The sequence below is a fragment of the Oncorhynchus clarkii genome, chromosome 4 (assembly GCF_045791955.1).
Source record: "Oncorhynchus clarkii lewisi isolate Uvic-CL-2024 chromosome 4, UVic_Ocla_1.0, whole genome shotgun sequence".
Taxonomy (NCBI): domain Eukaryota; kingdom Metazoa; phylum Chordata; class Actinopteri; order Salmoniformes; family Salmonidae; genus Oncorhynchus; species Oncorhynchus clarkii.
Window position 1 is genome coordinate 81,609,562 of NC_092150.1, and position 64,644 is coordinate 81,674,205.

Here is a 64,644-nt window from a genome sequence, read left to right on the forward strand (position 1 = left end):
AACTGTAACTCAGTAAAATCTTTGAAATAGTTTCATGTTGTGTTTATATTTTTGTTCAGTGAGCCAGAAAGAACTAGGTTTACATAGAGAAAAAAATGGTCTCTGTTTGAGGGCAGAGTGACGACATTGTAATGATCTGTGTTCGGCTCAAATAAGAGTGTTCATCTTCTCAGAACACTCTTCAGTTGAGGAGAGATGCTCATGGTGATGATACATGGGGAATGAACACAGAGGACGTGTACATCAGGAAGGAGACCACAGAGCTCTGGAGATAAGGTGAGTTAACATTGGCATCTTCATGGAATGAAAAAGATGAAAGGGGAAAGATAATTCATAATGATTAACGGCAATGTTTTATGTTCGGAAAGTGTATTAGATGAGGCGCCTACAAAATGTTGGCCAAATGAAAACAAGTTATTCTAAGAATGTGAGAAGGAGAGATGATTCAAAGTGGCTGAATTGTAACAGATCCAAGTTAGAAATAGCAACAATGTGTATACACACCTCAACATGTAATGTATGGGCCATTTTTATGGTCAGGAAAATGAGTACTGTATGAACATGGAGCACACAGAAGCTAAACAGAGGTCTGAGCTTATATGAACAGTTTTGAAATGTGCTATTGTTTCAGTTATGTAATGGACTAACTTACAAGTCATGGCAGTACTGTGTTTGTCTTGTCAGAATGAATCCAGGTTTACTTAATGTTAGCAGACTTGCAGGGTTCCTGAGCATTAGTGAAAAATTATGCCGGTGTCTGTTTCTCATTATTCATGCCCAGTATTTCACTTTTCCGCTGTTAAAAGTAATAGGTATGACCAGAGAGAGCAGGAAACACTCCTTATGTGGGTTCCAGAGGCTGGTGGGAGGAGCTATAGGAGGACAGGCTCATTGTAATCGCCGGAATGTAATTAATGGAACGGTATCAAACACATCAAACATATGGAAACCACACGTTTGACTCTGATCCATTAACTCCATTCCAGTCATTACAATGAGCCCCTCTTCCTATAGCTCCTCCCACCAATCTCAACAGGTGAATTCTCATGTGTTGTCTCTTTTTTCTAAGGATGTTGCAGTTCAATGATTGTTCCAACGTGAAAAAATATTGAGAAAATACGTAGATAAAACATTTTCGTCCAGTTTCCCAATGTTCCTGAACACAACCGAGGGTCTCTTCCCCACTGAGGGCCCAGACTCAAAGCTGGACTGGACCGAGTTGGACCCCTATAACTGCACCAACTACACAGCAGCCTGGGACTGGCTTTCCTCCTACCAGCCGGTCTTCATGGTTCTGCTTAGCGTGGTGGGCGTAGTGGCCAACGGTCTGGTCCTCTGTGTCTTCTGTTTGCAGAGGAAGCCATGCACCGTGGCTGATGTCTACCTGGGCAACTTAGCGGCTGCAGACCTGGTCATGGTGTCCTGTTTACCCTTCTGGGCCGCCACCATCGCTAACAACTACCACTGGGAGTTCGGTGAGCCCATATGCAAGCTGGTCAATGTGGCCATCTCCATGAACTATTACTGTAGTGTTTTCTTCCTGGTGCTGGTTAGCGTCGACCGCTACCTGGCTCTGGTCCGGCCCATGTTCCAAAGCCGACTGCGGAGGGCGTCCTGGGCCAAACGCATCTGCCTGGGGATATGGATCATGGGGTTCCTGCTGAGTCTGCCCATCCTGGTCTTCCGCAGGGTGAAATACGTGGCCAAGGCTGGGGTGATGGCCTGCGTCCTGGCCTACCCCCATCCGGACTGGGAGATCCAGCGCAACGTAACCAATAACGTGGTTGGGTTCCTACTTCCGGTGATAGTGGTGTCGTACTGCAGCCGTCACATCGTGACCAGTCTGAAAGACGGTCAGATCAGAAAAACTCCCGGGGTGAGGTCAGAGAGGATGGCCACACAACTGCTCCTGACTGTCCTCACGGTCTTCCTCATCTGCTGGACGCCCTACCAGGTAGTGCGCTTCCTGGACACGCTGGATTACTTCCAAGTCACGCCAGGATGCCTCTGGGGTCACATTCTGGACATTACCATACAGCTGTCCACCTACCTGGCGTACGCCCACAGCACCATCAACCCCTTCCTGTACGTCATTGTGGGGCGGCAATTCAGGAAGAGGGCAAAAGAAGTGTTCGGGACAATGTTAAAATGAAGGTTGTCGGATAAATATTTCCTGACGGTAAATTTCACCTCCAGTGGAAGACTGGCCACTCAAAGGATACAATGTACACAACTTGTGAAGCAAACTGTGACGTGACAAGAGTCTGTCTGGATATCCGTCTGTCCTCTGAAAGAACTGATCCAGACTGAAACATTTCATCTTCAGCTGGTTTTGCTTATTGTAAATATGTTCTGTCTTGAAACTGAATGGATCTCTGCCAGTTATTGCTGAGAAATCAAATGAGGTGAAAAAATGATCAGGGATATACAGCTGACTTCTGTCTTCGTTTAACTTGTAATTACAGGCAGACATCTGTTCCCAATCATCAGGAGGTTTATTTCTGCAAATAGTCAGTTTGGCTGTTTACAATATTCCTTAGCTTTATCTAACTCCTGTTGTAATTAATTTGTTGATTTATGTAGAGTTATTATGAATAGCTACAAACTCCATTCGGGTTCACGATCCTAAAGATTATTTATGTGGTAATGAAGGTGCTAAATAACGACAGTCTGGTGTAGAAGATTAATCTAAATGTGATCTAGGAAGTATTTGATTGTCATAAAGCCCCTTTTAACTTTTATAGAGCGTGCTATTATGTTAAATGATTATCCTAGAGAAGGACTATGAATGGGACATGCTGACTAATTGAAATGTAAAAGGTAATATTGTCTTTTGAAAAACTCATGTTCATTTTTCTTCTTGGACACTAAATTAAAAGAGGTTATGGTTTAAGGTTCCATACTTCTTAACAATTCTGCTGAAAATATGTATGTATTGCATAAAAATGACTTTTGTATGTATCAAAATTCTGTACACTATAATGTGTTGATATAAATTAACCCATGGCGTGTTTGAGTAAAGAGAACTCTTTTTCTCAGTCGTCTATGTGCACTGTTGACACAGACTAGTATTTAGTCCTTTGTCGTCCTGCAGACAGGCTTGCTACTGCATACCCTCGTTAGCTCCCAGATAGATGGAGAGCTTCTGCACCGGATTTGTCAGGCCCCTGTAAAATGGGCACACTGGCTCTGCCAATGGCAGACATTAAACATGGCCTTAAAGAAGTCTAACAGAAACTGGCACAGATTGCCATGCATGTTTGGGCATGCATAACATTTTGAGGGATAACCAAGCCATTTAAACCACCTCTAATCAGGGCGGAACAATGTTGAACTCAAACAAATGTATTTACATTAAAGAAGCACAACATCCCATAGACATATAATGGCATCCACTGCTCTGGTGTTCATTGTATGAGAATGTACTGAGCTACTCAGATAAGGAAACTTCCACAGTGTTCAATGTTACAATAATGGTGAGGAGGCAGATCTGTCCATCAATATGCCTATGATTAGGTTCTTATGTTCTTCACATGCTAAACAGGAAGATACTATCCTCCTATGCTCCCTTGGGCCGACACACTGATTATTAACAAACTGTATTATAATGTACAAATAATGATGTTGGAAGAATCTGCCGTGATGCTGTCATTAGAGATGCAGGCCTGGAAATAATAATAACCACATTATTGGGGCTCGCTGTGCTTCACAGCTATGGGTTTATCAATTAGACTGATATGGATTGAACTCATGAATAAAATGAGCTCCCTCAGGGCATCTAGTATTGTATTGGGTTATAAACTGGGTTGTGTTCAGTAGTGTCAGGACCCGGTTACAAACCCGGGTCTCCGGTGTGAGAAACAGTCACTTAGCAAACTGAGCCACTAATAGTCGGCAGAACCCAGAAGATGAGGCAGACACAGCAGTACTTGAGACGGTGTTTTAATAAAGTAAAAAGGAAAGTTCTTCAGGCAAAAATATAAATCCACAACGTCAAAAGTAATTCCAAGAGAACAAAGGTAAAAATTCAAGACAAAAAGGTAAATCCACAAGGTGGTAGGTACAGCAGAAAAAAGCCTCAAAAGATAATCAATAAATAAATAAACAAGAACAAAAACAGAGTACCACAAGAGCGTCCAACTGGCGCAACAAATGTTCACAGCATCACTGGGGCTGGGTGCAAACATTCAAACACAGAGCAAAGAACTGAGGAAAACTAAGGGTTTAAATACAATCAAGGGAAACGAGGCACAGGTGCAAATAATAACTGGGAACCAGGGAAAACAAAAGGGTCAAAAAGCACAATGGGGGCATCTAGTGACCAAAACCGGAACAACCCTGGCCAAATCCTGACAAGTAGTTTCAAAAAAACTTGTTGAAGTAGAGCGAAACGGAGCGGTACTACCTGAAAGTGTCCAATAAGAATGCAGATATTTGTCATGTGTTTCTACGGTATGCGCCATTAAGCATGACCTTGATGTCAACCCAGAGTACATATATACTTAATTCCATTCCTTTACTTTAGATTTGTGTGTATTGTTTTGAAATTGTTAGATATTACTTGTTAGATATTACTACACTGTTGGAGCTAGAAACACAAGCATTTCGCTGCAACTGCAATAAGTTTGCTAAACACGTGTACAGTGCCTTGTGAAAGTATTCGGCCCTCTTGAACTTTGCGACCTTTTGCCACATTTCAGGCTTCAAACATAAAGATATAAAACTGTATTTTTTTGTGAAGAATCAACAACAAGTGGGACACAATCATGAAGTGGGACGACATTTATTGGATATTTCAAACTTTTTTAACAAATCAAAAACTGAAAAATTGGGCGTGCAAAATTATTCAGCCCCTTTACTTTCAGTGCAGCAAACTCTCTCCAGAAGTTCAGTGAGGATCTCTGAATGATCCAATGTTGACCTAAATGACTAATGATGATAAATACAATCCACCTGTGTGTAATCAAGACTCCGTATAAATGCACCTGCACTGTGATAGTCTCAGAGGTCCTTTAAAAGCGCAGAGAGCATCATGAAGAACAAGGAACACACCAGGCAGGTCAGAGATACTGTTGTGAAGAAGTTTAAAGCCGGATTTGGATACAAAAAGATTTCCCAAGCTTTAAACATCCCAAGGAGCACTGTGCAAGCGATAATATTGAAATGGAAGGAGTATCAGACCACTGCAAATCTACCAAGACCTGGCCGTCCCTCTAAACTTTCAGCTCATACAAGGAGAAGACTGATCAGAGATGCAGCCAAGAGGCCAATGATCACTCTGGATGAACTGCAGAGATCTACAGCTGAGGTGGGAGACTCTGTCTATAGGACAACAATCAGTCCTATATTGCACAAATCTGGCCTTTATGGAAGAGTGGCAAGAAGAAAGCCATTTCTTAAAGATATCCATAAAAAGTGTTGTTTAAAGTTTGCCACAAGCCACCTGGGAGACACACCAAACATGTGGAAGAAGGTGCTCTGGTCAGATGAAACCAAAATTGAACTTTTTGGCAACAATGCAAAACGTTATGTTTGGCGTAAAAGCAACACAGCTCATCACACTGAACACACCATCCCCACTGTCAAACATGGTGGTGGCAGCATCATGGTTTGGGCCTGCTTTTCTTCAGCAGGGACAGGGAAGATGGTTAAAATTGATGGGAAGATGGATGGAGCCAAATACAGGACCATTCTGGAAGAAAACCTGATGGAGTCTGCAAAAGACCTGAGACTGGGACGGAGATTTGTCTTCCAACAAGACAATGATCCAAAACATAAAGCAAAATCTACAATGGAATGGTTCAAAAATAAACATATCCAGGTGTTAGAATGGCCAAGTCAAAGTCCAGACCTGAATCCAATCGAGAATCTGTGGAAAGAACTGAAAACTGCTGTTCACAAATGCTCTCCATCCAACCTCACTGAGCTCGAGCTGTTTTGCAAGGGGGAATGGGAAAAAATGTCAGTCTCTCGATGTGCAAAACTGATAGAGACATAGCCCAAGCGACTTACAGCTGTAATCGCAGCAAAAGGTGGCGCTACAAAGTATTAACTTAAGGCGGCTGAATAATTTTGCACGCCCAATTTTTCAGTTTTTGATTTGTTAAAAAAGTTTGAAATATCCAATAAATGTCGTTCCACTTCATGATTGTGTCCCACTTGTTGTTGATTCTTCACAAAAAAATACAGTTTTATATCTTTATGTTTGAAGCCTGAAATGTGGCAAAAGGTCGCAAAGTTCAAGGAGGCCGAATACTTTCGCAAGGCACTGTATGTGACCAATACAATTTGATTTGATGAGTGGAGATGGACTTGGATCTGACAGCAGTTCTGAAGGTCGCCACCAGAGATGAGTATGTTACCACAGACTGCACTAATAACTACATTGAAATGCATTCATGAAATGAACTAAATAAAATCTGTAAAAATATGAACTATGCTATAAAGGATCACATTCAGACGAAGCGTTTACATGTTAATTGCACAAAGGAAAATAAGGTGGTGTTCCTTATTGGAATTTTAAAGGTCAAAACACACATAGGGACTCACTACATAAATTTACAAAATATGTCTGTTTATATAGCATATCAACTCATATCGCAAATTTTCATAACTACTTTCATAGCTTTTGCATGTATCAAAATGCTGTCCAATATACTGTGAGGATATAAATAAATCCATGCCGTGTTAGAATAAACAGAGCTATTTTTCTCAGTAGTCTATGTGTACTGTTGACACAGACTAGTATTTATTATGGCAGCTCCTAACGGTGATATATGGAGCACTTTGCTTGCACCAACAATGAGCTTGTTTCAGACCACACTGTGCTCGCAATATTTCTGGCTACAGTATTCCCCTCTATGAACCCAACCAAAACATTGTCCTTATTTGATCAAATGCACACACAACTCAAAGTCATAACCACACATTAATCAGCCTAAATCCTCTCAAATGTTTCCCCTTCAAAGTGAATGTTATTCTAAAAATGAGAACTTGTATGAGCATAAACAGCAAACCTGTGGGACTCACTCTCTGATGCAATCCATGAAACATGCTCCGAATTCAATGAACCTTCAGAAACATCTCAGTGTCCTCTGAGTTGTCTGGAAGCTGTTTAAAGGATGTCACGGAGTAATTACCAGAAAGTTCTTTCTCCTTTATCGTCCTGCAGGCAGGTTTGCTACTGCATGCCCTCGTTGGCTCCCAGACAGATGGACAAGTTCTGCAAAGGGTCAGTCGGGCCCCTGTAAAATGGGCACTCTGGCCCTGCCAAAGGCAGCCATTAAACATGGCCTTCGAGAAGTCTAATAGAAATTGGCACAGATTACCATGCATGCTTGGGCCTACGTATAATATTGAGGGATAACCAAGCCATTGAAACCACTTCTAATTAGGGCGGAATACTGTTTATCTCAAACAAATGTATTTACATTAAAGAAGCACGACATCCCTTAGACATGTATTGGAATCCACTGCTCTGGTGCTCATTGTATGAGAATGTACTGAGCTACTCAGATAAGCAAACTTCCACAGTCCATCAATATGCCTATGATTAGGTTCTTATGTTCTTCACATGCTAACCAGGAAGATACTATCCTCCTATGCTCCCTTGGGGCGACACACTGACCATTAACATACTGTATTATAATGTACAAATAATGATGTTGGAAGAGTCTGCCATGATGCTGTCATTAGAGATGCAGGCCTGGAAATAATAATAACCAAATTATTGGGGGGGAAGCAGGGAAGCTGGTGAAACCCTATTGTATTTGCTGGTGTTCATTATTATTATACAGGAAAATAAAATAACATCAAATCAAATCAAATTCAAATCAAATTTTATTTGTCACATACACATGGTTAGCAGATGTTAATGCGAGTGTAGCGAAATGCTTGTTATACATGCAAATTATTGTGAGATGGTAAGCACTAGACCACCCCAACTTGGCATGATGGTAAAGGCCAATGGGCCACACCCTCTCATGCAATACCATGCCAATTGGCTACATGGTGGAGCTATAACAAGTGACTGAAAATGCAAACTTTGAAAGTTCATGCCACTCATCCCTTTTGAGCACGAGTCCTGTTTTAGTATGTAGGTCCCTCTCCTCACAAGGACAACGTTTGCCTCCAGGACAAATTAAGTCCACTATGTTGCATTTTCTGCCATTTAGAATTTTGTGAAAAACACTTAAAACGCTACTCCTCTGGCAATGAATTACCGATCTGCACAAAACTTGATATCTGGCATCTATGGACCAAGGTCTATCAACACACTGTTGTTCAGGCTAGTATGTCAAACAACATGGCCGCTGGTCACCAATAAACATTAATATGGGCGTGATCTCGCACAGAAATGCCTATACATCAGTCACATATATTTGTATTGTAATAAAACTTAGTACACATGTTGCAAACAATGGCAATACTCAATATATGCAGGAACCTTCAAATCGACCACACGGTGGCGCTATATCAGGCACATTTTTATATCTCTTGATCTGTGAAATTTGGGACAAATGTTCAAGGATTTAAGTCTAGTTCAACTCTAAAGTATGGTTAAGTTTGGCCACATTGTGGCGCTGTTGGACAGGAAAAAACATTAATGCGAGCTCAATGGCTCATAGTGGCCATATTGTTTCAGCTAGTCTTGGAGTCTTGGAAAATGCGAATGAAGATGTGCATACATGTATACTATATACCAAAATGTGGTGCCAAGCCGGTCTAGCGGTTCAGGAGAAGACGACGAGCCGGTCCAGCGGTTCAGGAGAAGATGATGAGCCGGTCCAGCAGTTCAGGAGAAGACGACGAGCCGGTCCAGCAGTTCAGGAAAAGACGACGAGCCGGTCCAGCGGTTCAGGAGAAGACGACGAGCCGGTCCAGCGGTTCAGGAGAAGACGACGAGCCGGTCCAGCGGTTCAGGAGAAGATGACGAGCCGATCCAGCGGTTCAGGAGAAGATGACGAGCCAGTCCAGCGGTTCAGGAGAAGATGACGAGCCGGTCTAGCGGTTCAGGAGAAGACTACGAGCCAGTCCAGCGGTTCAGGAGAAGACGACGAGTTCAGGAGAAGACGACGAGCCGGGTCAGCGGTTCAGGAGAAGATGATGAGCCGGTCCAGCAGTTCAGGAGAAGACGACGAGCCGGTCCAGCGGTTCAGGAAAAGACGACGAGTCGGTCCAGCAGTTCAGGAGAAGACGACGAGCCGGTCCAGCGGTTCAGGAGAAGACGACGAGTCGGTCCAGCAGTTCAGGAAAAGACGACGAGCCGGTCCAGCGGTTCAGGAGAAGACGACGAGCCGGTCCAGCGGTTCAGGAGAAGACGACGAGCCGGTCCAGCGGTTCAGGAGAAGATGACGAGCCGATCCAGCGGTTCAGGAAAAGACGACGAGCCGGTCCAGCGGTTCAGGAGAAGACGACGAGCCGGTCCAGCGGTTCAGGAGAAGACGACGAGCCGGTCCAGCGGTTCAGGAGAAGATGACGAGCCGATCCAGCGGTTCAGGAGAAGATGACGAGCCAGTCCAGCGGTTCAGGAGAAGATGACGAGCCGGTCTAGCGGTTCAGGAGAAGACTACGAGCCAGTCCAGCGGTTCAGGAGAAGACGACGAGTTCAGGAGAAGACGACGAGCCGGGTCAGCGGTTCAGGAGAAGATGATGAGCCGGTCCAGCAGTTCAGGAGAAGACGACGAGCCGGTCCAGCGGTTCAGGAAAAGACGACGAGTCGGTCCAGCAGTTCAGGAGAAGACGACGAGCCGGTCCAGCGGTTCAGGAGAAGACGACGAGTCGGTCCAGCAGTTCAGGAAAAGACGACGAGCCGGTCCAGCGGTTCAGGAGAAGACGACGAGCCGGTCCAGCGGTTCAGGAGAAGACGACGAGCCGGTCCAGCGGTTCAGGAGAAGATGACGAGCCGATCCAGCGGTTCAGGAGAAGATGACGAGCCAGTCCAGCGGTTCAGGAGAAGATGACGAGCCGGTCTAGCGGTTCAGGAGAAGACTACGAGCCAGTCCAGCGGTTCAGGAGAAGACGACGAGTTCAGGAGAAGACGACGAGCCGGGTCAGCGGTTCAGGAGAAGATGACGAGCCAGTCCAGCGGTTCAGGAGAAGATGACGAGCCGGTCTAGCGGTTCAGGAGAAGACTACGAGCCAGTCCAGCGGTTCAGGAGAAGACGACGAGTTCAGGAGAAGACGACGAGCCGGGTCAGCGGTTCAGGAGATGACGACGAGCCGGGCCAGCGGTTCAGGAGAAGACGACGAGTCGGTCCAGCGGTTCAGGAAATGACGACGAGCCGGGCCAGCGGTTCAGGAGAAGACGACGAGTCGGTCCAGCGGTTCAGGAAATGACGACGAGCCGGGCCAGCGGTTCAGGAGAAGACGACGAGCCGGACCAGCGGTTCAGGAGAAGACGACGAGCCGGTCCAGCGGTTCAGGAGAAGACGGCGAGCCGGTCCAACGGTTCAGGAGAAGACGACGAGCCGGTCCAGCGGTTCAGGAGAAGACCACATTTAAAGTAGTCAACATCATTGAAAATGGTCTAAAATACATCAAAGCATATTATATTGACTTTTATTATATTGTTAACTTTTCAACTGTGCTCCAAAAAAAATGATGTGCATACATGTATACTATATACCAAAATGTGGTGCCAAGCCGGTCTAGCGGTTCAGGAGAAGACGACGAGCCGGTCCAGCGGTTCAGGAGAAGATGATGAGCCGGTCCAGCAGTTCAGGAGAAGACGACGAGCCGGTCCAGCAGTTCAGGAAAAGACGACGAGCCGGTCCAGCGGTTCAGGAGAAGACGACGAGCCGGTCCAGCGGTTCAGGAGAAGACGACGAGCCGGTCCAGCGGTTCAGGAGAAGATGACGAGCCGATCCAGCGGTTCAGGAGAAGATGACGAGCCAGTCCAGCGGTTCAGGAGAAGATGACGAGCCGGTCTAGCGGTTCAGGAGAAGACTACGAGCCAGTCCAGCGGTTCAGGAGAAGACGACGAGTTCAGGAGAAGACGACGAGCCGGGTCAGCGGTTCAGGAGAAGATGATGAGCCGGTCCAGCAGTTCAGGAGAAGACGACGAGCCGGTCCAGCGGTTCAGGAAAAGACGACGAGTCGGTCCAGCAGTTCAGGAGAAGACGACGAGCCGGTCCAGCGGTTCAGGAGAAGACGACGAGTCGGTCCAGCAGTTCAGGAAAAGACGACGAGCCGGTCCAGCGGTTCAGGAGAAGACGACGAGCCGGTCCAGCGGTTCAGGAGAAGACGACGAGCCGGTCCAGCGGTTCAGGAGAAGATGACGAGCCGATCCAGCGGTTCAGGAAAAGACGACGAGCCGGTCCAGCGGTTCAGGAGAAGACGACGAGCCGGTCCAGCGGTTCAGGAGAAGACGACGAGCCGGTCCAGCGGTTCAGGAGAAGATGACGAGCCGATCCAGCGGTTCAGGAGAAGATGACGAGCCAGTCCAGCGGTTCAGGAGAAGATGACGAGCCGGTCTAGCGGTTCAGGAGAAGACTACGAGCCAGTCCAGCGGTTCAGGAGAAGACGACGAGTTCAGGAGAAGACGACGAGCCGGGTCAGCGGTTCAGGAGAAGATGATGAGCCGGTCCAGCAGTTCAGGAGAAGACGACGAGCCGGTCCAGCGGTTCAGGAAAAGACGACGAGTCGGTCCAGCAGTTCAGGAGAAGACGACGAGCCGGTCCAGCGGTTCAGGAGAAGACGACGAGTCGGTCCAGCAGTTCAGGAAAAGACGACGAGCCGGTCCAGCGGTTCAGGAGAAGACGACGAGCCGGTCCAGCGGTTCAGGAGAAGACGACGAGCCGGTCCAGCGGTTCAGGAGAAGATGACGAGCCGATCCAGCGGTTCAGGAGAAGATGACGAGCCAGTCCAGCGGTTCAGGAGAAGATGACGAGCCGGTCTAGCGGTTCAGGAGAAGACTACGAGCCAGTCCAGCGGTTCAGGAGAAGACGACGAGTTCAGGAGAAGACGACGAGCCGGGTCAGCGGTTCAGGAGAAGATGACGAGCCAGTCCAGCGGTTCAGGAGAAGATGACGAGCCGGTCTAGCGGTTCAGGAGAAGACTACGAGCCAGTCCAGCGGTTCAGGAGAAGACGACGAGTTCAGGAGAAGACGACGAGCCGGGTCAGCGGTTCAGGAGATGACGACGAGCCGGGCCAGCGGTTCAGGAGAAGACGACGAGTCGGTCCAGCGGTTCAGGAAATGACGACGAGCCGGGCCAGCGGTTCAGGAGAAGACGACGAGTCGGTCCAGCGGTTCAGGAAATGACGACGAGCCGGGCCAGCGGTTCAGGAGAAGACGACGAGCCGGACCAGCGGTTCAGGAGAAGACGACGAGCCGGTCCAGCGGTTCAGGAGAAGACGGCGAGCCGGTCCAACGGTTCAGGAGAAGACGACGAGCCGGTCCAGCGGTTCAGGAGAAGACCACATTTAAAGTAGTCAACATCATTGAAAATGGTCTAAAATACATCAAAGCATATTATATTGACTTTTATTATATTGTTAACTTTTCAACTGTGCTCCAAAAAAAATGAAATCGGACCATCTGCACCTGAAGCGGAACCTCTATCATTGTCCTGTCTTGCCACAGCACCGAGAACCGTGGCACTCTGAAGCATTTGATTGGTCTAGTTATGTAAGGGATCAAGGAGATTGGATACATGTTTTAAAGAAACACCCCTCAAGATTAGAGAGGAACTTAATGGCAAGAGAGAACGCTCTCTGTTGAGTTTAGAAAAACTTGAAAAAGAGCAGCACCGTAGCGTTGTTTTATGTACAATGTTGTCAACAAAATGAGATTGCTGTCCCTATTGCAGAATGCAGCCTTTTGACAGCATGTACTATAGTTGATTTATTCTACACTTATTAGTCCCCTCGTTTGGTGATTTGTGTTTATGCTGTGACAATGACAAGGCAGCAAACAGACCTAGAGTATGTTTTAGCAGGGAAGTTTGGTGACCTGACTTAATTTTGTCAAACAGATTGTGAACCCAAACGTGTAAGTTTGATTCTGGAGGGGGGACAATAAATAGAAACATAATTTTGTTATGGTGTAGGGGAAGATTTATGTCATCTTGTCTTCAGGAGATTTTATTACTTAGTTACTTTATTTAGTCTGATCAGTGGAACAGTTCTCATTCTTAACAATGGGCTAATATATAGGGTAATTACTGTGCTTGTCAGCAGGAACACTACTGTTATTCTCCACACTTATTTTAGCTTTAAAACTAAAATTCTGTATAGGGGTTGTGCCAGGGGGCAATGAAATTCACATAAAAAATCTCAGTCCAAGCTTTCTTCAAAAGTTGGCAGCCCTGGTAATGTGTCCTGATGGTGGCACCATGGGCACACAGCTGAACCCCGGCAACGCTGCTTGCAGCTTTAATTCAGACTGTTATGGATATAAGACATTACTAATATGAGCCACCTCAGGGTATGTAGTTATATTGGGTTATAAACTGGGTTATGTTCAGGTAAAAAGTGTTTTGAAATGGAGTGAAATGAGGCGGTACTGCCTGAACTCTACGGTGTGCCCCACTGAGCATGACCCTGATGTGGAGATTGACTTTTTATTTTATTTTACCAGGTTAGTTTTATTGAGATTAAAAAACTATTTTGCGAGAGTGACCTGGCCACAAAAATATAAAAACATAAAAACACAAAGCAGGACAGTTCAAAAACATCCATTGACACATTGAACAGGCACATTGGATGTGGGAGTAGTTCAGTAGGCAGCAGTTCAGAAGGCAGCCACCAGAGGTCCGTTGTTACCAGAGATTGAATCTCATGAAAGAAGCAAAATAGAAATCGGTCAATAAAATAACAACCATGTAAAAAGTATTGTATTCAGACTACATACCATTTACACATTACTGAAATTGCACAGAGGAAAACAAGTATATTTTCCATATTGGCATTTGAAAGGCCAATACACATAGGAACTGTTTAAATTCTGAATCATAACACGGAAAAAATCATAACTAATGTAATTCATTTTCAAAACTGCTTTTCACTAAGGACAGCAAAATGGAATATATGTTTTGGGGTCAATGGTTTGATCATGAACAGGTATTTAAATAACTTGAAATAGACTTCTACAGGACCTCTGTATTCGCTTGCATTCATAGCTCTGATGTCACATCAGGGCAGTCTGGCCAATCAGGCTTTGGCACATCTGGAGTTATATATACTGTTCTTCTCCATAGTAAACTTCTCCATTATTTAGATAGTATATGCTGCCCCCTAGTGCTTACAGAGTACCATAGCACAGGCTATAATGAAATAGATCTAGATACCACTCATAAATGTATTGATTTGTATTTATTAAACCCTTACTTTACCAGGTAAATTGAGTATACAAAACATTAGGAACTCTTTCCATGACAGACTGACCAGGTGAATCCAGGTGAAAGCTATGATCCCTTATTGATGTCACCTGTTAAATCCACTTCAATCAGTGTCGATGAAAGGGAGGAGACAGGTTAAAAAAAGTATTTTTAAGCTGAGAGGAGGAATGGGCAAGACAAAATATTTAAGTGCCTTTGAAATGGGTATGGGAGTAGGTGCCAGGCGCACTGGCTTGTGTGAAGACCTTTAACTCTGCTGGGTTTTTCATATTCAACCGTTTCCGATGTATAACAAGAATGGTCCACTACCTAAAGGACATCCAGCCAACTTGACACAACTGTGGGAAGCATTGGAGTCAACATGGGCCAGCATCCCTGTGGAACACGTTTGACACCTTGTAAAGTCCATGACCGGACAAATTGAAACTGTTCTGATGGCAAAAGGGGGTGCAACTCAATATTAGGAAAGTGTTCTTAAAGTTTTGTACACTCAGTGTATGTGATAATTATGCATTTACATACTTACATATAGACTTTTCTTTTAGACATATACACATAATCTATGGCAAATTCTGCATCTAGTGGACTAGCACTCTTGAGCTTCAGTTGCACAGGATTTCAACAGGTTTGCTGAGGAGCTTGTGTCTATCTGACCACCACCATTCTGTGGAGGCAGTGAGCTGCTGGACACAGATATCGCCACAAAAACACTATGATTGGCAGACGACCAGGCTCCAGTTGCCTTGGTAACAATATGCAGATGTCTGGCACATCATCACAAACAGATTTTTTGAGCTGTGAAAGTTGTTGCAGCTTGTTGTCTCTGGCTCTGCCACCTTGGGTGTCCATCTTCCCCCAGTGTAGCGGAAGAGTAATATACAGTCTAATCCATTTCATATACCATCCCTCTCTTTTCAGATCTTTACTGGGCCTATGAAGTCATTTATAATCCAATGGTGGTTTTTTAATGTACAGGCAAGGTTCAGTTGAGCATGTCTTATTCTGTGGAATAGCTTTTGTGGTTACTTTGCTTTTTGATTATCATCCAAGGACAGGAGTCTGCTTAGTTAATGGCATCAAACACAAAGTATATATATATACATATATACAGTATCTGAAGACAAACACTGAGTCAGGCTATAAATCCACTCCTAATACATCCAGCCTAACCCCATGGTAATACATCCAGCCTAACCCCATGGTGATACAGCCAGTCTAACCCTAGAGAAATACATCCAGCCTAACCCCAGGGTAATACATCCAGCCTAACCCCAGGGTAATACATCCAGCCTAACCCCATGGTAATACATCTAGCCTAACCCCATGGTAATACATCCAGCCTAACCCCAGGGTAATACATCCAGCCTAACCCCATGGTAATACATCCAGCCTAACCCCAGGGTAATACATCCAGCCTAAACCCAGGGTAATACATCCAGCCTAACCCCAGGGTAATACATCCAGCCTAACCCCAGGGTAACACATCAGCCTAACCCCAGGGCAATACAGCCAGCCTAACCCTAGGGTAATACATCCAGCCTAACCCCAAGGTAATACATCCAGCCTAACCCCAGGGAAATACATCCAGCCTTACCCCATGGTGATACAGCCAGTATAACTCCAGAGTAATACATCCAGCCTAACCCCAGGGTAATACATCCAGCCTAACCCCATGGTGATACAGCCAGTCTAACCCTAGAGAAATACATCCAGCCTAACCCCAAGGTAATACATCCAGCCTAACCCCAGGGTAATACATCCAGCCTAACCCCAGGATAATACATCCAGCCTAACCCCAAGGTAATACATCCAGCCTAACCCCAGGGTAATACATCCAGCCTAACCCCAGGGTAATAGATCCAGCCCAACCCCAGGGTAATACATCCAGCTAAACTCCAGAGTAATACATCCAGCCTAACCCCAGGGTAATACATCCAGCCTAACCCGAGGGTAATACATCCAGCCTAACCCTAGGGTAATACATCCAGCCTAACCCCAAGGTAATACATCCAGCCTAACCCCAGGGTAATACATCCAGCCTAACCCTAGGGTAATACATCCAGCCTAACCCCATGGTGATACAGCCAGTCTAACTCCAGAGTAATACATCCAGCCTAACCCCAGGGTAATACATCCAGCCTAACCCCATGGTGATACAGCCAGTCTAACCCTAGAGAAATACATCCAGCCTAACCCCAGGGTAATACATCCAGCCTAACCCCAGGTTAATACATCCAGCCTAACCCCAGGGTAATACATCCAGCCCAACCCCAGGGTAATACATCCAGCCTAACCCTAGAGAAATACGTCCAGCCTAACCCCAGGGTAATACATCCAGCCTAACCCCAGGGTCATACATCCAGCCTAACTCCATGGTGATACAGCCAGTCTAACCCTAGAGAAATACATCCAGCCTAACCATAGGGTAATACATCCAGCCTAACCCCAGGGTAATACATCCAGCCTAACCCCAGGGTAAAACATCCAGCCTAACCCCAGGGTAATACATCCAGACTAACCCCATGGTGATACAGCCAGTCTAACCCTAGGGAAATACATCCAGCCTAACCCCAAGGTAATACATCCAGCCTAACCCCAGGGTAATACATCCAGCCTAACCCCAGGATAATACATCCAGGCTAACCCCAAGGTAATACATCCAGCCTAACCCCAGGGTAATACATCCAGCCTAACCCCAGGGTAATAGATCCAGCCCATCCCCAGGGTAATACATCCAGCCTAACTCCAGAGTAATACATCCAGCCTAACCCCAGGGTAATACATCCAGCCTAACCCCAGGGTAATACATCCAGCCTAACCCTAGGGTAATACATCCAGCCTAACCCCAAGGTAATACAGCCAGCCTAACCCCAGGGTAATACATCCAGCCTAACCCTAGGGTAATACATCCAGCCTAACCCCATGGTGATACAGCCAGTCTAACTCCAGAGTAATACATCCAGCCTAACCCCAGGGTAATGCATCCAGCCTAACCCCATGGTGATACAGCCAGTCTAACCCTAGAGAAATACATCCAGCCTAACCCCAGGGTAATACATCCAGCCTAACCCCAGGTTAATACATCCAGCCTAACCCCAGGGTAATACATCCAGCCCAACCCCAGGGTCATACATCCAGCCTAACCCCATGGTGATACAGCCAGTCTAACCCTAGAGAAATACATCCAGCCTAACCATAGGGTAATACATCCAGCCTAACCCCAGGGTAATACATCCAGCCTAACCCCAGGGTAAAACATCCAGCCTAACCCCAGGGTAATACATCCAGACTAACCCCATGGTGATACAGCCAGTCTAACCCTAGAGAAATATATCCAGCCTAACCCCAGGGTAATACCTCCAGCCTAACCCCAGGGTAATACATCTAGCCTAACCCCAGGCAAAGGAGCCTCAGTTGGGAGCAGACAGACTTAACAGAAGCCTGTGGATGGGCTTTCCCAGAAGGAATCTGGCCTGTGCTTTAAATAGCATTCATTCGCTCTCAGCGTTAAGTAAAGCCTGCTTGGAGTACCAAATAAGCAGGGTTTGCACTATTGGAACAATTCAATTGGGCTCCATTGTGCCAGGCGAGCTCAATCGAGCACAGATAAAGTAATTGAAAGAAAACTAATCCTATTTGGACCCAAGTCTGCCACACATAGTAACCCACACGAGGAGGAGGCTGTCACAAAGCCCACTGCAAACAAAGCCTCCTAATCCTACTGTAATGAAAGACAAGAGCAATGGCTCAGGTAGACAATAACCAACCTAATGAAATAGACAGCCCAGCTTCCCAATCTACACCAGAATACAAGCGTAAAATGAATTAGGCATAACCCCAGCGATGTGATGCTTTGACCTGCTCAGTGCAGCCTGCTGCGTATCTTAGCCAGATGGTTGCAGAGAACCTGCAGGAGCAAGAGAGGTATTCAGGAAATAGAAACCGCATATTCCTCCACTGGCAGCAATGAACAATATGTACATAGGCCTACAGAGTTTGACCAAATAATGTAACCAACCTAGCCTTGCTCATATTTATCAGTCATCTAGAACAGTATTTCCCACCTCCAGTCCTTAAGTACCCTTAACAGTACACATTGTTGTAGCCCGGGACTAACACCTGATTCAACTCATTGAGGGCTTGATTATTAGTTGAAAAGTTTAATCAAGTGTGTTTGTCAGTGGCTTCAATTAAAATGTGTACCTTTGGGGGTACTGGAGGACTGGAGTTGGGAAACACTGTTGTGGTACTGGGGGACTGGAGTTGGGAAACACTGATCTAGAGCAATGTTTCTGAATCCTGGTCCTTGGGCGCCAAAGGGGTGCACATTTGAGTTTTTGCCCTAGCACTACAAAGCTGATTAAAATGGTCACCAATAATTAAAAATCCCACACCCATTTGAGTTCCCAGGACCAGGGTTAGGAAACACAGATCTAGACTAATGCAACATAATGCTTCAAGGATTATTATTATCCCAACCTAATAGATCCAAGTGATTTGTCCTCCTCACTAATTAGATTCTCTATATCAAAGATCAAGCCCGGGCCATGCTGGGCAAGTTTCCAAAAAGCAAAGACCAGGGAGGTCTGATGTGGGAATATTCCGCTATAGTCCTCCAATAAACATCATTTATATTGACATGGAGTCTTGTCTGTTCGGTTAAGATTATGAGCATATCTGGAGACTGTTCATTTAATACATAACGTTTGACTTGTTATTCCATTCCAGGTTTGTCACTACCCACTGGGCACAGACGTCAATTCAATTCGCAATAACAGGTTTGGGAACAGGGAGGGTAGTGAATGCACAAACAGGTTGGGGACCGGAAGGGTGACAGCACAAACAGGTCTGGGACCAGAGAAGTGAAAGCACAAACAGGTCTGGGACCAGAGAAGTGAAAGCACAAACAGGTCTGGGACCAGAGAAGTGAAAGCACAAACAGGTCTGGGACCAGAGAAGTGAAAGCACAAACAGGTCTGGTACCAGAGAAGTGAAAGCACAAACAGGTCTGGGACCAGAGAAGTGAAAGCACAAACAGGTCTGGGACCAGAGAAGTGAAGCATACCCAAACACATTTCAGCCCCGTTTGGGGAAAAAGAAAAAAGCTAATCAGATGCTTGATTGAAGTGTGTATGTATTTAAGAATATTGAAATTAACCTGAATATGTTTGCATGTGGTTGCATGCCTCTATTGAATGTCTTGATTATTGATTAGATTTTTGATTAGATTAATGATTAGTCACCTGTTGAAGCATCCCAGAGGAAGGAATGCTGTTTTGGATCTGGGACCAGGCTAAGAGAATAATGCATCTTTTTTTTCTCTCTCTTCCTCATTCAGAAAATGGATTTAATTTAATGGTTATCATTTTCCACAGGAACTCTTGTGGTCACAGCCCAGCAGTAGCCACCAAGTGAGTTGGATGGATGGATGTTTCTATTCTTCATTGTATGTCCTTCTTTGTTCCGCTGTGGATCTCTCTCCATCTCTCCCTCCCTCACATTCTCTCCATCATTGTTCGTATGATGTTCTGTGGCCCCCTCCCTAAACGTCTCTCTCCCTCACTCTTTCATCCCGCTGACAGTGGCTTTTTGTCTTTGATATTTTTATCCCCCTAGAATGTATTTCCAAACCACTTTCTCTAGTTTTCTTCTGGCTAAACAGCTTCACAGAGGACAGCTCCCTTTGTTCAACTATAGATGAGGATGAGCCTCTTATAGTTTCTATCGATTTACTGTGCAAAGAGAAAGACCTCATCATCACCTCCAACTTACACTAACCTCCATATACTGACAGGTAGGAGAAGTGATATATATATATTTGCCCACGGGGGGTACAGGGGCACGTGTCCCCTCAGACTTGTCCTTTTTAAAATATATATATTTTTAAGTGTTTCTCTGTAATACTACTAGCTACCTAGGAATTGTATGAAGTTGGTTTTAGCTTGCCCAGATTGGTTCCCAAACTCCCAACCTCATAACTAGCTACCAAGAAGCAATTTCAGGCTATCAATCAAGTTAGAGTAGCTAGCTTGTCTAACTGTCTTAGCTGGCATGTCTGCTGGCAAGGTTGGTAGACGTTAAGCAATAACTAAATGTACTGAATAAGACTCACATTCCTTTCAATCTTTTATCCAGATTTTAGCAGAGATGCAAAGAAGCGTATTTAGTTTGCTTTAGGAGGATACAGACAGCTCAAGAGCTTAGATATGCAGAAAAATGTACATATATGTATATACAGTATATCACAAAAGTGAGTACACCCCTCACATTTTTGTAAATATTTGAGTATATCTTTTCATGTGACAACACTGAAGAAATGACACTTTGCTACAATGTAAAGTAGTGAGTGTACAGTTTGTATAACAGTGTAAATTTGCTGTCCACTCAAAATAACTCAACACACAGCCATTAATGTCTAAACTGCTGGCAACAAAAGTGAGTACACCCCTAAGTGAAAATGTCCAAATTGGGCCTAAAGTGTCAATATTTTGTGTGGCCACCATCATTTTCCAGCACTGCCTTAACCCTCTTGGGAATGGAGTTCACCAGAGCTTCACAGGTTGCCACTGGAGTCCTCTTCCACTCCTCCATGACAACATCACGGAGCTGGTGGATGTTAGAGACCTTGCACTCCTCCACCTTCCGTTTGAGGATGCCCCACAGATGCTCAATAGCGTTTAGGTCTGGAGACATGCTTGGCCAGTCCATCACCTTTACCCTCAGCTTCTTTAGCAAGGCAGTGGTTGTCTTGGAGGTGTGTTTGGGGTCGTTATCATGTTGGAATACTGCCCTGCGGCCCAGTCTCCGAAGGGAGGGGATCATGCTCTGCTTCAGTATGTCACAGTACATGTTGGCATTCATGGTTCCCTCAATGAACTGTAGCTCCCCAGTGCCGGCAGCACTCATGCAGCCCCAGACCATGACACTCCCACCACCATGCTTGACTGTAGGCAAGACACACTTGTCTTTGTACTCCTCACCTGGTTGCCGCCACACACGCTTGACACCATCTGAACCAAATAAGATTATCTTGGTCTCATCAGACCACAGGACATGGTTCCAGTAATCCATGTCCTTAGTCTGCTTGTCTTCAGCAAACTGTTTGCGGGCTTTCTTGTGCATCATCTTTAGAAGAGGCTTCCTTCTGGGACGACAGCCATGCAGACCAATTTGATGCAGTGTACGGCGTATGGTCTGAGCACTGACAGGCTGACACCCCACCCCTTCAACCTCTGCAGCAATGCTGGCAGCACTTATACGTCTATTTCCCAAAGACAACCTCTGGATATGATGCTGAGCACGTGCACTCACCCTTTAACCTTCAGAGAGAGTTCTCAGGGATTATCACCACGGCTGTGTACAAGCCGACACTAAAAATACTCTCAAAGATCTTCATTGGAGACTGAACAAACTGGAGACTGCTTACGCAGAGGCTGTATTAATTGTTGCTTAAAAAAAAGTAAATTGAGAACTGTGCTCCTGAATTACTATCAAATAAATGTACTGTCCAACTCTCGTAGATTCTATGCTGGACCACTGCTAAAAGCCTTTTCGACACGGGTATAAGGCCATCTCCCATACCTCTTTCTTTTCTGACTGTGACTCAATTTTGCTCCTCCCCGCCTACAAACAAAGACTCAAAGAGGGAAGTTTCAATGGACAGGTCTGTACAACGCTGGTCTGACCAATTAGAATCCTTGCTCCAAGGATTCTGATTGTTTTGATCGTGTAGATTGGAATATGTTCCGGGTCACTCTGGGGATAACATCAATGAATACGCTGACTCAGTAACCGGATTCATCCAAAAATGCATAGATGATGTGATACCGATAGTGTCTTTCAAAACTTATCCGAATCAAAAACTGTGGATTCATGGCAGCCTTGTCGGGAAACTGAAGGAGAGATGTGTATGGTTAAACAGTACAAATACGACCTATGCAGATTGATCAATATGGCGAGACACACGTATAGAGACAAAATGGAGGTACAATTCAGCGGGACGGATACGAAGCGTACTGTCATGCCGTGGACCCCAACACCGCCCTACCGGACGAGCTAAACAGCTTTTTCTCGCGCTTCGAGCAAAACGACTCTGAGCAGCCGAGGAGAGCCCCTGAGGACAATGAGGGTTATGTGCTTACAGTCTCCATGGAGGACGTTTGGAGGTCATTCAAATTTTAACCCTCGCAAGGCTGCCTGGCCAGACGGCATCCCTAGCCGCGCCGTCAGAGCATGTGCAAACCAGTCAGTTTTTTAGTTTTCTGACATTTTCAATCTCTCTCTAGCTCAGGCTGTTATCCCTTCAAGATGTCCACTATCATCCCCATAGCCAAGAAAAAGAAAGCAACTGAACTGAATGACCACTCAATTCCATCATAATAAAGTGCTTTGGGAGGCTAGTCAAAGACCACATCACCTCCTCCTTCCCCGACACAGTCAACCCTCTCCAATTCGCCTACCGCCCAACAGATCCACGGACGACGCAATCACCATTTCATGGCGCACTGCCCTCACCCACCTGGACAAGAGGAATGCATATGTAAGGATGCTGTTCATCGACTACAGCTCTGCCTTCAATACTATAGTGCCCTCTAAGCTCACCAAAAAGTTCACAACACTAGGACTGAACTCCTCCCTATGCAACTGGGTCCTGGACTTCCTGACGGGCCACCCCCAGGTGGTGAAGGTACAGTAGACAACATTACCTCCTCCACACTAATCCTCAACATGGGGGTCCCACAAGGGTGCATACTCAGTCCCCTCCTGTACTCTCTGTATACCCACAACTGCGTGGCCTCACACAGTTCTAAGTTCGCTGATGACACGACAGTTGTGGGCCTGATTACCAACAACGACGAGATGGCCTACAGGGTGGAGATCATGACTCTGACATCATGGTGCCAGGTAAATAACCTCTCTCTCAACTTCAGAAAAACAAAGGAGCTGATTGTGGACTTCAGGAGGAATCAGGCTGGGCACACCCCCATCCTCATCAACTGGGCCTCAGTGGAAATGGTCAAAAACGTCAGGTTCCTCGGTGTACACATCTCAGAGAAGCTGAAATAATCAAATCACATGGACACCGTGGTGAAGGAAGAAATTTGGCCCGTCCCAGAGGGCCCTCACAGTGTTCTACAGGAGCACCATCGAGAGCGTACTATCAGACTGCATCACAGCCTAGTACAGCAACTCCACTGCCGCTGACTGCAAGGCGCTACAGAGTGTGGTACACTCAGCCGAACCCACCATTAGGTGCACGTTGGCTGCCCTCCAGGACACCTACAACACCAGGTGTCGCAGGAAGGCCAAGAAGATCATCAGGGACCTCAGCCACAAAATATTTTATCCCCTCTCAACGGACAATTACCCTGCCCACACCCCAGTGGACATTGATATATCTACAGTATACGTTGTTATTATTACTAGATTTGTATTTATTTGTTATTGTTTCATTCACACCTGCACTGTTAGAGCTCAGAGATGAAGAATTTCACTGTACACTGCAACTACATGTCACTGTACCCTGCAACTACATTTCACTGTACCCTGCAACTACATTTCACTGTACCCTGCAACTACATTTCACTGTACCCTGCAACTACATGTCACTGTACACTGAACTACATTTCACTGTACCCTGCAACTACATTTCACTGTACCCTGCAACTACATGTCACTGTACCCTGCAACTACATGTCACTGTACCCTGCAACTACATGTCACTGTACACTGAACTACATTTCACTGTACCCTGCAACTACATGTCACTGTACACTGAACTACATTTCACTGTACCCTGCAACTACATGTCACTGTACCCTGCAACTACATTTCACTGTACCCTGCAACTACATGACACTGTACCCTGCAACTACATGTCACTGTACACTGAACTACATTTCACTGTACACTGAACTACATGTCACTGTACCCTGCAACTACATGTCACTGTACCCTGCAACTACATGTCACTGTACACTGAACTACATTTCACTGTACCCTGCAACTACATGTCACTGTACACTGAACTACATTTCACTGTACCCTGCAACTACATGACACTGTACCCTGCAACTACATGTCACTGTACCCTGCAACTACATGTCACTGTACCCTGCAACTACATTTCACTGTACCCTGCAACTACATGTCACTGTACCCTGTGCATGTGATGAAATACATTTAAAAAATCAAAGAAATGTGACATTTGACAAATTGAATATCTGAATTCCCACCAAAATCCATGAATTCCATTCATTGTTTGTCTGTGCCAGTAAAATGTTTTATGTGCTATAATTCAGTCAATATCTGATGGATTATAATAATTCTAAGAGTATCTTCATCCATTGTCCCGCTGTTGAATTTATTAGAACTGTATTTAAAAATATTTTTAACAATTTCGATGACCGTTGCTAGGAAGTTGCAACTATCACTCTTTTTAACTATGTCCTTAAACATCTTGAGGGAAGACCCATGCCAGACTACTATTTGTTGACTTCTCTTTTAATTATATACAATCACGTCTCAGCAGAAAGGCTTTTGTCCAATTTTGATCTAACAAAATCAGCTGGTTGATTGACTTTGAACCAATAGAACTTTAAGGCTGAGAGTCAATGGTTCCCTATCCAGCTCACTATTCTCCTCAACTGGTTCACCACAAGGGTGCGTCCTTTCCCCACTGTTGCTTGTACCGCAGAGTAATCACAACAAGACATATCATGAAGTTTGCAGACAACTCGGTTATCGTGAGTTTTTTACAGGATGAGGAGGCGAGCCATGACCCAGTGGTGGAGGAGTTTTTTACAGGATGAGGAGGTGAGCCATGACCCAGTGGTGGAGGAGTTTTTTACAGGATGAGGAGGCGAGCCATGACCCAGTGGTGGAGGAGTTTTTTACAGGATGAGGAGGCGAGCCATGACCCAGTGGTGGAGGAGTTTTTTACAGGATGAGGAGGCGAGCCATGACCCAGTGGTGGAGGAGTTTTTTACAGGATGAGGAGGCGAGCCATGACCCAGTGGTGGAGGAGTTTTTTACAGGATGAGGAGGCGAGCCATGACCCAGTGGTGGAGGAGTTTTTTACAGGATGAGGAGGCGAGCCATGGCCCAGTGGTGGAGGAGTTTTTTACAGGATGAGGAGGCGAGCCATGACCCAGTGGTGGAGGAGTTTTTTACAGGATGAGGAGGCGAGCCATGACCCAGTGGTGGAGGAGTTTTTTACAGGATGAGGAGGCGAGCCATGACCCAGTGGTGGAGGAGTTTTTTACAGGATAAGGAGGCGAGCCATGACCCAGTGGTGGATGAGTTTTTTGGATGGCTTGACCGTTCCAACTTAGATCTTAATGTCAAGAAAACCAAGGATATGGCTATTGACTGCCACAGATACAGACTGTGATAGATGGTGAGCCAGTGGAGACTGTTGATCGATTCAAATATGTTGGCACTTTCCTTGACAGCAAACTGAGTTTTGAGGCCAATGTGGATGCTATCTGTGCAAAGTGAAATCAGTGCTTCTTCCTGATAGAAGATCCTTCCTGGTAGATAAGACGCTGATGACAATATTTTACAGGTCGTTAATTTAATCCATTTTAACATTTAATATGATCTGCTGTTTTGGTCGTCTCAATGTAAAGAGTAAGAGCAGGCTGGGTAACATTGTAAAACTAGGTAGCAGGAAGGAACACAACTGGCCTTTCTCACCTGTGTCAGACACTAGTCACACTGTGCAGGAAGGCACAATCCATTCCGAGGGACTCTCAGCATCCCTTGAATGATTAATTTATGTTGCTTCCCTCAGAGCTTAAACTATCGTTCTGCTATCATCTTCCTCAATGACCTGTAGTAGTACTGCTAGTTGTGTACATATTGCTGTATGCCTTGTTTTGATATGTGTTCAATCTATTTTTACTATGTGCTGCAAAATGAATTGCCCCCCGTGGATAATAAAGAATACTCTACTTAAGGCTGAGGACATCTCCATGTGCTACACATGGATGCATTAGGGATTGCGTTTAGCATCAGTATCTGCATCTGTATGTCTGCGTCTGTACACTCTAATCAAAGTTCTTGTAATTTATTTTATAAAGGACAGCAATAAGTGTTCTGAATAATCTGATATAGGGGTTGCTGTATGGTGGTATGATAAACATGGAACATTTATCTGTCATTACAGAAGTATTGATCCTCTATAGGAGTGAAGAAGGGAGGAGCCATGCAAAGAAGGGGGAGACCCAGAAGAAGAGGGAGACCCAGAAGAAGGGGGGAGACCCAGAAAAAGGGGAAGCGACCCTCTTTTCTTAACCTATTATTTTCCTCCTCTTGTTATGTCTGTTGCAGCAGGCTACCCAGCTGTGTTCCTCACTGTGGCTGCAGACAAGACAATGACAGGCATGTAATGAAACAGGGTAATATTTGTACAGCTATATGGTTTATATTTCATGTCAGAGATTGCCTGGGATCTGTAACCTTTAAATTGACCTATGCAGAAATCGCTGCACCATTTCCTGGTTGCTAAAACTCAAATAGTTTGTCTAATTTCAGTGTATGTGACAAAATAGTTGTGAAGAAGGGGGGTGCGACCCTGCCATGGTGGAGAGGCCTGGCTAGACACTTTACAAGAAAAGAAAACATCTTGTCCTCTGAGACAGAGGTGTGGCAAGGCAAGAGTCAGCCTCAGTACAGATATTATACTTAATGCACTGTATTGATTTCCTCATGTGGTGCATTCATCTAACATGTTAACTATTGAAAATCCGGGTAAAAAAAATAACTGTGGTGTAGAAAGTGTTTGCGTGGGCGAATGGTGAGTTTGTCGGCTTATCATGGAAAGGCAGAAACTCACTCAGCCCAATTGGCTGAGATTTACACAGATGACGGTTTCCATGGCAACCACACACCTTGCCGCATCACACATTGTGTGATTTCTTTGGCGCACCTTATCAAGGACTCTAAATCCTGTACATGTGTGTCTTCATGTGAGCGAGGTGTGTGAGGTGTGTGAGGTGTGTGTGTGTCCCTGTTAGAGGGTGGCGTTGTAGAATAGAACACAGAGTGCTGAGATAAAGCACAGATCAAGCTCAGGGCCAAATCAGTCAAGTCAAGTCAAAAGTCAATGTGACTCTAGAGTCTCTGATCCTTGTACATTCTTCCCAGTTCTGTCCCTCACAGGACCACTCCTTTTTTTTCTGCTGCAGTGCTAACATAACACTGACAGAGTTGGCTACACTCGTAAGTCGTGACTGGCGAAAAGCAATTATGATTCTATGGCCGTTCCCCTACTGACAGATATCCTGGGAGTTGATAGAAGGAAATCACCACAGTCCAAGCTGCTAAACATCAGGATTCATTCATCACTTTGATACATCGCTGAAGGAGGAGGCCTGAGGTGACCATATGGCACTGAGGCATAACAGCTGGTCTTCAGTCTACATGACTGGTACTGGCTGGCACTGGCTGAGTGACTGAGGGTTGAGGATGTGAAGGGTGAGGGAGCAGAAGTCAGAATGGACAGTGTTTCACTTCAAAGTTCCTTAGGGTTAGGGTTTAGGGAAAATTGAAATTTGAATGGAATTTGAGGTCCCAACAAGGATAGTAAAACATATGCTGTTTGTGTGTGTGTGTGTTCACTGTTCAGTGATATTCCCTCTGTCCTCATAGCCACACTGCCAAGGCAATACCTCTGTGTGGAACTCCGGTGAACACCCAGGAAGTCGCTGACCTGTGGGACATTAATATTAGTCACAGATAGACTGACAGTGTGGCCAGTGAGCCTGTGGAATGATAGTTTTAGGTAGCAGGAGCGGTAAAGTTCACCAACACTTTCAATGATCCTAAATATTATATCTGATGTGCTTGCATGTAGAGATTTGTGTTTAGTTGGCTGTGGATATAGTTGGTGGTTTATTCAACAACACATCTCCCGGGTGGGTTAGAACTGAATTGGTGCTGTGACCTATAACCTGAACCCAGCTATGTTCCTCACTGTGGCTGCAGACTTGGCAATGACAGACACGCAAAGAAGTGAGGTAATATTTGTACAGCCATGTGATTTATATTCCATGTCGGAGATTGGCTAGGATCTATGACCTTTAAAATTGCACTATGCAGAAATATATATTGTTTCAGCTGTCTGAAGCTGGAGTACAAAACTGAAAGTAAAGACGCAAAAACAAAAACTTATGAATGGGAAGCATAGAAAGAGTGCACATAGAACAGACCTACAGCGTCTTAGACTTGCTTTCAAGTAGAATGATAGATCTATAACCCATATTTCTATGTGAATTTAATATAATAGAACATCTGATTGGTTTGATGGTTTGATGTTTAACAGCACAAGCGTTAAAAAAAGTGGATAAAATATCACACCTGCTTTTATTGTTTCTTTCCATTACATGATTATAACCTAGCCAGGTTTACATCAAAATACACAGGAGCAATCACTGTTAATTGAATGTCTCACCCAAGTCCCCTGCTATAATCTGTAAGCCTATTTCTAGCAACCTCACAGGAAGATCAATAGATGTGATGTTCTTGAATCAGTGGTGTTGTTACCACTGCTCTGTAGCTGTTGATGAGGATAGACATAATGTAGGAGGATGTGTGTCTATAAGAACTGCCAGTGTGCGATCTGTCTGAAATGGGTACTAAAACTCCCATCACATCTTGGAAATATGCTAATTTCAACATTATGCCCCGAAGACCTGCTGAGATAGTTACAGCCCTTTATTGTAATTCAAATTCATGATATATACCTATTGATTTTTGAAGAATATCACTTATAAATGCCTCATATTTTGCTCAGTCAAGCTGTATGAGTTGATTTACCTGACCATTATCAGGCAAGACAATAACCCATCTCCATCTACAGTGCAGTTCGTTCAAACTCAGGCAACAATGGAGGTCATTAATGTCAATAACACTGACAGGTTCCGGCTTCTTTGAGCTTTTCATGGCTCAATAACGCACATAGCTGCCAACACTGGCACTAGATCTCTGTTTGTTATGGAGGTGTCCCTGTATACCAGCCTGATAGATAGAGACAGCCACGCAGCACAATCTTGCACTACATTGGCACCCATCCTCTTCAATTAACCTGCAATTGATCTGCATGCACTCTGTAGTTTCCATGTTCCATTCGAAATAAAACACCAAAGCTCCTGCTGCAATCTGCCATCTTTCTCCACAGCTTCGCAACAACTTTCATGCGAGACCAAGAGTACACTCTTTGTAGTTGCTACATAATTTAGCTTTCCTCTGCTGTTGTCTGATGTTTAACTCTTTGCTAGTGCTGTTATTACCCTCAAATTCACTATTCTACAAAGACTGTACATCCTCTAAGATGAACAGCAACACCTAACTGGGATGGGAGATATTGATCAGTATCAAAGAGGGTATTATATCAAAATGATCTATACATGGTTTCATAGCAGGAAGATTAAACAGGGGGTGTTATGAGGGGCGGGCACAGATGGCCTCAAGAGGGGATTGTTTGTGTTCCAACAAGGTCATTGCCAATGAGAGTGAAAGCGATACACGGCTGGATACTTCCTTTTTCCAGCTCGATGAAAACCTCTGATAAGGTAGACTGAGAAATAGTGATGTTGACAACACAATAACTCTACGCTAGAAGGAAAAAACAACTCCCAATAGCACTTCATTCAGTGATATTTATTTCCAAAAGGCACTCACTACATTTAATGTAATGGTGGCACAAGTAATACTGTTAACAACGTCCAAATAGTGAGCAGGTGTAGCCCATGCTAGATCAACATGGGCAGTTAAAAATGCTATGCTAACCGTCCTCTTCTGAAGCAAGTGGTGGTATACAATCACTTCCATATAGCATTAATATTTTTGCAAAATAGCATGCTTTTGTGTTCCATGTCTTTTTTAATACGCATTTATTTGTAGCGTTATAGCATTGAGAGTCCTTTGCTGCATTCACACCATGCTAATTCTGCACCCATATCAATGCAAACACAAGGAATACAAATTTAGGTGTGTATATGTGTGTGTGAAGTGTGCACGTGCGCGCGGGTGAGAAATTGAGCGAGATATACATAGAGGTAATGTTATTTAACCCATGCATCTTAAAGGGTTTGTAATTAGATTATTATAATACTATTAGTAAACCACAATTGAAATGCAAAGTTGATTCGTGCATGTTTTCAGTGTCATTATCCCTCATCTGTCAGAACACAATGTTCTTTATAGAACACACCAATGTAACATGGTACACTGTGTATAACAAAGATGTCATCTCAGAGTAACACACTGTATTCAAGCAAATCCTTGGATTTTTTTAATCATACATGTTACCGCCAAAAAACCTCTGTGTCCCAAATTCTCAAATTTGACAGTATCCTGTCTATGCAATTAGGGGCATTCTCTCCTTCCTTGCATTGTGGCTAATCTTCCGCTCCATTGTCATAAACTGTCATCTTCTGAAAGCCATTCTAAGTGCAGCCAAAGCTCCTCTTTTACAAAGTGTGAATGCAGCATCCTTTAGTCACATTTCAACGACAACATTAGGACCACAAGCCCTGAGATTCAAGTTGTAAAGAAAGTTCATGAAGTTGGTAGCGTAGTCATACACTTAGACATTAAACAGCTTAGCTCATGTAACATGCACACACAATGTGGCTGTGTTTATTCCTTTTTTTTAAAATCCATTTTTCATAGAGTTTATGTATTGTGATGGAATGAGACCAAATCTGAGTTACTCTCCAGTCTTTCACAATGTTTGTTCTTCTCTCAGCAGCTCAGTTCTTTGGTCCTAAAATGACCTCAGATAGTATTTAGGACTATCAAAGTCCACTATGTGCATATAGGTCACAGACTCGCCAAAGAGACATCATAGCAGTCTGCTACTGCATTTTATTTACTTTATCATTGACTCTTCTGATTAGCAGCCATCTTCTCTTCCCTCAAAATAAACATGACCATCATTTTGGTTGTTCTGTACCACAAGAACCCCAAATCTCAATATTTTACCAGGTGATTGTAGAAACTGATGATGCCCATGTCTTAACTTCAGGTTATTACAGCACAGTGAATATTGAATAACATTACATAGCACACAGGGACAACTGTTCCCCCAATATCAAGCACACAGAGGAGTGAGAGAGATGTAAGGCACATACGGTAGTGATGTTTAAAACTTATTTTTCTCAGGAGGAACAGCCAACAGTCTTAAGGATCCATCTGGATATGCAGCTCCTTTTCTTCAAGTTGAAATGTCTCCTCCTCAGTTTCTTTATCTTTGGTCTGTAGTGGTATGAATGGTACTGTAAAACCGTTCTGGGGCTTGCACACTTCCACGAACAGCGGCAGATCGGACAGGCTGGTGTTGAACTCTTTGTCTAATCCCTCATCTTCCTCCTCTTCCTCCTTACTCTCCCCTATCTCCATGGGCGGAGTACTATAGGGCCTGCATCGTAGTTCATCTGGGATGTTTTTCTTCAGCTCGCGGTTCTTGCTCCTCTTGGCCAGCTTGGTGACAGAGCCCAAGCGATTAAAGATGTTGTCCTCCGAGGCGGCCACATTGTCAGACCGGTGTGGATCACACTCGGCCCCTCTCAGACGCAGGTTGTTGATCTTGGTATCAATGCTCTCCTGGGACGAGGTCTTGTAGGGGTTGGTGTCCAGGCTGTTGAAGACGGCACGGCGTTCCGGGGAGAGCATGTCCATGGAGACGGCCCGCTGGTCCAGGCCCAGCTGACGGCGCTCCATGCTACGGATGGTGGCGGCCCGCTGGAGCTTGTCGCTGACCTCCACGCTCAGGCGGCGCCGCGTCTCCCGGAACTCGGCGCGCACGTTGGCCTTCCACTCAGCCGCGTGGGCCTTGATCTCACCGACCTTGTGCACGTCAAGATAAAACCAAGGTCATATCACACCATGAAATACTATAACGCATGACAATCCAAATTAACCGACTATTACCTTTAAAGGAATAGTTTACAGAATTGGTGAAAGTAACTACCCACTGGGCACATACGTTAGTTCAAAGTCTTGTTGTCAACCAACGTGAATTCAACGTGAAATCCACAAAACATTTCACATCGTCATTGAATTTAGGTTAAAAGTTGGGTGAAATTGTTTTAATACATAAGCCCATGTAGTATTCAACTACAACATTCCAGTTCTATACCATAGTAGTATAATATTACCTCCTCTTTTGTCTTCTTGGACAGAACCCTCAGCCAGTCACCGATCATACTCAGCACAGCAGCGAAATAAGCCAAACCCACCAGGATCCAGAACCACACCAGTGGTCTATACCAATTACGATACTCCACCCTCCGGTCCCCTCCTGTAGGATGTAAACAAACAATGAAACGGTCAGCATGATGAGAGACCTGGGTCATGTTCAGGAGTGCTAACCATCAAAATATTTTTTAACTGAAACCAAAAATGTGTGTTTCTTATTGGATATGCAGTCCCTCCCTGTTTCAGTTCATTTTCTTCCGTTTGGTGCCTAATGAAAACAACCCTGATAGTCAGATTATTTTAGAACATATTTATTTTATTATTTATTTTTTACACCTTTTTTGTGGTATCCAGTTGGTAGTTACAGTCAAAAATCCAGAGAACAGAAACGACCAAAGCTAATTTTCTGAAGATAAGCGTTTATGTGTCAAAGAGCGATTGGAAAATAAATGATAAGTACGGTGCGGCAGTAGCTCTGTCAGAGAGATCGAGCTATGACAGCCTGGTAATGGACATCAATTTCACTAAGGCAATAGACAATTGCTTTTCACATTTTGAACCCTCTCCACGTTCACTAAGACCCCTCTCCATGAATGATAAATATATAGCCACAGTAGAAATGGCACAGCAGGAAGAAATGACAGACACCTCCTCCAACCATAATAGAGTTTATTAAAGCTAAATGAATGGGTACAAACAGTTGTTAGAATGATAAATGTGGTAATATATTCAAAAAAGGCACGAGCACATCTGATCTGATCTTTTTCACAAGTGCATGGTAATAGTTGAATAAGATGAGAAAAAAGAAGAAACCCGCACACTGCTCTTGATAGCATCACTGCTCTTTAATAAGCTTTACGTATCGACCACAAGGCCTTCGTCAGAGCTTTACGTATCGACCACAAGGCCTTCGTCAGAGCTTTACGTATCGACCACAAGGCCTTCGTCAGAGCTTTACGTATCGACCTCAAGGCCTTCGTCAGAGCTTTACGTATCGACCTCAAGGCCTTCGTCAGAGCTTTACGTATCGACCACAAGGCCTTCGTCAGAGCTTTACGTATCGACCACAAGGCCTTCGTCAGAGCTTTACGTATCGACCACAAGGCCTTCGTCAGAGCTTTACGTATCGACCACAAGGCCTTCGTCAGAGCTTTACGTATCGACCACAAGGCCTTCGTCAGAGCTTTACGTATCGACCTCAAGGCCTTCGTCAGAGCTTTACGTATCGACCTCAAGGCCTTCGTCAGAGCTTTACGTATCGACCTCAAGGCCTTCGTCAGAGCTTTACGTATCGACCACAAGGCCTTCGTCAGAGCTTTACGTATCGACCACAAGGCCTTCGTCAAAGCTTTACGTATCGACCTCAAGGCCTTCGTCAGAGCTTTACGTATCGACCACAAGGCCTTCGTCAGAGCTTTACGTATCGACCACAAGGCCTTCGTCAGAGCTTTACGTATCGACCACAAGGCCTTCGTCAGAGCTTTACGTATCGACCACAAGGCCTTCGTCAGAGCTTTACGTATCGACCTCAAGGCCTTCGTCAGAGCTTTACGTATCGACCTCAAGGCCTTCGTCAGAGCTTTACGTATCGACCACAAGGCCTTCGTCAGAGCTTTACGTATCGACCACAAGGCCTTCGTCAGAGCTTTACGTATCGACCACAAGGCTTTCGTCAGAGCTTTACGTATTGACCTCAAGGCCTTCGTCAGAGCTTTACGTATCGACCACAAGGCCTTCGTCAGAGCTTTACGTATGGACCACAAGGCCTTCGTCAGAGCTTTACGTATCGACCTCAAGGCCTTCGTCAGAGCTTTACGTATCGACCTCAAGGCCTTCGTCAGAGCTTTACGTATCGACCTCAAGGCCTTCGTCAGAGCTTTACGTATCGACCACAAGGCCTTCGTCAGAGCTTTACGTATCGACCACAAGGCCTTCGTCAGAGCTTTACGTATCGACCACAAGGCTTTCGTCAGAGCTTTACGTATTGACCTCAAGGCCTTCGTCAGAGCTTTACGTATCGACCACAAGGCCTTCGTCAGAGCTTTACGTATCGACCACAAGGCCTTCGTCAGAGCTTTACGTATCGACCACAAGGCTTTCGTCAGAGCTTTACGTATTGACCTCAAGGCCTTCGTCAGAGCTTTACGTATCGACCACAAGGCCTTCGTCAGAGCTTTACGTATCGACCTCAAGGCCTTCGTCAGAGCTTTACGTATCGACCACAAGGCCTTCGTCAGAGCTTTACGTATCGACCACAAGGCCTTCGTCAGAGCTTTACGTATCGACCTCAAGGCCTTCGTCAGAGCTTTACGTATCGACCACAAGGCCTTCGTCAGAGCTTTACGTATCGACCTCAAGGCCTTCGTCAGAGCTTTACGGATCGACCTCAAGGCCTTCGTCAGAGCTTTACGTATCGACCACAAGGCCTTCGTCAGAGCTTTACGTATCGACCACAAGGCCTTCGTCAGAGCTTTACGTATCGACCACAAGGCCTTCGTCAGAGCTTTACGTATCGACCACAAGGCCTTCGTCAGAGCTTTACGTATCGACCACAAGGCCTTCGTCAGAGCTTTACGTATCGACCTCAAGGCCTTCGTCAGAGCTTTACGTATCGACCTCAAGGCCTTCGTCAGAGCTTTACGTATCGACCACAAGGCGTCAGAGCTTTACGTATCGACATCAAGGCCTTCGTCAGAGCTTTACGTATCGACCTCAAGGCCTTCGTCAGAGCTTTACGTATCGACCTCAAGGCCTTCGTCAGAGCTTTACGTATCGACCTCAAGGCCTTCGTCAAAGCTTTACGTATCGACATCAAGGCCTTCGTCAGAGCTTTACGTATCGACCTCAAGGCCTTCGTCAGAGCTTTACGTATCGACCTCAAGGCCTTCGTCAGAGCTTTACGTATCGACATCAAGGCCTTCGTCAGAGCAAGAGCAGTGAGCGGTTAACACTTTAATTGAAATGCTTTATTAGTTGTTTTAAGCATGTACTCTATGAGCCTTTATGATGTCTTAGTATAAAGCTTATACCGTGATGTCTGACTCAAAATGGCAGCAATTTAGAGATCATTATCAGATAAACATCTGTTTATGGCACTTTCACTGCCTAAACCTTCACTGCCTAAACCTTACAGTAGAGAAATATGCTAGCTCTCACCTGCCACATAGTCTCCTATTCCAATAGTTGTCAGAGTGATGACAACAAAGTAAATGGCCTCCAGTCCTGTCCAGCCTTCTATGTGTTTGAAGATGACTGCAGGGATGGTAACGAAGAGGATGCAGCCCGCCAGGATGAAGAGTAACGTGGAGGCCACTCGGATCTTTGTCTGGCTGATTTGGTTATGTTTGCGCTGGGGGAGGAGAAGAGGACACACACACACACAAACAGGCGCACACACACACACACAGTGGAGGCGATGGAGGTCATTTTAACAGAAGGCACACAGTGTGTTGTCGTTCTGTGGTGGCATCCCTACTGAGTTCTAGTGATGACATTTGTGACTCTGACAAGGTGGCATCTATTTATCCACTCTGACACCGCCTAGTGATGAGCTAAAGATGCATGAGATGCCTGATTAGATCAAATGAGACGTAACGGTGGTTGTGGCTGTGGGCTGTCACAGAGGCATAGCTCACTCAGTACAGCTTTCACCCCAGGGGTATATTCATTATGCAGATTGTTGCAAAACGTTTAGACTATTCAAAATGTTTTGCAATGAATACGAGAGTTTCTATTGCACAAATTCAGGTAGGTCCCTACCCATTTCTTTCCGTTTGGTTCTTAAACAGTGAAGGGTTTCAGTTGCGAGGCGTAATGAATACCCCCCAGGTATTCCTGTTTGACTGCAATACTATAAAACCCCACAGGACAGATTGGAGCTGTTGGGCCAATCAGAGTAAAGCATGACTGCCATCGCCCCCTGCTCATTAACAAGCAATAATGTAGACCTCATACATAATTAACAGAGGATAATACCTCACTCAGTATGTGTAAACTTTCACTTTCAATTTGGAAAATCCCCAGATCTCTCTAATCTCTAGTCCAGGGGTATTCAACCTTTACCCTACGTGGTCCGGAGCCTGCTGGTTCTGTTCTACCTGATAATGAATTGCACCCACCTGGTGTCCCAGCGGAGCAATTAGACAATGCAGTGGAACTGGCTTGGAGGTCCAGAGTTGAGTTTGAGGTCTCTAGCCTATCACCATCTCACATTTAAAAGTTATTTTGATAATCAATAATTATTTTTATAGTACATCAAAATAGCATCATCATTATTCATATTGTTCATGCTGTGGATTACTGTATGCTGTGAACTTACTCTGAACATTTTCTCCACCTTCGCGATGCTTTTCACAAAAATTGTCCCTAGCTGGTCCCCCACACCGGCTAGCAGAAACCCAAACAGAGGGATGCCGAATATTGCATACAGGATACAGAAAATCTTCCCGCCCTCCGTGCTTGGGGCAATGTTACCGTACCCTGTGGAAGGAACAGAGAAGGAGAAGAGGATGTTTTTCAGATGTGAAAAGCCCTAAACCTCTAGATCTTATCAACGGCAGACAACCAAAGTGGGTTTGTGCAATACCAAATCCATCTCCTCTTCCCCATAGACTTATACACACACTGCTATCTACAAAAGGCCAACATGGCCTGTCTGCTAGCTAAGCTTCTGTCCCTTTGTCCACCGCTTGCAGAGTGTCAGTTTCTACTTGGAATCACAGAAGGGGGTATAGGCTAGACCAACTCTTCTGATTTAATTAGAGACATGCCACTGAAATGAAAGTAAAAGGCCTCCTTCCGCCCCTCCATCAAACTAAAGGCCTCCTTCCGCCCCTCCATCAAACTAAAGGCCTCCTTCCGCCCCTCCATCTAACTAAAGGCCTCCTTCCGCCCCTCCATCTAACTAAAGGCCTCCTTCCGCCCCTCCATCTAACTAAAGGCCTCCTTCCGCCGCTCCATCAAACTAAAGGCCACCTTCCGCCGCTCCATCAAACTAAAGGCCTCCTTCCGCCCCTCCATCAAACTAAAGGCCTCCTTCCGCCCCTCCATCAAACTAAAGGCCTCCTTCCCCCCCTCCATCAAACTAAAGGCCTCCTTCCGCCCCGCCATCTAACTAAAGGCCTCCTTCCGCCCCTCCATCTAACTAAAGGCCTCCTTCCGCCCCTCCATCTAACTAAAGGCCTCCTTCCGCCCCTCCATCTAACTAAAGGCCTCCTTCCGCCCCTCCATCTAACTAAAGGCCTCCTTCCGCCCCTCCATCTAACTAAAACTAAAGGCCTCCTTCCGCCCCTCCATCAAACTAAAGGCCTCCTTCCGCCCCTCCATCTAACTAAAGGCCTCCTTCCGCCCCTCCATCTAACTAAAGGCCTCCTTCCGCCCCTCCATCAAACTAAAGGCCTCCTTCCGCCCCTCCATCAAACTAAAGGCCTCCTTCCGCCCCTCCATCTAACTAAAGGCCTCCTTCCGCCCCTCCAACTAAAGGCCTCCTTCCGCCCCTCCAACTAAAGGCCTCCTTCCGCCCCTCCAACTAACTAAAGGCCTCCTTCCGCCCCTCCATCTAACTAAAGGCCTCCTTCCGCCCCTCCAACTAAAGGCCTCCTTCCGCCCCTCCAACTAAAGGCCTCCTTCCGCCCCTCCAACTAACTAAAGGCCTCCTTCCGCCCCTCCATCTAACTAAAGGCCTCCTTCCGCCCCTCCATCTAACTAAAGGCCTCCTTCCGCCACTCCATCTAACTAAAGGCCTCCTTCCGCCCCTCCATCAAACTAAAGGCCTCCTTCCGCCACTCCATCTAACTAAAGGCCTCCTTCCGCCCCTCCATCAAACTAAAGGCCTCCTTCCGCCCCTCCATCTAACTAAAGGCCTCCTTCCGCCCCTCCATCAAACTAAAGGCCTCCTTCCGCCACTCCATCTAACTAAAGGCCTCCTTCCACCCCTCCATCAAACTAAAGGCCTCCTTCCGCCCCTCCATCAAACTAAAGGCCTCCTTCCGCCCCTCCATCTAACTAAAGGCCTCCTTCCGCCCCTCCATCAAACTAAAGGCCTCCTTCCGCCCCTCCATCAAACTAAAGGCCTCCTTCCGCCCCTCCATCAAACTAAAGGCCTCCTTCCGCCCCTCCATCAAACTAAAGGCCTCCTTCCGCCCCTCCATCAAACTAAAAGCCTCCTTCCGCCCCGCCATCAAACTAAAGGCCTCCTTCCGCCCCTCCATCAAACTAAAGGCCTCCTTCCGCCCCTCCATCAAACTAAAGGCCTGCTTCCGCCCCTCCATCAAACTAAAGGCCTGCTTCCGCCCCTCCATCAAACTAAAGGCCTCCTTCCGCCCCGCCATCAAACTAAAGGCCTTCAATGGTTTGGAAGGTTCCGTTGAAGACAATGCTATGATTCCAAATCAAATCAAATCAAATGTATTTATATAGCCCTTCGTACATCAGCTGATATCTCAAAGTGCTGTACAGAAACCCAGCCTAAAACCCCAAACAGCAAGCAATGCAGGTGTAGAAGTACGGTGGCTAGGAAAAACTCCCTAGAAAAGCCAAAACCTAGGAAGAAACCTAGAGAGGAACCAGGCTATGTGGGGTGGCCAGTCCTCTTCTGGCTGTGCCGGGTGGAGATTATAACAGAACATGGCCAAGATGTTCAAATGTTCATAAATGACCAGCATGGTCCAATAATAATAAGGCAGAACAGTTGAAAGTGGAGCAGCAGCACAGCCAGGTGGACTGGGGACAGCAAGGAGTCATCATGTCAGGTAGTCCTGAGGCATGGTCCTAGGGCTTTCCGTTCCACACCTAAAACACAGCGGCAGAGCAACACAGAGACAATTTCCTGGACCCTGACTACTTTCAATGCATATTCTCCTTTGAGTGTAATTTTTTATTCCGGGAAGTAGACAATCTGGTTCCGGGAAACTGGCCCATACGGTCCAATGTAAATGGCACTACCTCAGGTAAAATGTTTCATCAACCAATGCACTTGACTTGAATTACACCAACACTGCCTGATAACTACTCCAAACATCATCATAAATCATTCCTAATCCTGTTGAAAATGAATAACAAACCAATAAAGCAGTAGTGAACCACGAAGGTGAAACATCTGGTTTAGCTACATCAGCTTTCCACCATCGTCAAGGAGATAATGGAGACCATTCCTCACTCTGACAGTAGCATGACTTCCAGGAGCAGAGCAGCTCACTTTATTTCATCTGACAGGAGCCTCATACTCACACACCAATCCCACATTGATCTCATATCAAAACCCCTGAGAGGCAGTTTGCTGTTATGGACCTTATTCACAGCTGAACGTTCTACCAGCTACGGGGGTAGCTAATAAACGATCCTGTCTTTTCAAATCAGTGACGTTGACAATACCATTCTTGTGAGTATCCCAAATGTAATACTATTGTTTTGCAGCGGGATATATGCTGCACCGGCAAGATACAACAGCACACTCCGGTAAGACGACGGGGTTCTGTGCATATTTGTAAACAACAGCTGGTGCACGAAATCTGAGGAAGTCTCTAGATTTTGCTCACCTGAAGTAGAGTATATTGTGATAAATTGCAGGCCAAACTACTTGCCTAGAGGGTTTTCAGCTATACTTTTCGTGGCTGTTTATTTACCACAACAGACAGATGCTGGCACTAAGACCGCACGCAGTCAGCTATAAGGAAATAAGCAAACAGGGAACCACTCACCCAGAGGTGGAGCTCCTAGTGGCCAGAGACTATAATGCAGGGAAACAAATCAGTTCTACCAAATTTCTATCAACATGTTAAATGTGCAACCAGAGGGGAAAAACATCTAGATCACCTGTACTCCACATACAGAGACGCGTACAAAGCTCTCCCTCGCCCTCCATTTTGTAAATCCGACCACAACTCTATCCTCCTGATTCCTGCTTACAAGCAATAATTAAAGCAGGAAGCATCAGTGACTCGGTCTATAAAAAAAGTGGTCAGATGAAGCAGATGCTAAACTACAGGACTGTTTTGCTAGCACAGACTGGAACATGTTCCGGGATTCTTCCGATGGCATTGAGTACACTACATCAGTCACTGGCTTTATCAATAAGCGCATCAAGGACGTCGTCCCCACAGTGACTGTACATACATACTAGAGGTCGACTGATTAATCGGAATGGCCGATTAATTAGGGACGATTTTAAGTTTTCATAACAATCGGTAATCAGTCATGCTACTGTCAGAGTCCGGAGCCTCTACACCTGTTGTATTCGGGCGCACGTGACAAATAAACTTTGATTTAATATGAACTATCCAAATAAAGTGTTACCAAGGCTTTAATCTACAGATAACACTTTAGGAAGTTTTCTGCATTGTTTTCAACAGAGCACTTCACTTCCTGCCCCACAAGAAAATTTGAACTTGAACATTGACATTGGTCAATGAACAACAGCCTCAGTGTAAATAAGGGGATCCAGAACAATCTATTGTCTTTATTAAACAGGTTGAATGGTCAAGAATAACAGGTAATGTAACTACAGATGTGATTGATCACATAGGCCTCAATGGAAATAAACAGAGCAGGTACGTGTCCAACAAGATGAGCATTTCGCTAAATATGTGTATGCGACCAATAACATTTCATTTGATGCTATTACCTATGGTTGTGATGACTGTTCCGGCGAAGAAGAAGGCACTGCCCAGGTCCCAGTGACTGGAGTTATAGGATGTGTCTCCTATCGGGCTGACCCCAGCATTCACAGCATCTACAGAGTGCTGGACACACAAACGCAAAAGACATTCACCAGTTTAAAAGGAATTAGACAACTTCATGTGGATAAAGATAATGGTATTATGTTCAAAATGGCAGCATTGTTTTGTGGTACAGAGTCTCTTGAGAGTTTCTCTTTCAGTTATCCTACAGCTGTAAAAGCATGTGTTGATTGCTAAACCATAACATAATTTGCATGTTGAATAGCTGAATTCTCAGGGGTGCTTTCGCATAAGGATCTGTCAAACCTCCCCATGTGATTTCCTAAAGGAGCCAGTTGCGTAACATATGACTGCTGTGTAGCTTAGCGCTGACGACGCCTCTGCACGGTGAATCATCAGGACAGTGCCACACACAGAGAGAGAGAGGGCACGTGGGGCGGGCGGGGCACATGATGCCCACGATGTCCTGAGCAACCCTCACACTCTGTGCCAGTCTTCCAGTCTACACGTCAGGAAGCCGGCATGCCAGATGGAACATCGGCGTGTCGCGCAACAGGAAGTAGCTCAGGGTGTGAGGGATGGTGGGATAGGTGGAAATGGTTGAAGGCCAAGTAAACAAGAACAGAGCATGAGACACCATGACAGTCCAGAGGTAGGGGACAGAAAGAGGACAACGGGAGAGGACAGAGGGAGAGGACAGAGGGACCTGATTGTATCTGATCATCACTGACCATGCTGATAGTGGCTTGTGTAATGGAGGTGGGTTTTCAAACCATGCTTGAGTGATGACTAACCTTGCCTGAGACCTGAAGAATTTTGTTACCGTAGCTACAGCGGGCTAACACAGTATTGTGATGCGCAGGAGACCTGGTTTTGAACTCTGGTTGGTTACACATGCAATCAGCTCGTCTTTCCAAACTGACAGTCTAATCATAGCTTATGTTTGATGAGCAGTTACTGTACTGTAGTTATCTGCCCCAGGCTTTGTTTGGATCATCACTATATAATGAAACAAATCTGACTAAGATCTTTGGACACGCTAAACTTTGAAGCACAAAATACCTTTTATTTACTGTGGCAAGACTCTACTATTCATTCAATGCCTCTCCTCTCCCATGTAACAGGTTGTTGCTTTGCATGAGAATGGTTTCTCAATTCACTTATCTAGTAAAATAATGAATACAAAAAGCCCCATCCTATTTGAAGTGAAGAGGAAATTCAGCAAGTATTGGAGGATAAAAATGATTATTTATTGTTAAAGCATTTCGGGTTGCTTTTAACAATACATAAGCAATTTTTTTAATCAACTTCCACTGTCCTCCAAGAGTTGCTGAATTTCCTGTTCACTTCAGTTTGCTCCTCAATTCATGCACCTTGGTTGGAAAGCAAGGATAGCAGCTGTGATCCTTTCCCTGAGCCCCATCCTTTCCACAGATTATTAATGCCATCTAAATGAAACCCCTGCCTGTATCAGAGGACTGGTGAAGACCTGGCACTGGGCAGAGCAGCAGCATGCCTGGATAATGAAAGGTGACTCAGCGTTTCTATCAGAATGGGTTTTGCTTCAGGACACCTTGAATGAGTTCCAAAGAGATCAATGTCATCTCCATTAGAAGCAGCCATCGCCATCAGGGATCTGCACTCTGAAATACAGATACAGGATCTTAATCCTGCACACCAGGAAAGGCAAACTTAGTGTATTCAAGGTTTGAAAAGGTTTCTAAAGTTTGTAATTTCCACTTAAAAAAATGTCAGACTTGATTTGCCCTAACTAAAAATGTATCATCCTCTACAAAAAACTCCATTAATTATAATCCACACAATAATTCACATTTCCTGTTGCTGCAGGCTTATTTTCCTGCAGTGAGAAACTGGTCGATTTAAGATCCTATATCTGTATGCATTTAAAACATAACGTATGTAGGATCTGATAGGAGTAAAACATGCCTGAAAGATCTGTGTTAAGGCAGAGTGGGTTGTGAGGGCCTTCTTTAGCCTCTGTTCAACCACATGGTCTGCATTGCTTCTGTAACTTCCTATTCATACAGATGTAGGATCTTAATTGAGCCAGTTTGCTATAGCAGCAATATAATCATGCAGAAACAGGAAATGTGAATTACTATGTGGATTATAATTCATTAACATTTTTGGTAGGGGTTTAAATATTTTTAATTAGGGCAAATAACACTCATTCTCTCCTAATGTGCTTGCGTAGACATTCTTCTGCTGAACCTTGTATGTTTGTTGAGCTGCCTTCTCAGTTAACCAATGCACAGACACCACATGCAGTAATGTGTGAAACTTGCCAAGATAACTTGGTTATTATGTAACATTTTGTTATTGCCACTTGTGCATTGCAGCAAGAGACTAGTACTAGTCATGAGTTGATATAGGGGGACTAGATTCTGTAGTGGATGTAAGCTCAAAGTCACTCCCTACCCACATAAACAGTGAGAGAAAAAGTGCTGTAGAGATTCCACAGGAGAAGGTTGTCACTGTGTTCGCCACAGAACTGACACAGAGTACAGAGGAGATATATCTCTCCCCCCAGTAGTCTGGCCCCAAACCCTGCTCTTCCTGGCCCTGCCATGCGCTGCCTGTCCTGTAGGCTCTACCTCTGGGCTAAGAAACTAGAGAAGCAGCCTGGCACACGTCCCAACACTGCTTATCATCTGCCAGAGAAATCACCTTTCACAATGGATTGGAGGAGGATGTTTACGATGCTGTGTGCATAGATGAAGAGCGGTGGGGTGATACCCAACACTATGGCTGTGATTGTAATTAATAAAAGGCACCAGGGTAGGACCTCCGTGGGATGGAGCGACACGCCAGGGTAGGACCTCCGTGGGATGGAGCGGCACCCCAGGGTAGGACCTCCGTGGGATGGAGCGGCACGCCAGGGTAGGACCTCCGTGGGATGGAGCGGCACGCCAGAGTAGGACCTCCGTGGGATGGAGTGGCACGCCAGGGTAGGACCTCCGTGGGATGGAGTGGCACGCCAGGGTAGGACCTCCGTGGGATGGAGTGGCACGCCAGGGTAGGACCTCCGTGGGATGGAGTGGCACGCCAGGGTAGGACCTCCGTGGGATGGAGTGGCACGCCAGGGTAGGACCTCCGTGGGATGGAGTGGCACGCCAGGGTAGGACCTCCGTGGGATGGAGTGGCACGCCAGGGTAGGACCTCCGTGGGATGGAGTGGCACGCCAGGGTAGGACCTCCGTGGGATGGAGTGACACGCCAGGGTAGGACCTCCGTGGGATGGAAGGGATCGAATGACACGCCATACACACCAGCCTGCACCCTGCCTCATGTTTGACGATGCTGGCTTAGTTGTTGACAACAATATGATCTGGCAATATACAGTACCCAAACAATGAGTCAGAATAAAAGGCAACGTAACCCAATGGCTTCAGAAAATATGAAGGTCTAATGATCCTCTAGATTCAGTGTGATGGAAAGACCTAGTCACCAGAGTATTGTGGGTACTGTAGTAAATCAAGCTACACTTATAACATGATGTGGCACATTACTGGACTTTGAGGGATAAGATACTGTAATGAGTAATCTCTTCAATCCCAAGCAGCAGTAAACTCCCCAGAGCAGAGACCCGGAGAAACAGTTGACATTCTCCCAGCCCACTTCCATACATCCTGGGTCCTCCAGAACAATAGCCCCTAAAGAATAATTCATTCCACAGCAGATGCTTTTAAGACTTGGGGCATAATTTAACCTCCCTGGGCTGAAAAGTTAGGCAATTATCTATGCATATATTAGAGGGGACACTGTTGCTTTTACCAACGAAGAACATGCCTGAAGACACTTTTTAAACGTTAAGCACTCCAAAGATGATGGTTCAATTTGAAATCCCATTTTAGCTTTTAGATGACAAAATACCTTGAATGCTGCCGCATACGAGTCACAAAAATCCACTCAGGAAACAAAGTACATCTATGCCTAACACTCCTATGTCAGCTAATGTCAGTGTAGAAATTTAAAAATATACACTACTGGTCAAAAGTTTTAGAACACCTTCTCATTCAAGGGTTTTTCAGATTTTTTAAAACTATTTTCTACATTGTAGAATAATAGTGAAGACATAACTATGAAATAACATGGTAAAAACATCATGTAGTAACCAAAAAAAGTGTTAAACAAATCTAAATATATTTTATATTTGAGATTTTTCAGATAGCTATCCCTTTGCACACTTGACATTCTCTCAACCAGCTTCACATGAAATGCTTTTCCAACAGTCTTGTTGGCTGCTTTTCCTTCTCTGTGTGGTCCGACTCAACCCAAACCATCTCAATTGGAGACCAGGTCATCTGATGCAGCACTCCATCATTCTCATTCTTGGTCAAATAGCCCTAACAAAGCTTGGAGGTGTGTTGGGTCATTGTCCTGTGGACAATGTGGAAAAACAAATGATAGTCCCACTAAGCCAAAACAAGATGGGATGGCGTATCGCTGCAGAATGCTGTGGTAGCCATGCTGGATAAGTGTGCCTTGAATTCAAAATAAATCACAGACAGTGTCACCAGTAAAGCACCCCACCCCATCTCCTCCATGCTTTACAGTGGGAAATGCACATGTGGAGATCATCTGTTAACCCACACTGCGTCTCACAAAGACATGGCGGTTGGAACCAAAAAATCTCCAATTCGGACTCCAGACCAAAAGGAAAGATTTCCACAGGTCTAATGTCCATTGATCGTGTTTCTTGGCCCATGCACGTCTCTTCTTCTTATTGGTGTCCTTTAGTAGTGGTTTCTTTGCAGTAATCAAATCATGAAGGCCTGATTCACACAGTCTCCTCTGAACAGTTGATGTTGAGATGTGTCTGTTACTTAAACTCCGTGAAGCATTTATTTGGGCTGCAATTTCTGAGGCTGGTAACTCCAATGAACTTATCCTCTGCAGCAGAGGTAAATCTGGATCTTCCATTCCTGTGGCGGTCCTCATGAGAGCCAGTTTCATCATAGTGCTTGATGGTTTTTGCGACTGCACTTGAAGAATCTTTTAAAGTTCTTGAAATGTTCCGTATTGACTGATCTTCATGTCTTAAAGTAATGGACTGTCGTTTCTCTTTGATTATTTGAGCTGTTCTAGCCATAATAGGGACTATTTTACCAAATAGGGCTATCTTCTGTATAACACCCATACCTTGACACAACACAACTGATTGGCTCAAACGCATTAAGGGGGAAAGACATTCCACAAATTAACTTAAGGCGGCACACCTGTTAATTGAAATGCATTCATGAAGCTGGTTGAGAGAATGCCAAGAGTGTGCAAAGCTATCATCAAGGCAAAGGGTGGCTATTTGAAGAATCTAAAAACTATATATATTTTTTGATTTAACACTTTGGTTACTACATGATTCCATGTGTTATGTCATAGTTTTGATGTCTTCACTATTATTCTACAATGTAGGAAATAGTCAAAATAAAGAAACTATTTTGACCGGTAGTGTATATTTTTAAGGGACAACGTATTTTGGGTTGCAGATGCTCTATATACACTGAAACATGTCAATTAGTGCTGAGTTGCCTGTTTAAACTCTGCAGTAAAATATCCATTCTGCTTTCTAAGCAATACAGGGCCAGAGCATGCAGTGAGGCATGGCAACTGCGTTGGCATCCCTCCATCCCCTAGCACCATTTTCCAGAGAAGAATTCATCCGAAATGTGACAGCCCTCTGCTTTAGCTCGTTTCCCTACTGCGTCTGAGTTCTACTGGAACTAAGATAAACATCCACCTCATTTCACAGTTAAACAGTTCAAACAAAAACAATTACAAATGCTCTCACTTCCATTCATTGCACAAACCCCAGATCCTTGAGTAATAGCGAGCGAAGTGTATCCAAGTCATTAATGATTACAGTTCACACTGGCATCTGTGTTTCACCGTGTATCAGTGAACCGGCCAGGATAAACTCCTCTTGGACTCCCTACCTGGCAATTTGTTTCCCTACACCAGTGGGACTATGGCCTGCATTGTCCTGCATTATCCTGTCCTGTATTATCCAGTGTTTCACAGCTGAGGGGTCAATATCTAGCTGATTCAAACACTGTTTTATGAGGAGCTGGAAGCGTTCAGCCCTGAAAACCCTGCTGGCGCTTGCAGAAGTGAGAGCGCTGCAGTATAAGTCAAATAAAGCTCTGTTTATTAGGCTTCTCCTCACCAGATTCACTTCTTCACGGTTTTCATTTTCCAGGAGGTGAAACATTGGATTGAAGAAGCTGTTGTTTTCTGGAAGCTGTCGTGAGCTGGGTCCGAGAGGTTTGTCTCAATGTCCTGTGGACCTTTGCAGCTCAGTTAGTAGGGCATGGTGCTTGTAATGCCAGAATAGCGGGTTTGATTCCCGGGACCACCCATACGTATGCACGCGTGATGGTAAGTGTTTGCTAAATGGCTTATATTATTATATGATTATATCAACTAAAAGGGAGTAGGACTCTAAGAACAGGCAGGCATACCCTTTCAAGTCAAATGGATCAAGATGAATCTAAAAGAGGAAATCTATAGAATGACTTAATGTAAATAGCATACAATTGCATGATAGGGGTATCTGCCAACTTTCTTATTAGCTGTAGATAGACCTGATGAAAGAAAGGGAAGTCAGTATTGCTAATGAGTTACATAATGTATTCCTGGTTGTATGGACATCTATCATAGCTATCCTATGATACAGATTAAATAATGCCACACATCTGTGACGGACCGAGATTCGAACCTGAGTCTACAGTGCGCCACAAGACTGTGTTAGCCTGCTAAACTAAAGCTTAGGCATTCGCTTGGGGAACTAACACAGATCTTTGGGATTCAGACTTACAATTCTTATGAATCATGTATGATTCAGTGAACCACCGCCATTACACATCCACCTAGATGTAGGAATTGTCAGATTGTCATTCTGATCACTATTCTACCACTTCTCCTCAGTCGTGTCTCTGAGCAGTTATTATGCCAACCACGTTCCCCGTGAGGCACTAGCAATAACGAGTGTCATTAGGCATCACAGTGAGGAGAGTTTGGTGGTGGCAGCCAAGGTCTGAATTACTCCACATGCTGGCACGCAGGCTTCTGGGCATATTGGCCAAAATAGCACACATACGGCATTTATCAATCATAATGCAGAGTCACGCCCACAGTATGGTGGTCAGTGGTCGCTTTGAATTCAGTGTGACACAGCTAGACTCTATAGTTATGTTATTACACTAGCCTGTTTAGTGTGGTTCCCATCTTATTCCAGGATGGCTGGCGGTGTTTAGTGTATAGTGTTTGTGTGGGGCTTGGCTAGCATTGGATCAATACAGAGTTCAGGTTTCAGGAGACCTGAGTCCCCACTAGGGACCCCAGACAACTGGAGACAGGAGAGCTCCAGTATCGACTGCAGACTGGCCTAGTGGCTGCTGTGGTCTTTCCTTACCTTGATGAGTGCCTCCAGCTCCGTCGGTGAGACACAGGGGTGTTTCTGCAGGAACGCTGCCTTCTCCGCAGTGATGGTCACCTTCTGGTTGCTCTCGAAGGGCTGCTCCAGGGCCCGGAACACCAGACCTCCCCCGACCAGATAGGCCACCACAACCACGAACACCGCCACCACCGTCTTCCACTTCATGACAGTAAACAGGGGCGAGCCGTCCTCACCCACCGCCTCCATGCTGGCCACCATGCTGGCGGGCCTTGACGGAGAGAGTCGGGGAACAGTGCAGCCCATGGGGTTCTGCATGGTGGCCACACTGGCCTGCACCAGGCTGGAACTCATCATGCCTGGCTGGACCTTCTTTTGGGGGAACAGATTGGTCTGGGCTGCCACTGCAGAGAATAAAATGATGAAACACTATTGTTAGGAGCTGCACTATGGGTAAAGTTAAATTTGTAATCACACACTGGACAATCCAAAAATCTATGAAAGGAAGGGGTGGAATACACTACCGTATGCATGTCAGGAATAGGTGAATAACCTTGTAAGAATACCATATGGAACTGGGCTTGATATCCTGGGCAGTTTGGGCTTCAGTCTATCAGTCCCAGGAGTATGACAATGAAACAGTAGTGGAGTGTGTCTTGATGCTTGAGGTTTTGAGATGGTAGAGAGAGCGAGAGAGAGAGAGACAGAGAGCGAATCTCAAAGTGTTCTGTGGGCTTTCAGAAAACCCATTACAGTTAAAAGCAGGCATCTCAGAGCACTATTTCAGCCAGTGGATTCACAGGATCTGGACTGGCATGGCTCGTAGCCTCAAGCAGGCTGAGAATGCTATGTTATTATGGATTAAAAAGTGAGCCTTCTATATGAAAAAAGTATGGGTTGGTAGATCATGTCCTAATACTGTACTGTCTGAATAATATTTGAAAAGAAAACCGGGGGTTAATTTTCTGTTTGTCCCCTTGTGATATGGATTTGTAGTTATAAACATTCACAATTCATAGCCAAAGCATTGAAATGTTTTTTTCCAGCTGCATTGCTTCATTTTCATGAGCCTCATCGTCATATCTTCAAGATGCTCGTTTTCATCATCACATTACGTAAGATTATGCTTGAAAGTCGTCACAGTTCTGGCACATCTCATGGGTACACACTATACAAAGAAGCCTTGATTTTGGTGATGAAAACCAATGGAATTAGTGCTGGTGATTTATGTAACCATTTAATAATGTCACTGTAAGGAAAAACATTCACTACAGTGGTCTTGCAGGTTCAATGAATTTTGATGAGCAACGCTAAACTCTGCCTGCCACAAAAAGGAGAATAATTGTATGTGCAACACTTGGCTGCATGTAGCCCATAAATCACGGCTGACATTTCTCCCAGAAGGTCATACTGATGATAACAGCTAGACAGGTAAATCACTTGCTACACTGGTGGTTGGAGAGGCGGCTGGGTAAACATGTGACCGTGCACGAGAAAAGGGCAGCCGCATGGACGTGCCATACATGCAAGATTGGCACTGTCCATGCAGAGCTCGAGCTCCGATGAGGTCATGTGTTTCTCTCAATGGAGCCCTATACTGCAGCAACTGTAACACACCAAGGTGTCTTTAATGGCATTATATTAGCCATTTAGCCTTCACCTCAACTGACTAGAGTGTGGCCATTGTCAATTCCCCTCAAATAGAACATAAACAAGGGCATAGACCTTGGTGAGTGACTAAATTATGTTCACGTATATTTATACATAAAAGGCCAATAGGAAACATGGTTCGCTCTTCCGACTGGGCACAAACTGGTTGAATCAACGTTGTTTGAATGTAATTTGTCAACATATTGTGACGTGGAATCTACATGGAAAATACATTGGATTTGTAAAAGGTCATCAACGTAAACTGTTTTTTAAGGGTGAAATTTCAACATAGAATTAAGTCATCATGGTAACCAATGTTCAACATATTTTACACAAGGTTTGGCTAAGTTGAATTTTTACCTTTGAAACAATGTCAGATCTGCAATAATATATCCACCATCAGAAAAAAAGAGAACTGGACAGCACCTCCTACTGGAGAGTTGATTTACCTACAACTATCCATTTGGTCTCCCATCCAGGATTTTAACCAAGCCCAGCCATCCTTAGCTTTGATATTTTTCATTGACAATTACCAATGTGCAAGCGTGAGAATGATGATTGAGAGGTCTCCTAATTAGGGTTGGGATCATTCTGAGGAAACGTTCACATGGTATGTTTAAAAGCAATAATTGATTATATTTCTCTGTCCGCTTTTGTATATAATCTAGATCATGCATTCTATTGTACTAGGAACTGATTCATCGATTTTCTGATGTGTTTTCTTGCTTGATCATGTGACATGTGCAATTATCCTTGAAATAGAAGCCAGGTGTGTGTGCCGACCACAGAAGGTTGGTGGCACCTTAATTGGGGAGGACGGGCTCGTGGTAATGGCTGGAGCGGAAATAAGTGGAATGGTATCAAATACATCAAACAGATGGTTTCCATGTGTTTGATGCCATTCCATTCGCCTTCATTACGGCCATTATTATGAGCCATCTTCCCCTCAGTAGCCTCCTGTGGTGCCAAGATTTACACTGAGGCAGAAATGTTGGTGCATAAGTTGAAAACAAAACACAATGATTTTTTTGGGCACCCTGATGTTTCAGTAAAGATATTTATTTTGCACTCAAGACTAAGTTTTGGATTTATGTTTTTTTTGACAGTGTGCAGGTCTCCATCTCTTCCACTATTCTTATTTTGACTCCTACACACCTGGAACAGACACTATTCAGTAGTAAGGTCCTTAAAAAAAAAAGAACAGACGACCTCGGTCATTTTGGGGTTGGGATCAGAGCCATAGCCAACATGTGGCTCCGGGCGGGATGAAACCAGGGCCTACTCTATGGGGTGGAGGGGCCAGGCATATAATTAGAAAAGAACTGAGGACCATCATGTCGAGACCAATGCCGAGCTCACTGAGTAACCTGCTAGCAGAGGTGGAGGAACCTAGAACATTTTCAATGTGTGTTGCTCCCTGTACACTTTCTTCAGGAAACCCACAGTGGCTGCACAGTACACTGGGGAAAAACTGAAAATAATTATTGATCAGAGATGGACTGGCCATCTTTCCACGATGTCAGTCATTCTGATATTAAGTGAACATCACAGAGATGCTCAGTGAAATCAAATCTACTCGTGCATCTGGCACAGATGTAAGCCAAGCTTTAAGTTTATTGCTCCTCGACCCTTCTAACAAGTTACTGCAGTCAGAAGCTACGGATCTGCACACCGGTGTCAAACAGTTCATATGGGTGTGTTGAAAAACTGCAATGTGGTGCTGGATTCAAAAAGCTCAGTGAGGCATGCCAGTAAGGCACGAGCACACCAGATCCAAGGAAACAACGGAGACCCATGAGTAAAACTCTGTAGGAATATGGAGTTGAAAGCAAAGTGGGTAAGCATGATGATGGAAGCGAGAGGAAGTGTAAATGTGCTGTGCTGGGGGATATGTCATTACGATTTAGCGAACAGTCAATGTCGACTGTGCTGTTGGCACTGAAATATGGATTAACATTTGGGGCATCTACAGTAATGTGTGAAAATTCCAATTCCACTAGGGCTGGGAGGTATCCCGGTATTGATGCATGGACTGGTTTGGGTTTTTTACTTTACCTTCTATAACGGTATTTGAAAGTTTGGTTTGTTAAATGTGATACGCAGTGTGTAACGTCCACTTTTATAGTTTCTCTCTCTCTCCATGCCACTTTCCACACAGACCTAGCCCCAGCTCCTGTAAGTCAAGGAGCCCTTTTGTTTTTCCTCAACCACAACACTTGTGTCCAATCTTCATGGTCAACGGAGCATATGCAACAATGTTGATGACAACGATACAGTTGACACTTTGCTTCTTAATATAAATCTACTAGCATTCAATAATTGCACTATTAGCTTGTGTTTCTTACATCTGCAAACCGCTGGTGTCTGTTCTTAGCAAGACGTTCCTAAATCTTGTTAGCCGCTTACGCTAATCGCTAGCTAGCTAATAAATGTACTGAGTAAGAGCAAGCGTAATTAGCTATACAGCCTGATAATACCAGTGATGGTGTAGACCTAAAATCAGCATGTTTGTGCAACAATATCTTCTAAATTAGAGGTAAATGCAAAGCAAGAATATGTTAGCTACATGAAGTAACTAAGAGAAAACATTCAATGTAGCCAAAGATTATAGGGTCCCGTAGGAAACACCTATCAACACTTTAGTTCCTACCCTGTCACAATAACTCCTCCCTGGCATCTTAATTCGTTGTCATGTCAAACACTGTATTAAAAGTGCCCACTATTATACACTGCTCAAATAAATAAAGGGAACACTAAAATAACACATCCTAGATCTGAATGAATGAAATATTCTTAATAAATACTTTTTTCTTTACATAGTTGAATGTGCTGACAACAAAATCACACAAAAATTATCAATGGAAATCAAATGTGTCAACCCATGGAGGTCTGGATTTGGAATCACACTCAAAATTAAAGTGGAAAACCACACTACAGGCTGATCCAACTTTGATGTAATGTCCTTAAAACAAGTCAATGAGGCTCAGTAGTGTGTGTGGCCTCCAAGTGCCTGTATGACCTCCCTACAACGCCTGGGCATGCTCCTGATGAGGTGGCGGATGGTCTCCTGAGGGATCTCCTCCCAGACCTGGACTAAAGCATCCGCCAACTCCTGGACAGTCTGTGGTGCAACGTGGTGTTGGTGGATGGAGCGAGACATGATGTCCCAGATGTGCTCAATTGGATTCAGGTCTGGGGGACGGGCGGGCCAGTCAATAGCATCAATGCCTTCCTCTTGCAGGAACTGCTGACACACACTCCAGCCACATGAGGTCTAGCATTGTCTTGTATTAGGAGGAACACAGGGCCAACCACACCAGCATATGGTCTCACAAGGGGTCTGAGGATCTCATCTCGGTACCTAATGGAAGTCAGGCTACCTCTGGCGAGCACATGGAGGACTGTGTGGCCCCCCCAAAGAAATGCCACCCCACACCATGACTGACCCACCGCCAAACCGGTCCTGCTGGAGGATGTTGCAGGCAGCAGAACGTTCTCCACAGCGTCTCCAGACTGTCACATGTGCTCAGTGTGAACCTGCTTTCATCTGTGAAGAGCACAGGGCGCCAGTGGCGAATTTGCCAATCTTGGTGTTCTCTGGCAAATGCCAAACGTCCTGCACGGTGTTGGGCCAAAAATAAGCACAACCCCCACCTGTGGACGTTGGGCCCTCATACCACCCTCATGGAGTTTGTTTCTGACCGTTTGAGCAGACACATGCACATTTGTGGCCTGCTGGAGGTCATTTTGCAGGGCTCTGTCAGTGCTCCTCCTTGCACAAAGGCGGAGGTAGCGGTCCTGCTGCTGGGTTGTTGCCCTCCTTACGGCCTCCTCCACGTCTCCTCATGTACTGGCCTGTCTCCTGGTAGCGCCTCCATGCTCTGGACACTACGCTGACAGACACAATAAACCTTCTTGCCACAGCTCGCATTGATGTGCCATCCTGGATGAGCTGCACTACCTGAGCCACTTGTGTGGGTTGTAAACTCCTTCTCATGCCACCACTAGAGTGAAAGCACCGCCAGCATTCAAAAGTGACCAAAACATCAGCCAGTAAGCATCGGAACTGAGAAGTGGTCTGTGGTCCCCACCTGCAGAACCACTCCTTTATTGGGAGTGTCTTGCTAAATGCCTATAATTTCCACCTGTTGTCTATTCCATTTGCACAACAGCATGCGAAATTTATTGTCAATCAGTGTTGCATTCCTAAGTTGACAGTTTGATTTCACAGAAGTATGATTGACTTGGAGTTACATTGTGTTGTTTAAGTGTTCCCTTTATTTTTCTGAGCAGTGTATAATTAGAATAGACATTCTATTTCCATGATTCCAACAGTTAACCCAAGTGTTTTGCTCGAAATCGCAAGTCAAATTGCAACATTTGGTTAAAAATAAGGCCCAGATTGCTTGCCCTTATTGTGCAGCACTACGTGGCAGTATGGAAATGATCTCAAATGCAGAAATTGATGAAAATTATGACTTTTTGGGGGTTGAAGTACAATTGAACAGTATAAAACAATCAGAATGGAGAAAGACCCATTGAAATCACTTAGAATGTATGTGTTGCCACCCTAGGGTAATGCACTACTCAAAGAACTTAAAATACTGTCAAATCTGCCATTTCTTTTTAAAAATATCATGATATAATATTTGGGCCATATCGCCCAGCCCTATTCTCCACTATGAAGAATGTATTCCGTGAACACAGACACAGCATGTTACATCAATGAAAAGCTCAGCTTGTCCAGCTAGCATTTGAGAGTAATCTGACAAGTACATTTCACCAGGAAGGAGAATAGAATCAGAAACTTCAAAACATTATCGAGTAGGCTGCAACTCTTCTAAATGGTAAGTGACAACATTTATGGCCCTGGCCGCCATGCCAGAATTATTCATTCAAATTTTTTTATGTAATGTTTAGTTACGTTAGTCCTATGATTTTTACTTCAATGCACACTAGATTTATCCGTGATTATTCATGTCCAATTGATGGTGCTGTTATAATGAGCACATCTTGGGCTACCAGTCTTCATGGGGCTTCTCTTCAAAATGGCATGCATTCTTATGTACAAAATTACAGTTGTGTATGTCGCAGCATTTCAGATAGGCGTACATTTTTATGTCACAGTACTATAGGACCAATACAATGTGTAGCCTACTAAAATAAGTAGTGAAAATGTTCAATCGGTTATCATTAATTTGCATTACACAGTCGTTGTGTGATAGGCTACTGTAAAACTGATGTCAATACCATGAAAACAACACACAGACAATTGTTTTGCCCCCCTCCCTGCTCTCTTGCTATAGCGTGTGTGCGGTTTGGCTTTACTATCCTTGTGGGTACCAGAAGTCAGAAAAGGACGATTTGGACAAGCGGGGACATTTTGACGGTCCCCACTTGGAAAAGGGACATTTTAGGCTTAGGGGTTAGGTTTAGAGGGTTCGGGTTACAATTAGGGGTTAGGGTTAGGTTGAGGGTCAGAATTTAAGGGGGAGGATTTTGAATGGTAATACATTTAGTGGTCACCACAAGGATAGTAAAACAAACGTGTGTGTTGCTTTCTGAATTGGAATTTACTTTAATTTGTAGCAGATTCAAAGTGGCTACTGTCATGTTGGGCATTTAACATCAGATATGGATATAGAATAATGAGTAGGTTTGAATTGGTTAGATTATCTGAAACTCTCCCACAGAAAATAATGCGCACCTGGAGAAGTGCAGCGTGGCTTACTTTAGGTTACGTTCATTGCGTAGTGAAACAAATTCGACAGAAATTAAGCTATGAAGCCTGTAAGAATCTTTCATGAGTTAGTGGTGCTCATCGTGTCGAGCTGTTCTGTGCTTGCTGGTAGGCGCAAATTGTGTGTTGGCCTATGGCAGCTAAGACTGCATTTCGGATAAACGTGTGTCTTAATGGGGCGCATATATTTCGTGCGTTATTATATAAAAACAACGGTTGTTGATGTGTATGGCTACATTTCAAATACATTTTTGTACATTCAAACAGCAGTAGGAACACTACCTTGTTTTATTAGGACTAAAGCAATACTTGCTGATTTAAAATGCCCCCTCAGGCATGTCATCCTGGTGCCAGGCCTAGATGAAATGTAATCATAATAAGTAACACAATTGTGGTAGGCTATGCGCCATTCCTCGTTAGATAGTGGTCATGCAACACATGCTCCTCCTGTACACATTCCCTGCTGTCATAAATTGAAGTATGTCAATAACAGCAGTTTTATGGTTATCAATACAGTTAAAGTTTCACCTATAGTCCAATTATATAAAGGTTAGGCTATTTCAAGTATGTTTAATTAAACAAATATCCTATAGTAGACTATATAGTAATCTTGGATGCTTTAAACTCAATCGTAATAAATTTATTGATTACCAACAAACGTTCCAATACAAACCTGGCGAAGGGTTGGAGTGCCCGGGTTTTCTTGGGTTCTCTGTGGGAAATTTCATCTTGATTTTCGGTTTGCCACAATGGACCGAACCCTTGGCGGAAACAACTGACTGGAAACAACAACAGAAAAACCTTGTCTTTATGTGAAATCTTTCAACGCCTTTTCTATTGAATCCTTTGTTTTTAACCGAGAGAGAATGGAGAACGGTAGAGAGTAAAAACACATAATCCGTGTATTATTTTGCTCGTCAGTGGGAACGAGGTGTACACCCGGGTAAAAAGCTCATTACAAGCTCCACTCTCCCCGCAGCAGCCTCCACTCTAGGTACACCAGCGCGACGCTCACTCGATATTGCTCGTTGCACCACATTCCACGCCAGTCCTTTTGTATTGTAAACAACTACAACACGTAGGAAGAGACCGGGCTCCTACAGCGTTGACGAACTTCACGATTACATGTTCAAGAATTGCTGTCTCTACCGCTGTAACAAATGTAGACTGTTCAGCAAAGGACTAGGCTAATTGGGTGATGGCGCGTGCGTCTCTCTCCCGCTCTTTTTAATGCTAGTGCGCCAAGAGGTGTTCTTACGGCAGCACTCCAACCCGGGGAGGCATATGCCATCCAAGTTCAACATGGATAAGTCAGGTTTGCTAGCATTTTAGAATGGCAAGGCATTTATTATTAAAACAGCTTGTCTTGTTCGCCAACCTTTCCAAAAAACCCGACGCTTGTATAGGCTGTGTAGAGCACGGAGCTCACAGACAAAAGCTCCCCTTATGAATGAGGTTGAATGCGGCAGCCCCCAGGTATTGAATATACCAGGTGGTGGTAGCAGATAGTGGATACAGTAGTCCCTGCGGCAAGCTTTATCATAACACCCTGTGTTTCTGTACACATCATTACAGTATCCAAACATGCAGAAGAAATCAATCACCAATGGGTATCTCTGCCCACTTCTTCCACTTCTCATTTTGAGTTGTTACATAAATATTTTTGGCATACAACTTACAGTATTTTGGGGTCAGACAAAGCATTGGCATGAGTCATATTTCCATGGTGCAAAGATTAGGAAGTCAATTGGAGATATATTTTTATCAAAAAATAGGCTACTCTTTTGTTTTTCAATGTGCCTAAAAGGATGATTTGCATAGTGGATGTGTAGTGGAGGCAGCACAAGGATAACCAAAGTTACATATTGTTGGATTATTGGCCTAATAGCGTAGGCTATTTGCCATCGTTCATAGCCTACTCACAATGTCATCATAATAATGATGATGATGGTGATGATGATGATGATGATGATGTTAATGAGGATGATGATAATGGTGATGATCATGATGACAATGGTGATGATGATGGTGTTGGTGATGATGATAGTGGTGATGATGGTGATGATGATGATGGTCATGATGATGATGGTGATGATGAAGATGATGGTGTTGGTGATGATGATAGTGATGATGATGGTGAAGATGGTGATGATGGTGATGATGAAGATGATGGTGTTGGTGATGATGATGAGAAGAAAATAGATTCCTTGTGGTCAATGTGCAAAGTTCTGCCCAGCAGGTGCATCTATCAATGTATGATTTATTCAACTCAGCTCAATAATGTTTGAATGAATCTGTGGTGATCAAAAATAACCTCTGAATTTCAGGTAAAGCTATACCGTTATGATAAATAATTCCAAGAGGTGTACACTTACCTGAGATTAATGTGTCATGATTCATGGATTACATTCTCATGAAGTCCAGTTCTGATTTACCTCCATGACTGTACTGATCATACACCTGCAGTAAGGGGCTTTTGTTTTGTCCTGTAGAGTTGTAGTCATGTTCATTGGCTGACATTGAGAGGTGGTGTTGTTGATTGATGACAAACTTTGGGAATGCTCTCAGAAAGAGAGTGCAGGAACCATCTCCAAGTCCATGCCATGACAATGTCTTCCAGTGGGAGAGGAGAGCAGGTGAGCATGCCATCTTCTGGCCATCCTGAGAGATACACAATAGAATGGTCTGAATGTGAATGATGGTCTCCCTCCAAGAGTTATGCCTACGAGAACTGACCGAGATAAAGTAGGAAACCAATATGGACAATGAATTTATGACTTAAAAACGTACTGTAATATTGTAATTGTAACTACATGGATGTATACTGGCGTGAGCGTAGCAGAACAGCGAATATGAGAACCCTTTGAACTGGATATGCATCAAGTTATTTCAGCACCATGGACAGCTCCTCCTATGTTGGGAGAATGGTGCACTGGGGTGGATCCATCTTTTACACCTCTCTCTCGTATTCTACATGAACACACACACACACTACACAGAACAACGGACTTCAGAATACCTCAAATCCAAATGTCCAGTGAGTCAACTAAGCTTGCATAATGCTAATCACAGTGGGGAAAGTACACATGATGATGATGATGGTGATGATGATGATGATGATGGTCATGACGATGGTGATGATGATGAGGATGGTGATGATGAAGATGATTGTGTTGATGGTGTTGATGATGATGGTGGTCATGGTGATGGTGATGGTGATGATGATGAGGATGGTGATGATGAAGATGATTGTGTTGATGGTGTTGATGATGATGGTGATGATGACGATGATGATGATGGTGGTCATGTCGATGGTGATGATGATGAGGATGGTGATGATGAAGATGATTGTGTTGATGGTGTTGATGATGATGGTGATGATGACGATGATGATGATGATGGTGATGGTGATGATGATGAGAAGAAAATAGATTCCTTGTGGTCAAAGTGCAAAGTTCTACCCAGCAGGTGCATCTATCAATGTATGATTTATTCAACTCAGCTCAATAATGTTTGAATGAATCTGTGGTGATCAAAAATAACCTCTGATTTTCAGACAAAGCTATACCGTTATGATAAATAATTCCAAGAGGTGTACACTTACCTGAGATTAATGTGCAGTGTTGGAAAGTACTTAAGTAAAAATACTTTAAAGTACTACTTAAGTAGTTTTTTGGGGTATCTGTACTTTACTTTAATATTTATATTTTTGCCAACTTTTACTTTTACTTCACTACATTCCTAAAGAAAATAATGTACTTTTTACTCCATACATTTTCCTTGACACCCATCAACATTTATCAAGAGAACATCCCTGGTCATCCCTATTGCCTCTGATCTGGTGGACTCACTAAACACAAATGCTTCATTTGTAAATTATGTTTGGGTGTGCCCCCGGCTATCCGTAAATAAATAAATAAAAATACAATTGTGCCGTCTGGTTTGCTTAATATAATGAATTTAAAATTATTTATACTTTAACTTTTGATACTCAAGTATATTTAAAACCAAATTATTTTTTACTTTTACTCAAGAAGTATTTTACTGGGTGATTTTCACTTTTACTTGAGTCATTTTCCATTAAGGTATCTTTACTTTTACTCAAGTATGATAATTGAGTACTTTTCACACCACTGTTAATGTGTCATGATTCATGGATTACATTCTCATGAAGTCCAGTTCTGATTTACCTCCATGACTGTACTGATCATACACCTGCAGTAAGGGGCTTTTGTTTTGTCCTGTAGAGTTGTAGTCATGTTCATTGGCTGACATTGAGAGGTGGTGTTGTTGATTGATGACAAACTTTGGGAATGCTCTCAGAAAGAGAGTGCAGGAACCATCTCCAAGTCCATGCCATGACAATGTCTTCCAGTGGGAGAGGAGAGCAGGTGAGCATGCCATCTTCTGGCCATCCTGAGAGATACACAATAGAATGGTCTGAATGTGAATAAGTAAGTATGATAATTGAGTACTTTTCACACCACTGTTAATGTGTCATGATTCATGGATTACATTCTCATGAAGTCCAGTTCTGATTTACCTCCATGACTGTACTGATCATACACCTGCAGTAAGGGGCTTTTGTTTTGTCCTGTAGAGTTGTAGTCATGTTCATTGGCTGACATTGAGAGGTGGTGTTGTTGATTGATGACAAACTTTGGGAATGCTCTCAGAAAGAGAGTGCAGGAACCATCTCCAAGTCCATGCCATGACAATGTCTTCCAGTGGGAGAGGAGAGCAGGTGAGCATGCCATCTTCTGGCCATCCTGAGAGATACACAATAGAATGGTCTGAATGTGAATGATGGTCTCCCTCCAAGAGTTATGCCTACGAGAACTGACCGAGATAAAGTAGGAAACCAATATGGACACATGTCGTAGTATAGATTGATGTATAATCAGCGTAAGGTAGAGTTAGGTAAGGTATAGTTTTGAGAATAGGAAAATGTTGAGCTCACACACACACCACTATTAAGATTGTTATATACATCAGTTTGGGTCTCTATAAGCTTCAATATGAGGCCCTGAACCTAGCATGAAGTATAGTCAAACTTTTTTGCTTTGGGGTAAGTTAAGCAAATGGTTGAGCCAATGGCAAGTTGAGCAAGTGTTTTCTTCGCAGGGGTAATGTAAGTCATTCTCGATGGGATATAAGATAACAGGGCCCCCCAAAAAAATACAAAGTGTTTGTTAGGTGTTAAGCCTGTGTTAAAATATGTTTAATATCATTAAAAGACGGTTTGGGAAATAAAGATAAACATGGTTTTAAAAAGGTAGTGGTAATATTTAATTCAGTAGGCAGCTTAAGGTTCGTCAATTTAACCCATACTCAGGGGAAGTTGTGCCAAGAGACCACTATTTTGGGGCAAGCTATGTTTTCCAAAACTGTTATGTTTACATGAATTCTGAGTATTTCAAGGGATACACAACATCCTGAAACAAACTCAGCAAAAAAATAAACGTCCTCTCACTGTCAACTGCGTTTATTTTCAGCAAACTTAACATGTGTAAATATTTGTGTGAACATAACAAAATTCAACAACTGAGACAAACTTAACAAGTTCCACAGACATGTGACTACCAGAAATGGAATAATGTGTCCCTGAACAAAATCAAAAGTAACAGTCAGTATCTGGTGTGGCCACCAGCTGCATTAAGTACTGCAGTGCATCTCCTCCTCATGGACTGCACCAGATTTGCCAGTTCTTGCTGTGAGATGTTACCCCACTCTTCCACCAAGGCACCTGCCAGGTCCTGGACATTTCTGCCGGGAATGGCCCTAGCCCTCACCCTCCGATCCAACAAGTCCCAGACGTGTCAATGGGATTGAGATCCAGGTTCTTCGCTGGCCATGGCAGAACACTGACATTCCTGTCTTTCTGGAAATCACGCACAGAACAAGCAGTATGGCTGGTGGCATTGTCATGCTGGGGGGTCATGTCAGGAAGGGTACCACATGAGGGAGGAGGATGTCTTCCCTGTAACGCACAGCGTTGATATAGTGTTGCCGGTGATGTCTGGTGAGGACCTGCCTTACAACAGGCCTACAAGCCCGACTCTGACACAAAACGACAATCCTCACATCCTTACAACCCTATGTTATTAACTTACACTCACTCAAACAGACCCAACATGGCAGGACAGTGACACTATGCTCCCCATTTACCTAATTAGGGCATGTGCCACTGACATGGCCAGTGAACCAAGCAGCATCTTTGCCCTCTTGCCCTGAAGAGAGACTGGCACTGGGGTTTAAGCATTTGATTGGCTCTCACTGGTGTCAGCAGGGCAACATATTCAGAGTGCCACTTCATTCTGAAGCCTGAATAAAGGCAGCAAGCACTGTGAAATGTGCACAAACATGGGTCTGGAGTCTCTAGACTGTAAGAAAATAGGCAGCATGTAGGCAGTGTGATTGAGATACCTTCCTAAGAGTAGCATTACAAACATAGGCACAGACCTACATACGATAACATAGCATGCATACATACGATAACATGTACGTACTATACACACATGTACACATGTATTTTGAATTGTAGATATGTGGTATTGGATTAGAGGCCTGAAGGCACACAGTGTGTTGTGAAATCTGTTGTGAATGTATTGTAATATTTAAAAAATTGTATAACTGTCTTAATTTTGCTGGACCCCAAGAAGAGTAGCTGATGCCTTGGCAGGAACTAATAGGGATCCATAATAAATACAAATACAAACCTTGGTGCTTTTATTTAGTTATTTTTCCGCTTTAGTTATTAAAAAGTTATCTGTGTTTTTAGCAGATTGTTTATGTTGTGCTCTAGGCTGATGTATAGTACAACACCATTAGATGTCATTGTGAAGTAATACTCTCATATGGCCAATAGGTGGTGTTGTCTAGCTGCTGGACAGTAGATCGTGCTACCTCAACATAGCCAGCAGGAGGCTCTCCAATAACATTCAGGCTACTGAGGTGACAAACACTAGCGTAGTTTTCATGTACCAGAATTTATGCCAATGATGAACATGCCAGAGGTAGAAAACCATTATGACCTATTAAGTATATCTCTTAAATGCACCTTGTTAATAGCTCCCAACTACATTACGATGAAACATCCTCAAGTCAAATATTTTGCCAAGTCTTTTAACACGCAGTGCTAAACATGATTGATTGTGTGAAAGGTGAACTGTTGAGATTAAGACAGTTTTATAACACAGTTTTATAACGATCGTCACGTGGTTTAACAATCTATTTAAAGTTGTGAATGTATGCTATGTTGTGAAATGAAATGAATAAGGATTTTAATAGGCCTATGAGCTCTTCCCTAAAGCTATGCCTAGTTAGGTAGGTGGACACTGCAAACCCTACTTCTGCTATTATAAAAGCCTTAAAATATACAGATCCACACAGCAATTAATGAGAGTACTTATAGCTACATTGTTTTGCACAGTTCTTTAACAGTAGGTATATATAAGCAATAAGGCCCGAGGAGGTGTGGTATATGGCCAATATACCACGGCTAAGGGCTGTTCTTATGCACAACACTACACGTACCACAAACCCCCGAGGTGCCTTATTGCTATTATAAACTGGTTACCAACGTAATTAGAGCAGTAAAAATACATGTTTTATCGTACCTGTTGTATGCGGTCTTATATACCACGGCTTTCAACCAATCAGCATCCAGGGCTCGAACCACCCAGTTTAAAATACTCTATACACCACACAGACTTCCTCTAAATGAGTGGACTTTGGATAATGCTATCAGTCCCTCCACTTCCACTTCAGATATTTATTGAAGAGGGGTGAGGTGGTGCAGAGTAACACACACACACGCACATGCACACGCACATGCAAAGTTGAGACGTGGCCCAAAAGTGGCCACAGAGACCAACCGTCTTTGTTTAGGATTAACAATTAAAATGCTCCAAAGGACTCTTAATGAGCTGGCTGGCTTCTAGCCCAAAATTCCCCAAGGGAGGAGAAAACACATCCCAGCACATTGAACGGTTAATGACCAACCAAATCCTTACTGACAGTAGAAAGCGTAGGCATACACGCAATCCTAAATATGAACTTACGGCACTAATGTTTTGTAGCATTTGGGATAAACATTGTTGGCAAATATTTAGCAATTCATTAAAAGGTGTAAGGAAAAACTAGAAATTGCTATTTGGAGGAAAGATTTGTTATTGGGACAATATGGGAATATCTGGTGCTCCTGTTTTGGTGTTTAAAGTGTACATTCATAACTCATACTGTACATAACACATACTGTACATAACACATACTGTACATAATACATACTGTACATAACACATACTGTACATAATACATACTGTACATAACACATACTGTACATAATACATACTGTACATAACACATACTGTACATAACACATACTGTACATAACACATACTTTATATAATTCACACTGCACATAACACATACTGTACATAACACATACTGTACATAACACATACTGCACATACTGTACATAACACATACTGTATATAACTCATACTGTACATAATACATACTGTATATAACACATACTGTATATAACTCATACTGTACATAATACATACTGTACATAACACATACTGTACATAATACATACTGTACATAACACATACTGTA

General features: G+C 44.2%; 2 protein-coding genes across 2 annotated transcripts; one reads left to right on the top strand and one right to left on the bottom strand.

The window, feature by feature from the left end:
* Positions 1-226: 226 nt before the first annotated feature.
* Positions 227-2,152, top strand: LOC139407866 (B2 bradykinin receptor-like). Its single transcript, XM_071151736.1, has 2 exons — positions 227-276; positions 1,070-2,152. Exon 2 carries the CDS (start codon positions 1,151-1,153, stop codon positions 2,150-2,152), a length of 1,002 nt encoding a protein of 333 aa, XP_071007837.1. The 5' UTR covers positions 227-276; positions 1,070-1,150.
* Positions 2,153-31,161: 29,009 nt separating this feature from the next.
* Positions 31,162-57,189, bottom strand: LOC139407867 (potassium channel subfamily K member 10-like). The gene is made up of 7 exons (XM_071151737.1): positions 56,696-57,189; positions 48,651-49,036; positions 41,165-41,282; positions 36,863-37,023; positions 35,701-35,893; positions 32,505-32,647; positions 31,162-32,193 (listed from the first exon to the last, which is right to left on the bottom strand). The coding sequence occupies exons 1-7, from the start codon at positions 56,748-56,750 to the stop codon at positions 31,528-31,530; spliced, it is 1,722 nt and encodes a 573-aa protein (XP_071007838.1). The 5' UTR covers positions 56,751-57,189; the 3' UTR covers positions 31,162-31,527.
* Positions 57,190-64,644: the final 7,455 nt, after the last annotated feature.

Bases quoted from the DNA above. Each gene is read 5' to 3' on its own strand.
- LOC139407867 (XM_071151737.1), bottom strand. From the start codon at position 56,750: ATGAAATTTCCCACAGAGAACCCAAGAAAACCCGGGCACTCCAACCCT. The intron at 37,024-41,164 runs GTAATAGCATCA...TTCCTTCCACAG, and splicing joins AACAGTCATCACAACCATAG to GGTACGGTAACATTGCCCCA. The intron at 32,648-35,700 runs GTGAGAGCTAGC...TACATCCTACAG, and splicing joins AATAGGAGACTATGTGGCAG to GAGGGGACCGGAGGGTGGAG.
- LOC139407866 (XM_071151736.1), top strand. From the start codon at position 1,151: ATGTTCCTGAACACAACCGAGGGTCTCTTCCCCACTGAGGGCCCAGAC.